General features: G+C 39.5%; 4 protein-coding genes across 6 annotated transcripts; all 4 read left to right on the forward strand.

Annotated features, from left to right (window-relative positions):
• The first annotated feature begins 18,775 nt into the window (after positions 1-18,775).
• LOC145660411 (uncharacterized) lies at positions 18,776-22,613 on the forward strand. The gene is made up of 5 exons (XM_081725372.1): positions 18,776-19,056; positions 19,148-19,492; positions 19,624-19,722; positions 19,845-19,879; positions 20,042-22,613. The coding sequence occupies exons 1-5, from the start codon at positions 18,807-18,809 to the stop codon at positions 20,147-20,149; spliced, it is 837 nt and encodes a 278-aa protein (XP_081581498.1). The 5' UTR covers positions 18,776-18,806; the 3' UTR covers positions 20,150-22,613.
• A 7,434-nt stretch (positions 22,614-30,047) lies between these two features.
• Positions 30,048-34,139, forward strand: LOC145660407 (uncharacterized). Of its 2 annotated transcripts, XR_014126763.1 has the most exons (7): positions 30,048-30,133; positions 30,235-30,582; positions 30,674-31,018; positions 31,150-31,248; positions 31,371-31,405; positions 31,568-31,743; positions 32,283-34,139. XR_014126763.1 is itself a non-coding variant. In XM_081725363.1 (6 exons), the coding sequence occupies exons 1-6, from the start codon at positions 30,094-30,096 to the stop codon at positions 31,673-31,675; spliced, it is 975 nt and encodes a 324-aa protein (XP_081581489.1). In that variant the 5' UTR covers positions 30,048-30,093; the 3' UTR covers positions 31,676-34,139. The 2 variants fall into 2 exon arrangements, 1 of the variants encoding a protein (XP_081581489.1); XM_081725363.1 differs by having other exon boundaries at positions 31,568-34,139.
• Positions 34,140-41,566: 7,427 nt separating this feature from the next.
• On the forward strand, positions 41,567-45,658 carry LOC145660406 (uncharacterized). Of its 2 annotated transcripts, XR_014126762.1 has the most exons (7): positions 41,567-41,652; positions 41,754-42,101; positions 42,193-42,537; positions 42,669-42,767; positions 42,890-42,924; positions 43,087-43,262; positions 43,802-45,658. XR_014126762.1 is itself a non-coding variant. In XM_081725362.1 (6 exons), the coding sequence occupies exons 1-6, from the start codon at positions 41,613-41,615 to the stop codon at positions 43,192-43,194; spliced, it is 975 nt and encodes a 324-aa protein (XP_081581488.1). In that variant the 5' UTR covers positions 41,567-41,612; the 3' UTR covers positions 43,195-45,658. The 2 variants fall into 2 exon arrangements, 1 of the variants encoding a protein (XP_081581488.1); XM_081725362.1 differs by having other exon boundaries at positions 43,087-45,658.
• Positions 45,659-64,260: 18,602 nt separating this feature from the next.
• On the forward strand, positions 64,261-66,706 carry LOC145643509 (uncharacterized). Its single transcript, XM_081694986.1, has 6 exons — positions 64,261-64,346; positions 64,448-64,795; positions 64,887-65,231; positions 65,443-65,544; positions 65,658-65,698; positions 65,835-66,706. Exons 1-6 carry the CDS (start codon positions 64,307-64,309, stop codon positions 65,952-65,954), a joined length of 996 nt encoding a protein of 331 aa, XP_081551112.1. The 5' UTR covers positions 64,261-64,306; the 3' UTR covers positions 65,955-66,706.
• The last annotated feature ends 5,383 nt before the right edge of the window (positions 66,707-72,089 follow it).

Below are 72,089 nucleotides of genomic sequence, written 5' to 3' on the forward strand. Positions count from 1 at the left end.
AAATATACACCATGGCAAATTAGGTTACAATTAAGGACATTAAGTAGTTAATACTACTCATACTACTTTGAATTATGTTTTCATATTTCATTTGTATTTGAGGCCATGTGTTTGATTCCACTTGGATTACATATAAATCAAGTAAATCATGTAAAGAAAAATCAGCATGTGTAAAATTGAGACAAATATTACAACCAATATATTAAATATTTTTGGCCTATCCTTCTGTTAAATATTGACTTATTAGGCTGTTACAAAATGTTTTAAAAATGTAATTATAACATGTGCCATGCAAAAGGAACAGTCCTTTACAAATGCTGTTGTATTGCTTTTGAGTTGAAATATACACTACCAGTCAAAGGTCTGGATACACCTACTCTTTGTTTATTTTTACTATTTCCACATTAAAAAAAACACAGACTATAACAGATCAATAAAATAACACATATGTGATTATGCTGCGATAAATGAATAATAACCTTCCTATATCTTAGATTCTTCAAAGTGACTATCATGTACTTTGATGATAGCTTTGCACACTCTTGGTATGCTCTTACAAGATTCATGAAGCAGACACCTATGATGCTTTCCCATCAGTCTTGAAAACATTCTCACATATACAGAGCACTTGTAGGGTGAAGAACTAAAGTTCTGAAAGAAAACTATTTGCTGAGGGTGTATCTAAAATTTTGTGTTAGTGTGTATGTTTTGAACATGAATTGATATATAGGCTAACACCTTTCCCAAATTATATTTATATTAGAAACAAATGTAAGTGTAATCCATTAGATTAAAATGCCTCTATTACTATTAAAACATTTATTGTGTCAGGTGTGTCCAAACATTTGACTGGTACTGTATGCTCATAGTCTGCATATGCTCTATTCTTTTTTTATCTTTAAAGACCATGGTGAATCCTCTTATTGGTGCACCATTGAGGACAGCTTTTTTATAGTTAACAGAGATGCACTTTTGTTAGGATCAACCAACTAAATATTGACTGATCTTGTTACCAAAATACTGATCAGCTGGGCAGAAACCAAAAACTCTGTATATGACATGCTGAAATAAGTCAACTTATAGTTCAAGGTAAAGTTTAAAGTTTGCTAAACAAGCTTTGTGAAATGCCCCATACTCATACTCACTTGTTCATAATCTGCACATACAATCATGATTATTTCCACTTCCAATGCCCTAAAATACATTTTGACATTTTCTTCATTCACATCTGTTATGAATCCTGTTTTCAGCCCATCATAGATCATAGATTTCTGAATGCTCAGAATAGTTTACTGATAAATGCACTTTCCTGTGAACTCTGTTCTATGTTTGCATGAAAACAATAACCACAATCTAGATGGTGTAGATATGGTGCAGTACATAGGCTACTGTGGATTCTGACCACATCACAGATAAACGTTAACAGCCAGAAAGACCCTTGACAGGAAGGGAAACTGTTTAAACCTGTTAATACCTATAGCGTTCAACTTTCATCTCAACTTTTAACCTATGTACAACCAAGACCTCTTCAATAACACCTTGCTATGCATTATACACAATCATCTTAATTTTATTACAAATACATTTTAACACAGTACAAAGCTTCATGTTAATAAAATGTCCTTGTGTCACAATACATATGAGTAAAAAAATAAATTTGCAGAAAGTGAACACTAATGATATAAAATATATTTTATAGCAAAGTTAACATTTAAATGCTTGGTTTTGTCCAGCAGGCCTTCACTGAATGCTTCAGGTGGTAAATTATCACTGATGTTCTCAGTTCCAACACAATGCAACTATCTGTGTGCTGCTTTCCCCGTTAGTATTCGCTTGTCTGATTCCGCTCTCTTTCCTCGTTAGGTGTTCTCCCATCGCTTCTGTTTAGGATTTTCTTCCCCTTTTTATATATGCTAGCGTTGTCTGGTTTTCCTTTTGAGTTCTGATTACCTGTGTCATTTGTCTTGGTTATTGTTTGTTTTTCTTACATTGCCCAGTTCTGTATACTTCCTGCTAGTCCTAGTTTCATTCCTCATCGTTTTTCTCCGTTAGTCTTTCCTATGTGTTTTTGTCCTTTCTGCCTAGTTCTTGCCCTCAATATGTTAGCTGTCTGTTCTTTGTTCTGTTCTGTGTTGTTAGTCTGTTTCTGTTATCAAACATATTATTTATTTATTCTATTCGATCAGTCCCATTCCTTAAGGCATCCTCAGTTAGTTCCGTGCCTTATCACATCCAAGGCGCCAGCAGTTCACAAGTGTGTTCGCTCATCACCTCCCACACGTTACAGAATGACCAGCCTATTAAGAACACAGTGAGTGCACACCTCTCCAGTCAGTGGTCACCTTGCTGTGAAGAAAAGTTCTCTCAGCAAGACCACACTGGGCAGATTAACTCCCCTGGCACTGGGGGGACAAGGGGTTCTCAACATAAGTCCAAGAAGTCCGCAAAGGATAAGCAAACATCAGACACGAAGGTAGTTGAGACTCCCGGTAAGTGCTTACACCCTATGGATCACAAAGCAAGCTTCAGGGATTCGCAGCTTGTAGGACAGGACCTAGAAGGACTAGGAAAGGCACTTACTGCAGAAGTCCAGTTCCTGTTCCCAGTGTGAGAGGCACTGCCCGTCCTGATCCGGTTCCTGTTCCTGGCATAGTGGATGCCTCTGCCCATCCTGCTCCTGTTCCTGGCATAGTGCAAGCCACTGCCTAGCATGGTCCCGGCATAGAGACAACACCCAGCCATGTCTCAGCCTGTTTTTGTTTCCTGTGCCAGGTCTGTAGCTGCACCTCTGGACCTCTTAGACCCACCTTTGAACGTCGTGGCCACGCCCCTAGTCCTTTCACTGAACCACACCTCCGGATCTCCCGAAACCACCTCCTGACCCCAGCAAGGAATTCCCCAGCAAGACTCTGGACCCCGGCCTTAAGGCTCAGGCCTCGTTAGGCATGCTTGTGAATGCTCATGTCCTGTACTCCTTTGGTGCCCACTTACCACGGCATTTCTGTGACTGCAAGTAACGGACATCCAGTGTCTCCTGTGTCTGTGTTCCTTGGCTCTTCTGGGACTGACCCAGCATTGACATCAAAGACTTACTTACCTGCTGCAAAGCCAGCCCCAATGTCTGCTGTTTCAGTTCCCCAGCTCCTATTTTGCCTGTTCCTTTTCCTGCTGTTGTCCTTGTTCCTGTCCAAGTGTCTATACCTGTTTGTGTGAATATGGTAAAACCCGTTACCCTGCCTTGTGGCATTAGTGTTCCCTTACCCGTTCCAGTACCTGTACCCATGCTTGTTGTGTATTTTGTTCCTGTGCCTGTATCAGTTGTACTTAGTATAATCTCCTCTGTCTTTGCTTCTGCCCCTGTAACCTCTACCCCTCATCATGTCCCGTGTTCAGCTCCTGCTTCTGACTGGTCTGTTCCTTTGTCTTGTCTGGGTTCTGTTCCTGCTCCTGGTTTCTTCTCTGTCTCCATGAGTGTAAATTATTCCTGCATGAGATTCTCCATGTCTGAACCAGTAGACACTGTGTTCTTCTGCACACCTCTTTGTGAGTACTGTGCAGTTCAAAGTTGCATGACAGAATTTAATATAGGATGCTGGTAAACAGCATAGGGCCGGACTGGTGCATCTACAGAGGGAAAGTCTGTTATTTTCTTTTATGTACCAAATCATTTTTATGCTCTCAGTAATTACATCAGGTTATTATTACCAGATTATTATTGCAATGTGAAGTTCATGACAAGTTATTATTATGATCGCAATATAAATATATATATGATAGATACATTTCTGAACCTACCTTTGAGCACTAAAACTTTGCAGTTCTCCAATCCAACATATGAATAATATGAAACAGCACAGTAGTATGTTGCAGAGTCAGATGGTTCTGCATTGGACATACTCAGAGTAAAGATGGATCCTTTTCTTATAGAATTATGCTATCCATTCTTGTTAAAATATATGTGATACAAAACTGGTTCAGAGTGGTATGCAGAGGCAATGAGAAGAGGCTTTTCTCCTGGAGTGTGTTTGAACCATGCAGTCCCTGAAATGAGATTAGATAAAAATGAACAAGTCATATGAATATCTTCACCAATCTTAACAAACTTCAGCCCATCTATCTGGATAATGTTCACCTCTGAGGTACTGCCTGAAAAAAAAAAGTGAAGCCCTAGTTGATTTTGAAAACTAATAGAAAACGTTTAAACATTTTTGCAATCCATGTATTTTAGACAGTATGCAGCATTTTATATAACTGGAAAGACAGGATTAACTTCCTTGTTGCTGATCTGTTACCTGGTGCTGTTGAGAACAAGAGGGCAAAATAAATTTGAATCATCTCCAAGCTCTGCAAACAATATATTTCGTTAAAAAAGTATTTAATTAGTTATAGAAACGCACTTCAGTAAAGGATCTACAGTTAAAATTCCCTCGAAACATAACCTTACTTTTTTGTAGTAGATTTTGTAGAGTTACTTACAGGCAGAAGTGAAGTTTAAAAACTTTTGCCCCTAAAAAGACCAACTTTCAGATCTTGACCCACTGGCTAGATACTGTGTTAATCTGAACATGCAAGTATAATAAAAATAATGTATAAATATGTTTCAAAGAAACAGATATTTTAAATAAAAGGTACAGTTATAGGTTATTATGCCCGGCCCGCCACCAGTAAGGAAGAGACATACCCTTCTAGACCACATACTCATTCCCAGTCACCCACTTATTGATTAATTCCCAGGCCCTGTCTCTCATCCCCTTTAATCATTGCCATCACCTGCCTCTTACAATGCCTCATACTATTTTATCCTCACAGTTGCCATCCTCTAGCACTTCACATTTAGCCTGCTACAGCCTAAGTAGCCAGTCCTGGAGCTATTGCCTTTTCAGTAGACTTTCTTGTAAAAGCAAAAACAAACAAACAAACAAAAAAAACAAGTGTTTTCCTTATTTGCTGAAATAATATAAGACTTCTTTTTCATTGCTTGTGTATTGCTCCTGTATAAAATGTCACAAAGGTACAACTATAGAAGACATTCAACTAATAAAGTGACCACTCTACCTATCTATCTATTTTTGCACAATGTTTTGCAATTAATCTAATTTTCTTTTAATCTCATAAAATACATTATCTCTAAAGGCAAAAGCAACACAAAAGCTATCAGTTTCTAGATTAAAAAACAACATCCTAGAAACAAACTGGATTGTGTAGATGCCCCTGTTTCATCATTTGTTTAATAAAGACAACAGCTGTACAGTGCAGTACAGGCTGGACATCTGACCAGATTATTCTGCTGTAGAGCTTCAAGTTTCAAACAAGTGAACATCTCAGTGTAAAAAAAAAGAAAAGAAATGGATGATTGTATCGGTAAGGTCTATATTTCTGTATTTTAGTACAATTTCTACATTACATTACAGGTTTCCTAACACCATGTCAAGATGGCCAGTTATTTTGTTTAAATGCAGAAGGTTAGTATGACTTTCTACCCAACCCTATTTCATTTAGTGTCTTTATAAAGGTGCCACATTGACACCCATTCTTTAGTTTAAGAGAGCAAACTCACAGAGCAGTGCAAAAACCACTGTTGTGACCACTAACGTCTTTTCTACATCAAAGAGGTTCAAAGTACTCTCATAACAGGGTTCATTGCATTGTACATGTTTTAAAAATGTGAGTTTAAGCATATGCTAGGTTACCCATACAGATCTACCAAACAGAGATTAATCATACAAATCTACCAAAATAAAAGAATGAATCCCTTATATTTGTTGATCACAAACATGCTGCTTATATTGCAGTATCTAAGTGCTCAACATCTCATTCTTTTATTGAGCTCTGCACACATGTGAATTAGTCTTGACATGTGCACGGGTGTGGAGGACAATTGTCAGGAGTTGGTCTATCAATGGTCAGTCCTCTCACAAAGCCTTCAAATATGCACCACACCAAATTAAATGCAAAGATAGGCTAAAAGGCCTGTAATCCATTGTCATTTTAAAAGAGAGAGAGAGAAAGAGAAAGAGAGAGGGAGAGAGAGAGAGAGAGAGAGAGAGAGAGAGAAAGAAAGCAGGACCACAAGCCATAACAGGGAGAGAGTAAGAAGCCAGAACTAGGGACGTTTACATGGTGCCCAGAGGTGGAGTCCAGATGTAGTGCTTAGAGGATGCAATAATCATTTATACAATATTGTAAAGCAATACAGTTTTTACTCAATTGATTAAACATTGTTAATTAACTTTTGGCATGCGATTGTCCATAACCAGAGCTCAGGAGACTTTTGCCTGTATCACTGGTGCAAAACTCAAAACAAATTTTACTGGAGTTGGCTCTTATCAATCTTTTATACACTTTTTCTTTTTACAAAACATGTCACACAATGCTACATTGATTATCAAAAATTTCATGATAAACTAACAGGTCTTTTTGAAAGATTATGTCACGGAACGCTCGCCTCCCACGAGGCACGTGGTTTGGCCAGCCATGTGCAGTTGGAGGGTCATGTTCGTAGCGACACCTGCACACACCTGTATTGTGTTAGTCTTTGTGTATTTAAACTCTTGTCGGTGTGTTCAGTGTTGTCGGTTATTGTTGGCATAATGTGTGAACATTAAATGTTTTTCTTGCCGTTTTTAAATGTAATTGTGTTTGTTCAGTGGTAAATGTGTTGCGTGCATTGTTGGTAACACATGTGAGTGCCTTCGTCTTTATGTTTCAATTAAATGTTCGTCTGTATCGAAGAGAGTCTCTGCATCCTGCAGATTAGAACAGAAAATACATATATGTTGGAATCACTGACAGAACTCTAACAGCAGCAAGACCAAACACAATAAGGAGCTTCATAATTAAATTTATGAATCCATAATGTAAGAGCCATGTTACACTAGCTGTAACTTAATTTAATATTCTACAAAGTATGTAGAACCATAATGTTGATGACAAGCCATTGTTCTTTTGTTATGAAATGTGTCTCATTAATTAGTCCTGAGAAAAAGCACATAGGATGGGGCTTATGCTCACACAGACACTTCATTTCTACGCACAGAATAAACTGAATATACTTGCCACACCAATTTTCATCCAGTGAACTTCCAAAAATGACTACTGGATATGAACATACACAAGGATAAAAAGTGACAATAACTAAGAGCTCTGTGTAGCTCTTAGTTGTACAGTAGATACACATGGAGGAAATAGAGGGAGTGGAAGGAGAAAGGGGAGCAGTGTAGAGGATGTAGAAGAGCAATGGTAAGGCCTCAGTGCAGGAGACAACTAGTCTCACCTCAAATTCAGGTCACACTTGTTACTACATGTTAACGTTGTGAGAGTCAGTTCAACGAAACCACTTGTTTTTTTCCTCTTGGCATTTTAAGGACTGCTTTCACCATTTCAAACTATACTTCAAGTAAATAATTACATCAATAAATGTAAATAAAATATAAAATAAAGAAATAATTTATATTTATTAGGTTTATGTTTGTGGCAAAGATGGTGTGACAACTGTGTTGTCAGTTTTCCTTGATTGCTTACTCACTGTTATTAAACGCTGATTCATATGATTCTCTGACTGATCCTCAGGTTTCTTTCCCTTATGTCAGTTGTGCAAATACATTTTACTAGACTTGACTGTCATCATAAAATATTCTCTAATGACAATCTTCATGATATGTTAAGATTAAAAGAAAAAAAACACTAAAGAGCTTTTCTCTACATTTCTGTATCAGAACTAGATAATTAGACAAATAAAGTAAAAAAAGCATATTATGCAAAGTGGCAGAGACAGACTGCTTCTAAGCAAGACAACAGGACAATAAACAGTAACTTACAGTAACAGGAAGCAACAGTACGAAAGTGTCATAAAGGATGGTCTCCCATACAGCTACAAAGTAGTTGTAGCTGTATGTTATTATACATGTATGTGTACATATAATGGCAGCAATTTATTGTTTCTAACTGCTGTACATGCTATCACATAAGACATTATGTATAAGTCATCCCTCTGAATGTGTTTAACCATTAACAGTGTACATTGTAATGGATTCAAACAGCATCTGAATTATGAAAAAAATTGCAACACATCCATAAATAATCCATTAAATAATTACATACTTTATGTTCAAATTCAAATGATAAGTGTTTCTGACTGTCACACCGGCTCCACCCACTTTCTCTATGGCCAATGGAGAGAATCCTCAAAGGAATTCTAGTCTCCCATGTGTTCGTGTCTTTCATCTGTCCCTTGTTTCCAGGTGTTCATATACACCTTTGCATCTTTGTGTCCTTTGTGAGATCTTGCCAATCTCTGCAAAATGCATTTCTGAGTGTTTTTTGGCATGAGATCTGAAGATTTATCTGTGTATTTCTAGGCTGTTATTACTCCAGCCTTTGCTTTTTTATTACATTTTGGATCTCATCTGTTTTGCTGCTTTATTTGGGTTGTAATTGGGTTTTTTGATATTGCATCTTCCCTATGGACTGAGTGTATTGTACTTTTGTTTACTCTGCCTGGTGAATACAAAATAATCTCTCAGTGCCAAGCTATCAGTCACAGATAAACCTCTGCAATTTTGTTATGGAAAACAATAGAAGGGGGCATTCAGTGGGAGTCTAAGAGCTGAGAACAACCTAGGTAACCACGGTGCTTTCCTGAGCAGTCACATTCAGCAGTTGCATGACATCATGGCCACATAACCCTAACTGTAACCCTAACCTAACCCTAACCACTGCCTTTAAGCAGGTTTCTCCATTCTCCAACCCAGTGGCTGACAAAACAGCTCATATGCAATCCTAAGAACATTCCCTAGCAGTACTTGCATCTAGCAGCTGTGTCACATGCATTTCACTGCATACCTCCAGGGCTACATTCAGGATGCAGATGAAATCACCATGACTTTATCACTGCTGCCCAGCTGAGCCAGTCCATGACATTTGTGATCACCCTGTGTCCAGCAAGAAACTAGGTGAGCAACCTTTAAGTTTTATACAAGTTCCAGGGGAGGAGTGCCCCTCACTCTCATGATCTATGCTTTTATGGTGAAGACACAAGCATCAGAAGCACATTCTTTTCTAAGCACCCATTTCCTGCATATCACTATTGTTCTTTGATGTCCCTGACTAGCTCAACAAAACCCTGGGACTGAGGGGAGCTCACTGAGTGTTTCACATAATTTAAGTCCCTACCCTAGCCCCAAAAGTACCAAAACAAAATTCCTGGTAGAAATTCTGCCTGAGTACTAGCCATGTCCTGAAATTTTAGCCATAGACAAATGTCAGGGTGGTGCTATCTCAGCGATCTCCCTCCCCTGCTGCTGCACCACTCTCCTTTATTGTGAAGGATGGGGGACTTCACCTCTGTGTGGATTACCTTGGACAGAGGTATTCAAATCACAGTCCTCAAGGTCCTACAGATTTTACATTCTCCCTTTATCTTGGAGACAGTTGTGATAAAGTGGCCAACCATTTATTCAACTACCAGGGCTTTTGTTCTCTTATTCCGCCAACCAGACATTCCAGGACCTCTAGGAATGCTTCATGTCCACTCCCATATCCAACAACTTGGCCCCACACTCCTTTTAGTAGGCAAGGTAGATGCCTCTGAAACAGACGCAGGGACTATGCTTTCCCAATGCTAGGGCACCTCAGACAAGTTGCATCTATGTGACTATTCAAGGATGCTTAGTATATCTGAAAGAACTATAGCATAGGAAAATTACCACTGTTGGGCCCCTCAAAATGGCCCTTATCGCTCAGTTGCTCAAGTTGTATTCAGTCATAATTGTAAGTCGCTTTGGATAAAAGCATCAACTAAATCCCTTAATTGTAAATGTAAATGTAAAATGGGTATTCTTGGCTATGAAAAATGCCCTTGAAGATTGTGGACACTGGCTCCATGGAGTTGAGCATCCCTTTCCTATCCATCACAGACCACAGTATATACTACTAAAAGACTAAACCTCCAATAGGCCCAGTGAGAATTACTATTTTCTTGTTTCAGTTTCATTATGACCTACTGCCCAGGCTCCAAGAATGTGAGGGCAAAATTCTGAAGTTCTATTGCAGCACCTAAGAGGGTGCTTTGGCTCCTGGCATGTGCCACTCCAGCCACTGAAACCTGGAGACCTGACGGGAATTCTAGTCCCCCTTGACTTAATATCTATCACCTGTTCCTCATTTTTTTGTGTGTTTAAATATCCCTTTGTAATGTTTGCTTTTACTTTTAAGTAAGTTACTTTTAGGGCAATCCCAAAATCATAGTCTATGGTCATTAAGAAAGAAATAGGCCAGGAGGAAATTGTGACATGACCTCCACTTAATGCGCAGCTCCAGAAGCATTGACATGCTTGACATGCTTTGGTCACATAAATGTAAAAGTATTTCAATTTTTACACCTCTTAATGTTTTATTGTTGCAAGATTGGTTTATAGTACATCCTACAATTTCAATTAGGATCCCTCCCCCACTCACACACCCACACACACCCACACACACACACACACACACACACACACACACACACACGCACACACACTTCATTCTCATTTACACTACAGTTTGAGTGGTGGTAGGAGCAGTCCTGATAAATTGTTCCTATGTATGAAATTGCATTTGGCTAAAAAAAAAACCTATTCTAAGAAGTGAAATATGGTAATTGTTTGGATATGGCTATTTTGGGATTAACCAATTAGTGATTAGTGGGGTGTTGTGGGGTGTTGTTTTTGTTTTTCTTTTTTGATCATGTCAATTGGTCATGTGATCTAACAATACATTCAGTGAATACATTCAATACAATACATTCACGTGTCACTGTGTCCTGTTCCAGTAGTTTTGATTCTAAATAGTAAAAGGATTCTTCTTGGATAAGTTCTTGTATATTATATTTAACTAAGTCAGTTGAGAAAATGAACATGCTTTGAGCCCATAGTGTTGATATTGTATGTTTAAACCTAAATTAAAGTTTCACTAAAAACTTTCCCAGTGGCAAATAATCTATGGATTCTTTCAGTTTGCTGTACCGGTGCAATTTGAAGCCCTGTTGCCTTATTTTTCATGTTTGCCTCTTCTTGGCTTGGCTGAGTGATAATGGTGGCCATTTGATGTAGTTTTATTATTCATTCTGGTGTTTAAAATATTGTGAAGGCTTAACATTAAGTGTGTCAAAGGGTTTTATATTCTTTTATAAGCACATACAAAGGTATCAAATTTGATATATAGAGATAACAGATAAGGTTTAAAAATGCTGCAATATTAAACATTTTTGTTTGTTTATCTAAAATGGCTTGTGAATTAGTTCTAAGTAAACATTGTATTTCCTCAAAACTACTGAATCAATCAAATCCATCCCCAACTTCAAACTGTCCAATCATATATGGCCTGTTTTTTCTACTGAACTGACAAGAGATCAATCTTTTAAACCTCACTATTGTCTTCAGCAGGAACAATGGATGTGTTATTTATCACCTTTTGTCTTTTTGTAACTGGTGAGTGTCATTCTGCTTTAATATTTTTATGTTTCATGCTACTAAGCTGAATAAGGTCATTACATATTTCTTAACCTTTAAACACTTCAAAGGCTTAACTTTTTTTTTTTTTTTTTTACAGTAAAAACGTCTGACATCCCCGAGCTTCAAATGAAAACAGTAAAGCATGGAGAAAATAGCATAAAGTGTGACCTCAACATGGCTGAAGAAAACAAAATAATTATTTAGCCTGGTACAAGGAGAATTTTGGAAAGCTGCCAGAGAATATTGCGAGATCATTTGCAGACACTAAAAAGTACAGATTTGAGCCCGCATTTAACAGTGGCTGCTTCAGTATTAATGTGGATGGTGTTTTTGGTCTCAGCATTATTGAAATGAAAGAAGATGATATAGGAACATATTTGTGTGGAAAAATAAGCACAAGTTTTATAGAGTTTGTATCTTGTGCCCTTTTGATATTTGAAGGTATAGAGTTGTGCTGTGTCAGCATACATAATTTACTCAAACATTACACCATGGCCAACATTATTTACATTTGTATTTTATGTTTTACACCACTTTTAGTTTTTTGATTGCTCTTTTCTGTTTTGCCTAATTCATTTTAAATCTGAGAAGAATGTCCACAGTTCTCTGACTAAAATGGTTATCAAGAGGGGAGAATCTACCATGCTGCAGTGTTCAGTACAAGCTGATACTTCAAGCTGTATAGGAAACTACAGTGTCTACTGGTTCAAATATGGCTCAGGAGAATCTGATCCAGGAATCATTTACACACCTGTAGACAGTAGTGATCAATGTAAGAAGAGATCTGAGGCTAGCTATTCTACACAGAGTTGTGTGTACAAGCTCCCCAAGAGGAACCTCAGCCTCACTGATACTGGAACTTACTACTCTGCTATTGCTGCATGTGGAAAGTTAATCTTTGGGAATGGAACTGCAGATGAAGGTGCATCTGAAGGTGTGACTTTTTATAATATTGGAGGCACATTGGGAATAATGGAATTTGATTGAATTGTATAATTTTAGTAAGGGGCAACATTTGCCTATAAATACATTGTGTGGTATTAATTCAAAATATTTTTCATAATTTCAGAAAATAACCACTGGATTGTTATTGCCTTGGCAGCATCAACTATAATACTTGTCATAATGGTGGTTTTGTTTGGAATTCTATTTAAAAATCAAATGAAAGGTAAGTTCACTTTAACTACTATGTACGAATCTGACAAATATAAAAACTTGCTATATGTAGACATTTCTAAAGTATTGATAAGAGTATACAGAGTATAAAAGTATACAGAACAAAATGTTCTTTTTTTTTTTCATAAAGGTGCTTGCAATTACAACCCAAATCACACAAATCAGGTAACTGGTCTCCCATCATGCACATTCATGTTCCTACTCGTAAAGATGGCTCTGTCCTAGAATCCACAATGCATGTGTTATATTTATAGCTAAAAAGTGCAGATGAAAAAAAAAACATCCTTTTTAAACTCTACTTGTATTTTGTTCTGTGTATGGTTTATAACAGCTCATATTCTTTTTCAGGCTGAGCACTCAACTATATTAAACTATACAGCTGTCAGATTTATTCAGAAACCTTCCTCCTCCACAACATGCAGAGTCAAAGACAGTCAAGATGTTTATGCACAGATTAAAGTTTCTTAGCTCATGGGAAATGGGTACAGATTTAAATCATCACCAACATGGACGTGGACTCCCACATGTTAAGAGATCTTAACGATGTGAGTCCAGTACTCTGAATGGCACAATCAGATGTCATCAGCAAATTATTTCATAGATGTAATGAGTGAATTATTTCAGTTTTAAAATGTTACTAAAACAGACATGGTAAAATTCATTAAGGTTTGAACATGACTACTTTCAACTTATAGCTAGATATAGTACAGGTTCATGTAGTGTCCTACCACAAAATAAATTTGTGCCTTTTTAAAATGTACTTTCTGTATATTTCTAATAAAACCATGATTAATGTGCTTGGTATGCTTCACCATATGGTATGTTCACCACATGGGATACTGTTTAGTATGGTGCCTGGTCCAAGTAGAAAATTACATTCTTTGTAATACATTCTTTGGTTTAGGCCCCTAATCAGCAAGCCAAAGCAACAGTGGCAAGGAAAACTTAAGAGCAAGAGCGAGAAACATTAAGAGGAAACAGGCTCAGAGTCTACACAGGAAACAACTAAACTAAATACAGACTAAATAGAAGAGCCATTGATAGTGGTGGAGGATCTGTTCACTGTTATTAATCTCTTCAGTAGGTGGTTCATTCAGAGGGGCCAATCAGTTAGAGCTGGAGGGATCATAGTGGTCAGGATGGTTTGCAGGGCACTCAGCAGGATCTCTCCTTCAGGGTCAAGCTTTCATCATCATTAGAAGAGACAAGAGGGGCAGCTCAGCAAAGAGAAGTAAACAGTTATATATAAATAATATGATTCACAAAGTGCAGGATAGAAATAGAAACTAATGTTTACGAATCATACCACTAAGAGGTTTAGTTTAAAATAGTTCCAAGCAGAGTGCCTTGAGTGAGTATTTTACTTTTGTGTGGGTGGATGCGTCACTGTTTACATTAACAGATTTTTGGAGGTCAGTTAGGTAGCATCTGAATCAGGAAAGGGCTTTTCCTGTAACCTCAATATTTTGAATGTTTTTTTGTTGTAATAGAAAGTATCATATACATAGTTGAGATATCACTGAATCCTATGTCATTTTCAATAACTTGCCTATGTGTTTAAAAGTCCAGTTGTTCTCATCTCACCCAAAGACCCTGCAGTCTGAGTTTAACATGGTATTATCTTTAGAGAGGATAATGGCAAATATGGTGGCTTTTATGGAGAAGCTAAGCATTTTCTCTATATACATAGAATAAAATATGCAGATGTAATGATTTGATACCATATCTTTAACAAAAACCTAACCTAAATTGCATATATTAAAATGCTGTAATGTCCAAGTTGCTTTATTTTGGCTTTATTAGGGTTTGCATTCAATAGAAGCAGAACAGTTTAAAACAGAGGCAGACACTTATCAGTGGTGAATCTGTCATAATTGGTAACAGAAAGGCATAAGCAAGTCACAAAAGGACACTAGAACTAGGAAACCACAAGGAATAGAAATATGGCTCAGCACCTACAAAAATTACATACTAGATTTTGCGAAGCACCCGGGGAAGTTCATGCTTTAAAACCCACCCACGTACTCATACCATGTTTCTATGAGTAGCTATGTACTCTTGAAAACCACCTACATACTGATACCATGTTTCTATTACATGATCAAAAAGTTTGGGCACATTTTAAACACTCTACGAAATGAATGTCATGCTAAATGCATAACTTTTGTGACATTAAATGACCTAAACTGACAAAAATACTGAATTAAATACTTTTTTTATATACTATTTTATATTGTGGTATGTGGTTTTAGAGGCTGTGTATACAGTATATATTACATACACTGCTCATTACCGCAAATGTCTTATCAGCCAATCACATGGCAGCAAATGAAAGCATTTAGGCAAGGTCAAGATGGCCTGCTGGATTTCAAACAGAACATCAGAATAGGAAAGACTTTGAATTGACTTTGAAGTGACTGGAATGTGCACTGGTCTGAGTATTTAAGAAATTGCTAATCTACTGGGATTTCCATGCCCAACCATATCTAGGATTTACAAAAAATGGTCTGAAAAAGATAAAATATCTGGTGACTGGCAGTTGTCTTGACAAAAATGCCTTGTTGATGCCAAAGGTCAGATGAGAATGGCTAGACTGCTTCCAGCTGATGGAAAGGCAGTAATACTAATGTAGCCCATTTGAAAATGTGTTTAGTAGTGGTTTGATGTATTGCAAACATGATCTGGTAATCCAGGGATGAATAGTGATGTTTGTGTAACTGCCCCTTTAAAAGTTTTTTGGAGAGGGTGGAATGTGATGTATGAGGTGGGTAGCAAGATGGTTTTCCAGTTCGGTAAATTAAATTTACTAAAGCACAGTGGTGATTTGAGAATCTTTGCATAACTGCCATTTGTGTCTAACAATGTCTTATGAGTATGTTGTGGGACTTTTTTTTTTTCACTTAGTGTAGAGAAGTAGCATATCAATGTATTAGCCTAGTAGGCCAAAGGTAGTTTCTGAGTAATGTCCTGGGTCACTGAGGGGCTCAGAGTGAGTGTGATGCACTTGCATGTCGAGTGATGGCGTGTTGCAGATCCTACTCAGAAGAGAGATTCACATTTGTACCTAGAGAAATGACCATAGAAAGGTACCTTTCTTTTGTTGAAGTCATCTTCTGAGACTTCATTAATAATGAGGTCAAACATTTCTTCACTTAGAGAAACAGTGAAGTGGCCATTGTCAAATGCTGGAGCAAATCTGTACTTTGTACCATCCTTGTACCAACAAAATATCGCTTGGACTTTGAGATGAAGCACACATTTCCTTCTGACTCAGCTCAGCATTGTGATCAGCAGATCTCTTCTTTTTTGCTTTTATCTCAATTATCTCCTCCATTAGTCCTTTCCTCTTCTGTGTTTTCCACTCATCTTGCTTTAGATGTATTTGGCTAATTTATTCTCATATTCAACCATGCAGCAAACCCCGAGGACTTTTTCACAGAATTTGTTGGCTGTTCCAAGGGAATGTTTGAACCTTAGATGTGACTATGTATTTGTTGTCTATGCCCAAGAAGATCTTACCATTTACTGTTTGCCAAGGCTTCTATTTCTGCTTTTAAGGCAAGTCTTAAAACCTACTTGTATAAATTTGGTTTCATGAGAGGATAGTAATATGTAATTTTGTGTTTGTGAAATTAAGTCTTGTTTAACAAAGCACTATATGCTATGTCATTATTCTCAGGAATGAGAATATCTCTTTATTACTTTAAATAGCAAAACTGCAGTATTTTTTCCTCTAATATGAATCTACAACATAGCATTTCCTCTATTAATTATTGGACCAAAAAAGTAGGTGAAGTGCGAAAGTGAACAGTTATTAGACTTCTATATTTGTTAACTTTAACCTGCATCCTTGCCCCCCTAAGATTATCATTTATCTTCCCTAGCAACCACCAGGTACACAGCACAGTAGTTGTCAGCGTTGTCATGTCTTCCATGTATGCTCTAACCTGAGGTAACAGGAAGCTGTTGTGTAGCCTCTCCGCCACCTACAACCCACTTCGAGGCTACAATTATTATGTCCATCTCCACTCTAAATGCTAACGGTGAAATGGAACAATCAGCCATAATGCCCATTTCCAATCTCAGCAAGGATGTAACCAGCCCTACTGGATGTAATCAACTCTTCAAGTATTGTGCCAGTCTCCACACTCTCACACTAAAATAAATCTTATCAACCACATTAAAAAGACATATAGGCTGAAAATATTCTATACCCATGGAATCCTTTTCTTTAGGAATAAGGATACCTCCTGCTAATCTCCACTCCAATAATTCCTTTCTACCAGTTTATGACCATCATCTTCCACAAAAAATATCCATTTGCTATTCTGTTTAACCCCCAGTTGGAATATGTAGTGACAACTCCATCTCCTTTGCCTTATTGTTATCTTTATAAACATCCTCAAAATACCCCTATAATTAACTTTTTCATACTTTTCAATCCTTAATTCTCCTTACTAAATAAGGTCACATAATTTAAAGAATTCCTAAAGAAGTCTGCACTAGCACACTCCACTCTTTCTGTAGTGTATTAATACCCTCTTTCCTCCTGCAGTACATGCTTTCATTGCTTTCTAAGAGACCTTAATTCCTGAATAAGACTGTTTCTTCATGCCATCTTGACTTCAATATACACTGTCCCTTTTCCTTTTAATGCAACCTACCAAATCTTGCCATTCCATATTCATAAATAACTTTTATAAATATGACCACAGCAACAGCTTTGAGAACCCTTTAAAATCATGTGGACTTACACAAGAATGTTTCATAAAATGTGTCCATTCTTAATCACATAATCTAATATTGTATACAATCAAGGTGTCTACTATGGTCTTCATGGCAGAACTAATCTTTTTTTTTTTAAATACTCTGAAACCCAAAATATTGATAGACCAATATACACTAACATAAGTCAACTATTGGTAGACATGGTTGGGGTTTATTTTGTTAAATCAAAATCAATTACTGATATAAAATGATCAATTTCAATTATATCGATTTCAAACTGGTCGAAATGATCATCTTGATCATTCTACTGTTAAACATGCAAGGCCATTAATTTGAAGAGTATGTTTAATCCAGAATTTACAATAGTTATCAGTTACTATAAGTAACCTCCACCAAACATGTCCTGCATCTGCTGATCAGTTCTGTTCCCAGTTAGGAGGTACTGTAACCTGCATTCATCTATGCAAAATTCTTTCAGAAATGTAATAGTTTGGGGATAATTGTCTAGGATTTCAGTGCTTCAGAAGACACCACATCGACAAAATGGCATTAATGTCAAGACTTTGACTTAGCCATTCCAAATAAGAGATGTTTCTGTTATTCTGTTTGACCTATGCTATTGTTGATTTACTCATGTGTTTTGGATCATGTAGTAGCCAACAGGTAAAGTTGACCTACAGGAATGAGTTCATCCACCACATCACATGCAGATCTTAATTTAAAAGACATTTAAACATGCTTTTAAAATGCTTTGCAATTAGAGCACTTTGTTATAGATTACCTGACATGATTGTTTTCAAGGCTCACTGCGCCTAAAACAAAAGTCTATTGGTTTAAAACTAAGCTGAAATAAATAAACCAAATAAACTAAGATGAAAGTTTCGTGTGACAACACTACAGGACAACATAACTCTTCAAAATTTTGTCTGTACCCCAATTTGGCTCACCTCTTTACTGCTCTAAACAGCACCACAACAATAATCTTTCTGTGGTGTGAAACTACAGCATAGCATTTCCTCAAAACTACTGGACCAATCAAATCTGCTTATAACTTTAAAACATCCATTCAGACAACACAAAGCCTCTTTTTCTGTTGAACAGTTGAACAAGGCACTGATTCATTAGATTTTACTATCTCACTGTCTAAACAGGAAAAATGTTTAGTGATTTTTTCACTCTTTGCCTCTTCATAACTGGTAAGTCATATTTAAAATAAACAATATGTTTATGCTACAATCTACCTGTTAAGTACATGGTACATATAAATACCTCATGTATTTTAACCATTAAACATTTCCTTTTTTTCTCTCCAGTTAAAACTTCTACAGTCAAAAACTTCAAGTACAAACAGTTAGGCAGGGAATTAGTGTGGAAATGAAATGTGGCCAAAACATAGTGAAAGACAGAAAAATGCATTTAGTTTGGTATAAGATGAGTTTAGGAAAGGTGCCTCAGTCCATTATGAGAACAGTTGAGGATGGTACAAAGCACATATTTGCTCCAGCATTTGACAATGACCACTTCAATGTTTCTCAAAGTGAAGAAATGTTTGACCTCATTATTAATGAAGTCTCAGAAGATGACATTGGAACATATTTCTGTGGAACAGTGAAGGCAAATGTTATAGAGTTTGCATGTGGGACCCTTCTGCTATTTGAAGGTATCTGTGTGCACAGGTTTACTGTTCTGCTTCTTTTTTTTCTTTGGCCTGATTCATGGTTCTCTCTCATTACTTGCTGTTTTTTTTCAAGCTGAAAAGATCAAGCGGCAGCTTCAGACTGACATGGTTTTCAGGAACAGAGAATATTCTACAGTCCAGTGTTCACTACATGTTGTTAATGAGAGTTGCACAGAAGAACACAGTGTCTACTGGTTCAGACATGGCTCAAACAAATCTCACCCAGGAATTATTTACAGTCATGGCAACAGGAGTGATCAGTGTAAGACAGACTCTGATGCTGGATCTCTTACACGGACTTGTGTCTACAACCTTCCTAGGAGTTACACAAGACATTCTGATGGTGGAACTTATTACTGTGCTGTGGCTGCATGTGGGGAAATACTCTTTGGAAATGGAACTAAAGTTGATGTTGAAGGTATGAATTTTGATAAAACAGGAGATATCCCAGAATAATGAAATAACAACTACATTGCATAGTTTTAGTTAGAGGGCACCTATGCTCCTACATTGTGTGATATTGATCCACAATATTTTTCATGATTTCAGAATATAATCTCTGGATTGTTATTGCACTGGCAACATCCAGTATATTTAATGTTATTATGGTAGTTTTGGTTGGAATTCTATTTAAAAATCAACAGAAAGGTACGTTTTCTCTTTCATTACTGCTACTGTGTAACAATCTGATAAATGTAAACACTTACTAAAGGTAAGTATTAGTAGGTTATTACCAGGAATATTACTAATAGTCCTATTTTTTCATAAAGGTGCTTCCAATTACAATCAAACTCACATAAATCAGGTAACTGGGTAATCTGTTATGCAAATTCATGCGTTCAATTTCTTAATAATATACATGGATCTGTCCACAATAATGGATTTGTACAAAATACAGAATTATATTTTTATCTCTGTGTGTATTTTGTCCCATGAATAGTTTGTAACGGCTCTTGTTCTCCCTCAGGCTGAGGACTTTGATGTGTCAAATTACACGGCTGTGAGATTTACACAGAAACCTTTGCGATATCCAGAGTCAAAGACAGTCCAGATGTTGATATACAGATTAAAGTGAAGTGAATATCCATCAAAATCATCACCAACATGGACATGTATCTCCAAATTTTAAGAAAGCTTAATGATGTGAGTCAAGTTCTTTGAATGGTTCATGTAAACAACTACATTACAGCTTCAAACCTAGCTATAAGGTAAATAAACTTGTAGCCCATTGTGAGAAACTGTTATCAGGGAGTAACTATCATTTTAAGGAGCCTCAACTGTGGTATGCAGAAGTGGTATGCCAAAGTGTGCCTAGACTGCACAGAGAACTGAGGCTCAGCCAAAGAAGAAATGTTGCTCTGTGAAATCTTTACCAGATATTCATGAAACCACACCCTGAATGAACTCTGATCTTACTTTTTGGTGCTTTGATATATTGGAACAACTTTACTAAAACTATAAATTTTTACTGCATTGCACAAGTAAGTTTAATATGAGATTAATTTAATGTGTGAGTACTTACCCAGTAAACCTAAATAGCAAGCTAAAAATCCATGATGTCAACTGAAACATACAAGCATATCTGACAATTTTTGCAACATTCAGAAAACACTTGCAGTACTGTGTATTTTTTGCTAAACACACTTTGCAAATTATTCTGCCTGTTATTGTTGTTTTCACAGGTAATGTGTTTTCTGATAAAATTTACACAAAGCAACAGAGGTATGATATGATGCGTAAAATTCCCACATTAGGGTCAAACATTTGATAAGGTTCAGTGTACTTCTAACTAACATGCAAGATGACCAACTATAGCGTGTGAGCAGGTCATCTGAGGCTGAGACTACTACTTCTTATCATAAGATAAATGAACATTATCACCCACATTAGAGAAATACAGCTAAAAAAACACATCTGATTTTACCTTACTTTGTGGAGTGACAGAAAGGGTAGTCTGGCAAAACAATCATATAGGATCTTTTAAAAATGGAGAATAATATGAATCAGCTACAAATGTGGCCTGTGTACCTTTTGGCCAGTAAATTTATGTGAAGCGATTTTAATAACTACCATTATATTTAGTTTTGGTTTAATTTTCTTTTCTTGCCTTTCTCTATTCACTACTAACCTACATCCACAGTTTCACACACCATTTTAATATTAATTATTATATCAACTAATGCCATCTAGCAGGCTTGAAGAGATGGGTAATTCAATTTTATTCCAGTTTAGGTGGGTCAGGGCTCTGACTCTAGTGTTAGCCAAAACCAATCGTTATTAGCATAATGTAGAATAAAGCTTCATTTTTACACTAGATTGATTCTACTATTTACTTTCAAGAACATCATCATAAATACAACACTTCTAACCTCACTACATCATAACCTTAACCAGAAAAGTGAATAAATAATAGGTTCACTGGAACACTAACATTATACGTGTAATGGCAATGGTGTAGGGGCAAGACTCGCTAAACTGTCTAACAGCCTGTTGATGGGAAGTATCATCTATTTATGGTAAGACAAATTAATGTTCTACAGTAGTGTCTACAACTTAAACATTAACATGAACATTACCCTTGTCATTGTTTTGTGTGTCACCGTTGCATCAATCACAAGAAGTCTGCGATTCAAAGACAAAAAAGAAAAAAGGAGGTGGAGTTTATTAGTTTGAAATTGAGTTTGGCAGGGCAGTTGATGCTACATTTTGCCATTTTTAGTCCTAGTGAGTGAATTTGTGGTTATATTTTACAATGGTTTTATTCAAAGTTCACCAGGACTAATGAAAAAAGCCCAAGGGCTACAGCCCCATAGCCAGAGCCTAGGTAGACCACTGGCTGTATGGTTAGCAATATATTTCAAAATGAGTTATATGAGCATGTTCAAACTGAGGTGGTGTGTCGGGATGAAGTGTCGTCCCTTGAGGAGTTGATTTGCATGATGATTTGTTTCAACGATATTCTTAAAGTATGACAATAGAAGCCCAATGTCCCACTTGCAAGAGCTCTGGAGTTAGTATTTCCTCTGATAGTGATCTATTTAATTCCTCATTATTCTGCCTTTATTTTCATCTTTTACCTCAACACAGGTTACATTTCATTTTATGCACTTTGTCATTTATGAAGTATATTTATATTAACTAAATTTTTATCTCGTTATTTAATATTTTGCTTTATTCCTTTACATTTAGTTTTCTATTTAAATCAACAAAATGTATTATTTTATATTTGGTGAAAACATTCCCAAGTTGATAAATATCTCTGTCACAGTTGGCCAGCCATCCAGCAGGAGGGACACACCCACTCCTGCTAGGGCTCACACCACTCACCTGCACCACTCTCAATCACCTGCTTATTAATTGTTTTCACCTGTTCCCCATTTGCTTCTCCACCTATTTAAACCCACAGGTCCCAGAAGCTAGCGCTGCACATTAGCGGACTACGGATCAGAGAGTCTTCGTGAAAAAGGATTCTTTTGGGGTTTTTTTTGTTTCATCAGTGCTTCTCTTAGTTATTCTCTTATGAATAATAAAGAGCATTTCCTTGCTACGCTGCCTCTTGCTTCCTCTGTGCTGTCTGCATCACACTCCTTGAGATACCTAATCATATCCAGAAGTCTATGTGAAGCACTAGAATTGTCACGATGTTTGAAAAGTGCTATACAAATAAACTTACCTCACCTTGCCTTGATGTTGTTTCAGATCAGATGTTTTCTTTCCCAATTAATGTTTTGAATTAGACTCTTTGAATTCACTCTTCTAGCTCTCCTAAATTCTGGTGAAGCCAGCACTTTCATAGATGAGAACTTAATGCGAGAACTACACATTTCCTGTATACTCCTCTTTCATCCTATGAATATTAGAAACATTGACAGCAGACCTGTTGGTAAGGGCTATATTCCTCATAACATAATCACCCTTCACAATTTGAAACCTGATCATTTTTATCACATTTACCCAAATGCATTGAACATCAACCACAAAATCCAGTGGTCTCATGGTCTGCTAGAGTAAGCATGACCTGAAAGGTAAAAATCACTGACCAATCTTTCTCTCAAGTTCAAGTTTGGTTTATTTGTCACGTGCATAGTCATACACGGTATAACTCGCAGTGAAATGGTTTGAGAGTGCTCTGTCCAAACTGAGGGAAAAAAAAAAACGGGTGCATAAGGAAATATATAAAATATATATAACAATGTATGTACAATATAAGTATAATATGTATATATACACAATGTACAATGTATATGTGGATATATGTATGTACACAATGTACAATTTCAGCTTACAAATTTACAGATTTACAGTCACATGGTGGTGGTGGTCCCCACAGTTTATCAGTTTCCCTAATTCAGGGCCCGAATGGCCTGTGGGAAGAAGCTCCTCTTCAGTCTCTCTCTATTGGTCTTCAGGGAGCAAAATCCCTTCCCTGACCTCAACAGAGAGAAGAGGCTATGGTTGGGATGGGTGGGGTCCTTCACAATCCTCCTGGCCTTGGTCTGGCACCGCTTGTAATAGATGGTCTGCAGGTCAGGAAGTTCCGTATGAGTGATGCGCTCTGCTGAATGCACCACCCTTTGGAGTGCTTGTCTGTCCTGCTTGGTGCTGTTCCAAAACCAGACTGTGATGTTCCCCATGAGGATGCTCTCGATAGTGCAGGTGTTGAAGTTCTGCAGTACCTTGGAGGGCAGTCTGAAGTCCCTTAGGCATCTGAGGTGGTAAAGACGCTGACAAGCCTTCTTTGCCAGAGAGTTGGTGTGGCGGCACCAGGACAGGTCCTGCGAGATGTGAACCTGAAATAATCTACTCTCTCCACCATGGTTGCATTGATCCTCACAGGTTGGTAGTGCCGCTCCTGCTTCTTGCTGCAGTCCACAATCAGCTCCTTTGTCTTGCTGACATTTAAGAGGAGATTATTTTCCTGGAACCAGTTTTCCAGGTGTTTAATCTCCTCCAGGTAGGCCCTCTCATCGTTGTCCCAGATCGGGCCCATGACGACGGTATCGTCAGCAAACTTGACAATGATGGTAGAGCTGGAAGTGGCTGTGCAGTTGTAGGTGCACAGTGAGTATAGCAGGGGGCTTAGGACACAACCCTAAGGAGCTCCAATGCTGAGGGTGAGGGTGGATGAGACACAGTTGCCCACCTGTACTGATTGTGGTCTGTCTGTTAGGAAATTGGAGATCCAGTCACACAGGGATGTATGCAGTCCTAGATCCTCCAACTTAGTAGTGAGTAGAGAGGGGATGATAGTGTAAAATGCTGAACTGTAGTTGACAAACAGCATTTTAACATAATTACCCCTCCCTTTGTCCAGGTGGGTCAGTGTGGTGTGGAGCAGATGTGCAATTGCAGCATCAGTGGAGCGGTTGCGACAGTATGCAAACTGCAGAGTCCATGGCGGCTGGCAGTGAACAGGTGATGAAGTCTCTGACTAGCTTTACAAAGCACTTCATCACGACTGATGTGAGGGCAACAGGGCGGTAGTAATTGAGGACGGAGGGTCGAGGTTTCTTCGGGACGGGGACGATGGTGGATCGCTTGAAGCTGGATGGGATGGTACCGAGCATCAGGGAGAGATGTCGGTGAATACTGGGGCTAGCTGGTCGGCGCAGGCTTTGAGGACTCTCCCGCCGATACCGTCTGGTCCCGCCGCCTTCCTGGTATTCACTCTTTTGAACAGTCTCCTCACATCACTCTTCGTGATGATCAGAGGGCGCTGTTCTATGGTGGGCTCTGCGCATGCGCCATTGGCTGTGTCGATAGCACCATTTCCATTGTTAGCATTTGCGCTGTTAGCACTAGTGCTGTTAGCATTAGCGCTGCTAGATGTAGCCTCGAAGCGACCAAATAATGGGTTTAGCTCGTTTGCCAGAGACTCATCCGCACTCATCATTCTGGAGGGTGCGCTCCTGTAGTCCGTGATCGTCCGTAATCCCTGCCACAGGGATCTAGAGCCACTCTGCTGGAACTGTGTCTCTAGTTTCTTCCCGTAGCGCCGCTTCGCCTTTCTCACCGCCCTGCGCACTCCGTATGCTGCAGACTTGTACTCGTCCGTGTTCCCGCTGAAGATGCCCGCATTGTAGGCAGCAGTACGAGAGTTCAGAGCCTCATGGATGGTTTTGTCCACCCAGGGCTTCTGGTTGGGAAACTTCTTGATGGTGGCTCTTGGAATCATGTCGTCCACCAGTTTCCCAATAAAGCCCACTACTGCCTCCATAAACTGGCTGACATCATCAGTGCTGCGCCAGAACATGTCCCAGTCTGCGTCATCCAGAGCATCCTGCAGAGCAGTCACCGACTGGTCTGTCCAACACACGACCTCCCTCTGAACCGGTGCTTCCTGTATCAGCCTTTGTTTATGTTTTGGTAGGAGGAAGATGGCGGCGTGGTCCGACTTGCCAAACGGTGGATGAGCTAGTGCCTTGTAGCTGTCCTTGTATGGGGTGTAGCAGTGGTCAAGTGTCCTATTTCCCCTGGTGGGGAAGGTTACATGCTGGTAAAGGTTGGGCACTACACGCTTGAGGTTAGCGCTGTTGACATCCCCCATCATGATAAGTGCAGCATCCTGGTGTTGTGCCTGAAACTATGTGAGAGCCTCATGAAGTTCACACAGTGCAGTGTCCATGTTGGCCTGAGGTGGGATGTACACGGTATTGATGATGATCGAAGTGAACTCCCAAGGAAGGTAGAAAGGACGAAACTTGAGGGCGAGCAGCTCCAGGTTGGGTGAGCAGGAGCGGGCGAGAGTAACAACATTGGCATTGTTGCACCAGCTGTTGTTTACCATCACACACACTCCACTGCCTCTTGACTATGCTGAATCTGCCATTCTGTCCATGCGGTGAATCGAGAAGAACTCGGCCGGCTGGATGGCGTGGTTCAGTACCGCAGGGTTCAGCCACGACTCGGTGAAGCAGAGGAGGTTGAAGTCCCAAATGTCCCTCTAGAACTTTATCCTAGCCCGGAGGTCATCGAGCTTGTTGTCCAGAGATTGGACATTGGCTAGCAGGATGCTAGGTAAGGGAGCTCGGTGTGCCCGAGCCCTCAGCCTGTTCCTGACGCTGGCTCGCTTCCCTCGAGGCCTTTTCCTCGCGTCACGTCCTTTGTTCTTCCTCAGGATCTACGTCGGCCATCTTAGGTCCGGGGTTAGAGACGGCTTGAGGTGAGTGCTATGTAGATTAAGAGAAATAAGAGCATCTCTGCTGTATGTGATACGCATTGTGGTGTAGAGGGAAGGGCTGCGGAAAAAACAGGGGTAGCGAAAAAAGTGCCCGGTGTGGCCGGAGCAGTCATGACGGCAGCCGATCTCACCGGCGCCATCTTCTCTCAACCTATGTGGATTTCAGGGATGGCTTTACAAAACCAAAGCCACCCAGCACCCACATCAACCCTGGAATTTTCAGTTGATCTCAGTGCAAATACAATTCTTATTAGGGCTAGTTCAGTACAATCTGAAGCCACTTTGAGTACCTGCCTATACTGCATGGAATCTCCACTGAAAAGTGGAGAAGGGCCAATTCCAAGAAGATTACATCTCCTTCCTGGATTACATCTGAGGGAATAGAGATGGATGACCACATGTTAGAGGCAGTGCACTCATGACCCAAAATGGTCTCTGTGAAAGCACTGTAACACTTCCCTTTTTACCACAGGTCCATCAGTTTTTACCACAGGTCCATCCACAGTTTCATTTGTATTGCTGTTCCTCTCACTTCCATGTTGCACAGAAAGAAGTTGGACTGGAGCCCTGAGTCAGAGAAAGCGTTCTCCATGTTGACAGAGGTTCAGAATGGCCCCTCTTCTCAAGACCCTGGATTCCTCTACACCATTTATGGTGAAGGTGGACATCACTGTGTGTTGTCCTAAAGACAAGCTGAGGTAGGTGAGTTCAAGCTTCATCTACAGAATCCTCAAATGGAATTGATAATATCAACTCAATAATATCAACTATCTATTTACTTTCACAGTACAACATCCTGTCTGGCCTCAGCACAGTTAATGCAATAATACTGTGGGACCAGTAGCTTTTACCAATTTCCAGTCTTACACTTTACCGTATCTACTCATCTTTATAGCTTGCGCTCGCTCTCCAACATGTTGCCTCTCTCGCACAAACGTACTTGCTTTATTACTGCTACCACTCTGTGACGTGTTAACTTATAGCTGCTTATTATCAAATAAACACTCTAATACTTTAAACACTTTATTTATTTCTCCACATTTTCCCAGCAAATCCATTGGCCTTGCTTTCCATGCAATACTCTGCTGTGCACCATGCATCTTCTTCCTGCTAAAATGATACATCATTCACCTTCTTTCAGGCAATGTGGCCTTATTAAATGCTTTTCAGGAATCACTTGACCCAAGGCCTGTTTTCCCATTGCACTCATCCAATGGCATCCTTTTACTCTAAGGAACTCATAGCTAACCGCTCCACCATTTGTGGAGTTCACTTCCTCCCTGATTTCATCAGTAGTGCAACTGTTTTTATCACTACGTCATTCAATCCATAAAAAATCAACTCAAGAGTCACCTTTGCACATTTAAATTACTCAACTAAGATTGTCAGTGGTATCCCCAGCACTCCCATCCAATACCATGCTATACTACATAAACAATGCAGCCTATTCCTAATAGATTTATTCAGAATCCTCTACAGCCTCTCTACTACTGTAATTAGGACCTCATACACACATTAGTTAGTGGCCATCTAATATGAGACAGTATGCCAAACTGGAGACACTACCACCACAATTTCAATTTGCTTGTAAGATATGATTACTCAGTACTATTAATAGCCTTCAACAATTCTGCCTTTAGCCCTACAATCTGCTCTTTAGCATTTAGTGCTGCACTGTACCATCTACCTAAACTCATGTCACTTCTCCTTCCATAATTTCCTGCACAATTATTAGACTTCTATATTTGTTAGATTTAACCTTCATCCTTGCCCATCTAAGATTATCATTTATCTTCCCTAGCAACCACCAGGTACACAGCACAGTAGTTGTCAGCATTGTCATGTCTTCCATGTATGCCCTAACCTGAGGTAACCAGAAGCCATCGTGTAGCCTCTCCCACCTACAACCCACTTCAGGGCTCTTATTATTACCTCCATCTCCACTCTAAACAGTAACGTGAAATGATACAACCAGCCATCATGCCCATTTCCAATCTCAGCCAGGATGTAACTAACTCTGCTGTATTAGAACAGAACTGAATATCCTAAAAATATGCTTTACCAGTAGTAATTTTATCTGGAACCTGTAAGAATCCACACATTTTCCATAAGAGCTGAACCATAAGAACCATAAGAGCATAACCATAAGAGCAGTTCCATAAGAACTGAACCAAATGTGTTAGCTATATATAGGAAAACCACATGTAGGTGCCTATCCTATTGCTTTGCTGCCTGAATCAGATGCCAGATCATACTACTATTCTCCAAACAACCTGCAGATCCAGAAATGCCTGATACTGACATATCACTTTATTTGTCTTCAAGTATACTGCCAGTGTCCACACTGTCACACTAATTTCAACGTTACCATCCATATTAAGAAGACTTATAGGCTGAAAATATTCTATACCCATGGAATCCTTTTCTTTTGGAATAAGGATACATCCTTCTCTTCTCCACGCTTGTGGAATAATCCCTTTCTTCCAGATTATGACCATCAACATCCACAAAAACTTCAAGACCTCAGGTCCCTTTTTAAATACCCGATACGGAGCTCCATTAGGTCCTTGTGCAGAAACTGCCTTTTCATGACGCACCACATCTTGAACCTCCCTCCACTTTGGTGGGCTAACATCCATTTACTACTCTATTTAACCCCTGATTGGAATATGTAGTGGCAACTCCATCTCCTTTTCCTTATTGTTATCTGTATAAACACCCTCAAAATACTCCTCTGATGAACTTTTTCCAGCTTTTCAGATCGCTTATTCTCCTCACTAAATAAGATCTTCACATAATTGAAAGAGTTCCTAAAGAAGGCTGCACTAGCACATTCCTCTCTTTCTGTAGTGTATTAATACCTTCTTTCCTCTTCAGTACATGCCTTCATTGCTTTCTAAGAGACCTTAATTCCTGAATTCCCGACTGTTTCTACATGTCATCTTGACTACAGTATACATTGTCCCTTTTCTTTTTCCTGTAACATACCAAATCTTGCCATTCCATATTCATAAATAACCTTTATGAATACATTTTACTTACCTACTCACGATCACAGCATATATGAGAACCCTTTACAATCATCTGCACTTAAACATGAAGGTTTCATAAAATGTGTCCATTCATCACATAATCTAATATTGTATACAGTCAGTATGTCTGCTATGGCCTTCATGGTAGAACTACTCATTTTTTAAATACTCTGAAATCTGAAATACTGTATAGATCCATATACACTAATATAAATCAACTATTGGTAGACATGGTTGGGGTTTATTTTGTTATATAATTATAAATTTCAATTACATCAATTTAAATTGGTCAAAATGATCATCTTGGTAATTCAGGTTAGAGTGTAATATATCAATGAACTAGAATACTGTTGAAATACAGGGATCAATGATGATGCCCAGAAGTGCAAAAATAAATAAGCTCTCTCAAACAACGAAAAGTGCAACAAACAATAGAGTTTGTTAGTCAAAATCAGTGTAAAACAAATGACTATTGATTTGCATGTTAAACATGTTAATACATTAATACCCTGTGTTAAATTTAACCAAATTATTTGAGCTGAAGGTTCCATGTGACAGCACTATAGAACAACTTTTTAAAATATTTTCTTTGCCTCATTTTGACTCACCTCTTTACTATAGCAGCACTGCAATACACCATCTGTAATATGAAACCACAACATAGTATTTCCTCAAAACTATTGGACCAATCAAATGAGCTCACAACTTCTATAAGCTTAAAACATCCATTCACATAACACAAAGCCTCTTTTGCTGTTGAACAGACAAGGTATTGAGTCACTAGATTTTACTATCTAAACAATAGAAATGCTTAGTATTTTTTTCACTCTTTGCCTCTTCATAACTGGTAAGTCATATTTTGAATAACCAATATGTTTATGCTACAGTATCGGCTGCATATAAGTAACATGCATTCTAGGCAATAAACACTTTTTTTTTACTCTCCAGTTAAAACCTCTACAATCACGGAGCTTCAGGTACAAACAGTTAGGCAGGGACATAGCATGGCAATTAAATGTGACCAAAACAAGGTCAAAGATAGCAAAGGTATTTTCATTTGGTATAAGATGAGTTTAGGAAAGTTGCCTCAGCAGGTTGTGAGAATAACTGAAGATGGCACAAAACACAGATTTGCTTCAGCATTTGACAATGGCCACTTCACTGTTGCTCTGGGTGAAGAAACGTTTGACCTCAACATTAATGAAGTCTCAGAAGATGACATTGGAACATATTTCTGTGGAACAGTGAAGGCAAATGTTATAGAGTTTGCATGTGGGACCCTTCTGCTATTTGAAGGTATCTGTGTGCACAGGTTTACTGTTCTGCTTCTTTTTTTTCTTTGGCCTGATTCATGGTTCTCTCTCATTACTTGCTGTTTTTTTTCAAGCTGAAAAGATCAAGCGGCAGCTTCAGACTGACATGGTTTTCAGGAACAGAGAATATTCTACAGTCCAGTGTTCACTACATGTTGTTAATGAGAGTTGCACAGAAGAACACAGTGTCTACTGGTTCAGACATGGCTCAAACAAATCTCACCCAGGAATTATTTACAGTCATGGCAACAGGAGTGATCAGTGTAAGACAGACTCTGATGCTGGATCTCTTACACGGACTTGTGTCTACAACCTTCCTAGGAGTTACACAAGACATTCTGATGGTGGAACTTATTACTGTGCTGTGGCTGCATGTGGGGAAATACTCTTTGGAAATGGAACTAAAGTTGATGTTGAAGGTATGAATTTTGATAAAACAGGAGATATCCCAGAATAATGAAATAACAACTACATTGCATAGTTTTAGTTAGAGGGCACCTATGCTCCTACATTGTGTGATATTGATCCACAATATTTTTCATGATTTCAGAATATAATCTCTGGATTGTTATTGCACTGGCAACATCCAGTATATTTAATGTTATTATGGTAGTTTTGGTTGGAATTCTATTTAAAAATCAACAGAAAGGTACGTTTTCTCTTTCATTACTGCTACTGTGTAACAATCTGATAAATGTAAACACTTACTAAAGGTAAGTATTAGTAGGTTATTACCAGGAATATTACTAATAGTCCTATTTTTTCATAAAGGTGCTTCCAATTACAATCAAACTCACATAAATCAGGTAACTGGGTAATCTGTTATGCAAATTCATGCGTTCAATTTCTTAATAATATACATGGATCTGTCCACAATAATGGATTTGTACAAAATACAGAATTATATTTTTATCTCTGTGTGTATTTTGTCCCATGAATAGTTTGTAACGGCTCTTGTTCTCCCTCAGGCTGAGGACTTTGATGTGTCAAATTACACGGCTGTGAGATTTACACAGAAACCTTTGCGATATCCAGAGTCAAAGACAGTCCAGATGTTGATATACAGATTAAAGTGAAGTGAATATCCATCAAAATCATCACCAACATGGACATGTATCTCCAAATTTTAAGAAAGCTTAATGATGTGAGTCAAGTTCTTTGAATGGTTCATGTAAACAACTACATTACAGCTTCAAACCTAGCTATAAGGTAAATAAACTTGTAGCCCATTGTGAGAAACTGTTATCAGGGAGTAACTATCATTTTAAGGAGCCTCAACTGTGGTATGCAGAAGTGGTATGCCAAAGTGTGCCTAGACTGCACAGAGAACTGAGGCTCAGCCAAAGAAGAAATGTTGCTCTGTGAAATCTTTACCAGATATTCATGAAACCACACCCTGAATGAACTCTGATCTTACTTTTTGGTGCTTTGATATATTGGAACAACTTTACTAAAACTATAAATTTTTACTGCATTGCACAAGTAAGTTTAATATGAGATTAATTTAATGTGTGAGTACTTACCCAGTAAACCTAAATAGCAAGCTAAAAATCCATGATGTCAACTGAAACATACAAGCATATCTGACAATTTTTGCAACATTCAGAAAACACTTGCAGTACTGTGTATTTTTTGCTAAACACACTTTGCAAATTATTCTGCCTGTTATTGTTGTTTTCACAGGTAATGTGTTTTCTGATAAAATTTACACAAAGCAACAGAGGTATGATATGATGCGTAAAATTCCCACATTAGGGTCAAACATTTGATAAGGTTCAGTGTACTTCTAACTAACATGCAAGATGACCAACTATAGCGTGTGAGCAGGTCATCTGAGGCTGAGACTACTACTTCTTATCATAAGATAAATGAACATTATCACCCACATTAGAGAAATACAGCTAAAAAAACACATCTGATTTTACCTTACTTTGTGGAGTGACAGAAAGGGTAGTCTGGCAAAACAATCATATAGGATCTTTTAAAAATGGAGAATAATATGAATCAGCTACAAATGTGGCCTGTGTACCTTTTGGCCAGTAAATTTATGTGAAGCGATTTTAATAACTACCATTATATTTAGTTTTGGTTTAATTTTCTTTTCTTGCCTTTCTCTATTCACTACTAACCTACATCCACAGTTTCACACACCATTTTAATATTAATTATTATATCAACTAATGCCATCTAGCAGGCTTGAAGAGATGGGTAATTCAATTTTATTCCAGTTTAGGTGGGTCAGGGCTCTGACTCTAGTGTTAGCCAAAACCAATCGTTATTAGCATAATGTAGAATAAAGCTTCATTTTTACACTAGATTGATTCTACTATTTACTTTCAAGAACATCATCATAAATACAACACTTCTAACCTCACTACATCATAACCTTAACCAGAAAAGTGAATAAATAATAGGTTCACTGGAACACTAACATTATACGTGTAATGGCAATGGTGTAGGGGCAAGACTCGCTAAACTGTCTAACAGCCTGTTGATGGGAAGTATCATCTATTTATGGTAAGACAAATTAATGTTCTACAGTAGTGTCTACAACTTAAACATTAACATGAACATTACCCTTGTCATTGTTTTGTGTGTCACCGTTGCATCAATCACAAGAAGTCTGCGATTCAAAGACAAAAAAGAAAAAAGGAGGTGGAGTTTATTAGTTTGAAATTGAGTTTGGCAGGGCAGTTGATGCTACATTTTGCCATTTTTAGTCCTAGTGAGTGAATTTGTGGTTATATTTTACAATGGTTTTATTCAAAGTTCACCAGGACTAATGAAAAAAGCCCAAGGGCTACAGCCCCATAGCCAGAGCCTAGGTAGACCACTGGCTGTATGGTTAGCAATATATTTCAAAATGAGTTATATGAGCATGTTCAAACTGAGGTGGTGTGTCGGGATGAAGTGTCGTCCCTTGAGGAGTTGATTTGCATGATGATTTGTTTCAACGATATTCTTAAAGTATGACAATAGAAGCCCAATGTCCCACTTGCAAGAGCTCTGGAGTTAGTATTTCCTCTGATAGTGATCTATTTAATTCCTCATTATTCTGCCTTTATTTTCATCTTTTACCTCAACACAGGTTACATTTCATTTTATGCACTTTGTCATTTATGAAGTATATTTATATTAACTAAATTTTTATCTCGTTATTTAATATTTTGCTTTATTCCTTTACATTTAGTTTTCTATTTAAATCAACAAAATGTATTATTTTATATTTGGTGAAAACATTCCCAAGTTGATAAATATCTCTGTCACAGTTGGCCAGCCATCCAGCAGGAGGGACACACCCACTCCTGCTAGGGCTCACACCACTCACCTGCACCACTCTCAATCACCTGCTTATTAATTGTTTTCACCTGTTCCCCATTTGCTTCTCCACCTATTTAAACCCACAGGTCCCAGAAGCTAGCGCTGCACATTAGCGGACTACGGATCAGAGAGTCTTCGTGAAAAAGGATTCTTTTGGGGTTTTTTTTGTTTCATCAGTGCTTCTCTTAGTTATTCTCTTATGAATAATAAAGAGCATTTCCTTGCTACGCTGCCTCTTGCTTCCTCTGTGCTGTCTGCATCACACTCCTTGAGATACCTAATCATATCCAGAAGTCTATGTGAAGCACTAGAATTGTCACGATGTTTGAAAAGTGCTATACAAATAAACTTACCTCACCTTGCCTTGATGTTGTTTCAGATCAGATGTTTTCTTTCCCAATTAATGTTTTGAATTAGACTCTTTGAATTCACTCTTCTAGCTCTCCTAAATTCTGGTGAAGCCAGCACTTTCATAGATGAGAACTTAATGCGAGAACTACACATTTCCTGTATACTCCTCTTTCATCCTATGAATATTAGAAACATTGACAGCAGACCTGTTGGTAAGGGCTATATTCCTCATAACATAATCACCCTTCACAATTTGAAACCTGATCATTTTTATCACATTTACCCAAATGCATTGAACATCAACCACAAAATCCAGTGGTCTCATGGTCTGCTAGAGTAAGCATGACCTGAAAGGTAAAAATCACTGACCAATCTTTCTCTCAAGTTCAAGTTTGGTTTATTTGTCACGTGCATAGTCATACACGGTATAACTCGCAGTGAAATGGTTTGAGAGTGCTCTGTCCAAAATGAGGGAAAAAAAAAACAGGGGTGCATAAGGAAATATATAAAATATATATAACAATGTATGTACAATATAAGTATAATATGTATATATACACAATGTACAATGTATATGTGGATATATGTATGTACACAATGTACAATTTCAGCTTACAGATTTACAGTCACATGGTGGTGGTGGTCCCCACAGTTTATCAGTTTCCCTAATTCAGGGCCCAAATGGCCTGTGGGAAGAAGCTCCTCTTCAGTCTCTCTCTATTGGTCTTCAGGGAGCAAAATCCCTTCCCTGACCTCAACAGAGAGAAGAGGCTATGGTTGGGATGGGTGGGGTCCTTCACAATCCTCCTGGCCTTGGTCTGGCACTGCTTGTAATAGATGGTCTGCAGGTCAGGAAGTTCCGTATGAGTGATGCGCTCTGCTGAATGCACCACCCTTTGGAGTGCTTGTCTGTCCTGCTTGGTGCTGTTCCAAAACCAGACTGTGATGTTCCCCATGAGGATGCTCTCGATAGTGCAGGTGTTGAAGTTCTGCAGTACCTTGGAGGGCAGTCTGAAGTCCCTTAGGCATCTGAGGTGGTAAAGACGCTGACAAGCCTTCTTTGCCAGAGAGTTGGTGTGGCGGCACCAGGACAGGTCCTGCGAGATGTGAACCTGAAATAATCTACTCTCTCCACCATGGTTGCATTGATCCTCACAGGTTGGTAGTGCCGCTCCTGCTTCTTGCTACAGTCCACAATCAGCTCCTTTGTCTTGCTGACATTTAAGAGGAGATTATTTTCCTGGAACCAGTTTTCCAGGTGTTTAATCTCCTCCAGGTAGGCCCTCTCATCGTTGTCCCAGATCGGGCCCATGACGACGGTATCGTCAGCAAACTTGACAATGATGGTAGAGCTGGAAGTGGCTGTGCAGTTGTAGGTGCACAGTGAGTATAGCAGGGGGCTTAGGACACAACCCTAAGGAGCTCCAATGCTGAGGGTGAGGGTGGATGAGACACAGTTGCCCACCTGTACTGACTGTGGTCTGTCTGTTAGGAAATTGGAGATCCAGTCACACAGGGATGTATGCAGTCCTAGATCCTCCAACTTAGTAGTGAGTAGAGAGGGGATGATAGTGTAAAATGCTGAACTGTAGTTGACAAACAGCATTTTAACATAATTACCCCTCCCTTTGTCCAGGTGGGTCAGTGTGGTGTGGAGCAGATGTGCAATTGCAGCATCAGTGGAGCGGTTGCGACAGTATGCAAACTGCAGAGTCCATGGAGGCTGGCAGTGAACAGGTGATGAAGTCTCTGACTAGCTTTACAAAGCACTTCATCACGACTGATGTGAGGGCAACAGGGCGGTAGTAATTGAGGACGGAGGGTCGAGGTTTCTTCGGGACGGGGACGATGGTGGATCGCTTGAAGCTGGATGGGATGGTACCGAGCATCAGGGAGAGATGTCGGTGAATACTGGGGCTAGCTGGTCGGCGCAGGCTTTGAGGACTCTCCCGCCGATACCGTCTGGTCCCGCCGCCTTCCTGGTATTCACTCTTTTGAACAGTCTCCTCACGTCACTCTTCGTGATGATCAGAGGGCGCTGTTCTATGGTGGGCTCTGCGCATGCGCCATTGGCTGTGTCGATAGCACCATTTCCATTGTTAGCATTTGCGCTGTTAGCACTAGTGCTGTTAGCATTAGCGCTGCTAGATGTAGCCTCGAAGCGACCAAATAATGGGTTTAGCTCGTTTGCCAGAGACTCATCTGCACTCATCATTCTGGAGGGTGCGCTCCTGTAGTCCGTGATCGTCCGTAATCCCTGCCACAGGGATCTAGAGCCACTCTGCTGGAACTGTGTCTCTAGTTTCTTCCCGTAGCGCCGCTTCGCCTTTCTCACCGCCCTGCGCACTCCGTATGCTGCAGACTTGTACTCGTCCATGTTCCCGCTGAAGATGCCCGCATTGTAGGCAGCAGTACGAGAGTTCAGAGCCTCATGGATGGTTTTGTCCACCCAGGGCTTCTGGTTGGGAAACTTCTTGATGGTGGCTCTTGGAATCATGTCGTCCACCAGTTTCCCAATAAAGCCCACTACTGCCTCCATAAACTGGCTGACATCATCAGTGCTGCGCCAGAACATGTCCCAGTCTGCGTCATCCAGAGCATCCTGCAGAGCAGTCACCGACTGGTCTGTCCAACACACGACCTCCCTCTGAACCGGTGCTTCCTGTATCAGCCTTTGTTTATGTTTTGGTAGGAGGAAGATGGCGGCGTGGTCCGACTTGCCAAACGGTGGATGAGCTAGTGCCTTGTAGCTGTCCTTGTATGGGGTGTAGCAGTGGTCAAGTGTCCTATTTCCCCTGGTGGGGAAGGTTACATGCTGGTAAAGGTTGGGCACTACACGCTTGAGGTTAGCGCTGTTGACATCCCCCATCATGATAAGTGCAGCATCCTGGTGTTGTGCCTGAAACTATGTGAGAGCCTGATGAAGTTCACACAGTGCAGTGTCCATGTTGGCCTGAGGTGGGATGTACACGGTATTGATGATGATCGAAGTGAACTCCCAAGGAAGGTAGAAAGGACGAAACTTGAGGGCGAGCAGCTCCAGGTTGGGTGAGCAGGAGCGGGCGAGAGTAACAACATTGGCATTGTTGCACCAGCTGTTGTTTACCATCACACACACTCCACTGCCTCTTGACTATGCTGAATCTGCCATTCTGTCCATGCGGTGAATCGAGAAGAACTCGGCCGGCTGGATGGCGTGGTTCAGTACCGCAGGGTTCAGCCACGACTCGGTGAAGCAGAGGAGGTTGAAGTCCCAAATGTCCCTCTAGAACTTTATCCTAGCCCGGAGGTCATCGAGCTTGTTGTCCAGAGATTGGACATTGGCTAGCAGGATGCTAGGTAAGGGAGCTCGGTGTGCCCGAGCCCTCAGCCTGTTCCTGACGCTGGCTCGCTTCCCTCGAGGCCTTTTCCTCGCGTCACGTCCTTTGTTCTTCCTCAGGATCTACGTCGGCCATCTTAGGTCCGGGGTTAGAGACGGCTTGAGGTGAGTGCTATGTAGATTAAGAGAAATAAGAGCATCTCTGCTGTATGTGATACGCATTGTGGTGTAGAGGGAAGGGCTGCGGAAAAAACAGGGGTAGCGAAAAAAGTGCCCGGTGTGGCCGGAGCAGTCATGACGGCAGCCGATCTCACCGGCGCCATCTTCTCTCAACCTATGTGGATTTCAGGGATGGCTTTACAAAACCAAAGCCACCCAGCACCCACATCAACCCTGGAATTTTCAGTTGATCTCAGTGCAAATACAATTCTTATTAGGGCTAGTTCAGTACAATCTGAAGCCACTTTGAGTACCTGCCTATACTGCATGGAATCTCCACTGAAAAGTGGAGAAGGGCCAATTCCAAGAAGATTACATCTCCTTCCTGGATTACATCTGAGGGGATAGAGATGGATGACCACATGTTAGAGGCAGTGCACTCATGACCCAAAATGGTCTCTGTGAAAGCACTGTAACACTTCCCTTTTTACCACAGGTCCATCAGTTTTTACCACAGGTCCATCCACAGTTTCATTTGTATTGCTGTTCCTCTCACTTCCATGTTGCACAGAAAGAAGTTGGACTGGAGCCCTGAGTCAGAGAAAGCGTTCTCCATGTTGACAGAGGTTCAGAATGGCCCCTCTTCTCAAGACCCTGGATTCCTCTACACCATTTATGGTGAAGGTGGACATCACTGTGTGTTGTCCTAAAGACAAGCTGAGGTAGGTGAGTTCAAGCTTCATCTACAGAATCCTCAAATGGAATTGATAATATCAACTCAATAATATCAACTATCTATTTACTTTCACAGTACAACATCCTGTCTGGCCTCAGCACAGTTAATGCAATAATACTGTGGGACCAGTAGCTTTTACCAATTTCCAGTCTTACACTTTACCGTATCTACTCATCTTTATAGCTTGCGCTCGCTCTCCAACATGTTGCCTCTCTCGCACAAACGTACTTGCTTTATTACTGCTACCACTCTGTGACGTGTTAACTTATAGCTGCTTATTATCAAATAAACACTCTAATACTTTAAACACTTTATTTATTTCTCCACATTTTCCCAGCAAATCCATTGGCCTTGCTTTCCATGCAATACTCTGCTGTGCACCATGCATCTTCTTCCTGCTAAAATGATACATCATTCACCTTCTTTCAGGCAATGTGGCCTTATTAAATGCTTTTCAGGAATCACTTGACCCAAGGCCTGTTTTCCCATTGCACTCATCCAATGGCATCCTTTTACTCTAAGGAACTCATAGCTAACCGCTCCACCATTTGTGGAGTTCACTTCCTCCCTGATTTCATCAGTAGTGCAACTGTTTTTATCACTACGTCATTCAATCCATAAAAAATCAACTCAAGAGTCACCTTTGCACATTTAAATTACTCAACTAAGATTGTCAGTGGTATCCCCAGCACTCCCATCCAATACCATGCTATACTACATAAACAATGCAGCCTATTCCTAATAGATTTATTCAGAATCCTCTACAGCCTCTCTACTACTGTAATTAGGACCTCATACACACATTAGTTAGTGGCCATCTAATATGAGACAGTATGCCAAACTGGAGACACTACCACCACAATTTCAATTTGCTTGTAAGATATGATTACTCAGTACTATTAATAGCCTTCAACAATTCTGCCTTTAGCCCTACAATCTGCTCTTTAGCATTTAGTGCTGCACTGTACCATCTACCTAAACTCATGTCACTTCTCCTTCCATAATTTCCTGCACAATTATTAGACTTCTATATTTGTTAGATTTAACCTTCATCCTTGCCCATCTAAGATTATCATTTATCTTCCCTAGCAACCACCAGGTACACAGCACAGTAGTTGTCAGCATTGTCATGTCTTCCATGTATGCCCTAACCTGAGGTAACCAGAAGCCATCGTGTAGCCTCTCCCACCTACAACCCACTTCAGGGCTCTTATTATTACCTCCATCTCCACTCTAAACAGTAACGTGAAATGATACAACCAGCCATCATGCCCATTTCCAATCTCAGCCAGGATGTAACTAACTCTGCTGTATTAGAACAGAACTGAATATCCTAAAAATATGCTTTACCAGTAGTAATTTTATCTGGAACCTGTAAGAATCCACACATTTTCCATAAGAGCTGAACCATAAGAACCATAAGAGCATAACCATAAGAGCAGTTCCATAAGAACTGAACCAAATGTGTTAGCTATATATAGGAAAACCACATGTAGGTGCCTATCCTATTGCTTTGCTGCCTGAATCAGATGCCAGATCATACTACTATTCTCCAAACAACCTGCAGATCCAGAAATGCCTGATACTGACATATCACTTTATTTGTCTTCAAGTATGCTGCCAGTGTCCACACTGTCACACTAATTTCAACGTTACCATCCATATTAAGAAGACTTATAGGCTGAAAATATTCTATACCCATGGAATCCTTTTCTTTTGGAATAAGGATACATCCTTCTCTTCTCCACGCTTGTGGAATAATCCCTTTCTTCCAGATTATGACCATCAACATCCACAAAAACTTCAAGACCTCAGGTCCCTTTTTAAATACCCGATACGGAGCTCCATTAGGTCCTTGTGCAGAAACTGCCTTTTCATGACGCACCACATCTTGAACCTCCCTCCACTTTGGTGGGCTAACATCCATTTACTACTCTATTTAACCCCTGATTGGAATATGTAGTGGCAACTCCATCTCCTTTTCCTTATTGTTATCTGTATAAACACCCTCAAAATACTCCTCTGATGAACTTTTTCCAGCTTTTCAGATCGCTTATTCTCCTCACTAAATAAGATCTTCACATAATTGAAAGAGTTCCTAAAGAAGGCTGCACTAGCACATTCCTCTCTTTCTGTAGTGTATTAATACCTTCTTTCCTCTTCAGTACATGCCTTCATTGCTTTCTAAGAGACCTTAATTCCTGAATTCCCGACTGTTTCTACATGTCATCTTGACTACAGTATACATTGTCCCTTTTCTTTTTCCTGTAACATACCAAATCTTGCCATTCCATATTCATAAATAACCTTTATGAATACATTTTACTTACCTACTCACGATCACAGCATATATGAGAACCCTTTACAATCATCTGCACTTAAACATGAAGGTTTCATAAAATGTGTCCATTCATCACATAATCTAATATTGTATACAGTCAGTATGTCTGCTATGGCCTTCATGGTAGAACTACTCATTTTTTAAATACTCTGAAATCTGAAATACTGTATAGATCCATATACACTAATATAAATCAACTATTGGTAGACATGGTTGGGGTTTATTTTGTTATATAATTATAAATTTCAATTACATCAATTTAAATTGGTCAAAATGATCATCTTGGTAATTCAGGTTAGAGTGTAATATATCAATGAACTAGAATACTGTTGAAATACAGGGATCAATGATGATGCCCAGAAGTGCAAAAATAAATAAGCTCTCTCAAACAACGAAAAGTGCAACAAACAATAGAGTTTGTTAGTCAAAATCAGTGTAAAACAAATGACTATTGATTTGCATGTTAAACATGTTAATACATTAATACCCTGTGTTAAATTTAACCAAATTATTTGAGCTGAAGGTTCCATGTGACAGCACTATAGAACAACTTTTTAAAATATTTTCTTTGCCTCATTTTGACTCACCTCTTTACTATAGCAGCACTGCAATACACCATCTGTAATATGAAACCACAACATAGTATTTCCTCAAAACTATTGGACCAATCAAATGAGCTCACAACTTCTATAAGCTTAAAACATCCATTCACATAACACAAAGCCTCTTTTGCTGTTGAACAGACAAGGTATTGAGTCACTAGATTTTACTATCTAAACAATAGAAATGCTTAGTATTTTTTTCACTCTTTGCCTCTTCATAACTGGTAAGTCATATTTTGAATAACCAATATGTTTATGCTACAGTATCGGCTGCATATAAGTAACATGCATTCTAGGCAATAAACACTTTTTTTTTACTCTCCAGTTAAAACCTCTACAATCACGGAGCTTCAGGTACAAACAGTTAGGCAGGGACATAGCATGGCAATTAAATGTGACCAAAACAAGGTCAAAGATAGCAAAGGTATTTTCATTTGGTATAAGATGAGTTTAGGAAAGTTGCCTCAGCAGGTTGTGAGAATAACTGAAGATGGCACAAAACACAGATTTGCTTCAGCATTTGACAATGGCCACTTCACTGTTGCTCTGGGTGAAGAAACGTTTGACCTCAACATTAATGAAGTCTCAGAAGATGACATTGGAACATATTTCTGTGGAACAGTGAAGGCAAATGTTATAGAGTTTGCATGTGGGACCCTTCTGCTATTTGAAGGTATCTGTGTGCACAGGTTTACTGTTCTGCTTCTTTTTTTTCTTTGGCCTGATTCATGGTTCTCTCTCATTACTTGCTGTTTTTTTTCAAGCTGAAAAGATCAAGCGGCAGCTTCAGACTGACATGGTTTTCAGGAACAGAGAATATTCTACAGTCCAGTGTTCACTACATGTTGTTAATGAGAGTTGCACAGAAGAACACAGTGTCTACTGGTTCAGACATGGCTCAAACAAATCTCACCCAGGAATTATTTACAGTCATGGCAACAGGAGTGATCAGTGTAAGACAGACTCTGATGCTGGATCTCTTACACGGACTTGTGTCTACAACCTTCCTAGGAGTTACACAAGACATTCTGATGGTGGAACTTATTACTGTGCTGTGGCTGCATGTGGGGAAATACTCTTTGGAAATGGAACTAAAGTTGATGTTGAAGGTATGAATTTTGATAAAACAGGAGATATCCCAGAATAATGAAATAACAACTACATTGCATAGTTTTAGTTAGAGGGCACCTATGCTCCTACATTGTGTGATATTGATCCACAATATTTTTCATGATTTCAGAATATAATCTCTGGATTGTTATTGCACTGGCAACATCCAGTATATTTAATGTTATTATGGTAGTTTTGGTTGGAATTCTATTTAAAAATCAACAGAAAGGTACGTTTTCTCTTTCATTACTGCTACTGTGTAACAATCTGATAAATGTAAACACTTACTAAAGGTAAGTATTAGTAGGTTATTACCAGGAATATTACTAATAGTCCTATTTTTTCATAAAGGTGCTTCCAATTACAATCAAACTCACATAAATCAGGTAACTGGGTAATCTGTTATGCAAATTCATGCGTTCAATTTCTTAATAATATACATGGATCTGTCCACAATAATGGATTTGTACAAAATACAGAATTATATTTTTATCTCTGTGTGTATTTTGTCCCATGAATAGTTTGTAACGGCTCTTGTTCTCCCTCAGGCTGAGGACTTTGATGTGTCAAATTACACGGCTGTGAGATTTACACAGAAACCTTTGCGATATCCAGAGTCAAAGACAGTCCAGATGTTGATATACAGATTAAAGTGAAGTGAATATCCATCAAAATCATCACCAACATGGACATGTATCTCCAAATTTTAAGAAAGCTTAATGATGTGAGTCAAGTTCTTTGAATGGTTCATGTAAACAACTACATTACAGCTTCAAACCTAGCTATAAGGTAAATAAACTTGTAGCCCATTGTGAGAAACTGTTATCAGGGAGTAACTATCATTTTAAGGAGCCTCAACTGTGGTATGCAGAAGTGGTATGCCAAAGTGTGCCTAGACTGCACAGAGAACTGAGGCTCAGCCAAAGAAGAAATGTTGCTCTGTGAAATCTTTACCAGATATTCATGAAACCACACCCTGAATGAACTCTGATCTTACTTTTTGGTGCTTTGATATATTGGAACAACTTTACTAAAACTATAAATTTTTACTGCATTGCACAAGTAAGTTTAATATGAGATTAATTTAATGTGTGAGTACTTACCCAGTAAACCTAAATAGCAAGCTAAAAATCCATGATGTCAACTGAAACATACAAGCATATCTGACAATTTTTGCAACATTCAGAAAACACTTGCAGTACTGTGTATTTTTTGCTAAACACACTTTGCAAATTATTCTGCCTGTTATTGTTGTTTTCACAGGTAATGTGTTTTCTGATAAAATTTACACAAAGCAACAGAGGTATGATATGATGCGTAAAATTCCCACATTAGGGTCAAACATTTGATAAGGTTCAGTGTACTTCTAACTAACATGCAAGATGACCAACTATAGCGTGTGAGCAGGTCATCTGAGGCTGAGACTACTACTTCTTATCATAAGATAAATGAACATTATCACCCACATTAGAGAAATACAGCTAAAAAAACACATCTGATTTTACCTTACTTTGTGGAGTGACAGAAAGGGTAGTCTGGCAAAACAATCATATAGGATCTTTTAAAAATGGAGAATAATATGAATCAGCTACAAATGTGGCCTGTGTACCTTTTGGCCAGTAAATTTATGTGAAGCGATTTTAATAACTACCATTATATTTAGTTTTGGTTTAATTTTCTTTTCTTGCCTTTCTCTATTCACTACTAACCTACATCCACAGTTTCACACACCATTTTAATATTAATTATTATATCAACTAATGCCATCTAGCAGGCTTGAAGAGATGGGTAATTCAATTTTATTCCAGTTTAGGTGGGTCAGGGCTCTGACTCTAGTGTTAGCCAAAACCAATCGTTATTAGCATAATGTAGAATAAAGCTTCATTTTTACACTAGATTGATTCTACTATTTACTTTCAAGAACATCATCATAAATACAACACTTCTAACCTCACTACATCATAACCTTAACCAGAAAAGTGAATAAATAATAGGTTCACTGGAACACTAACATTATACGTGTAATGGCAATGGTGTAGGGGCAAGACTCGCTAAACTGTCTAACAGCCTGTTGATGGGAAGTATCATCTATTTATGGTAAGACAAATTAATGTTCTACAGTAGTGTCTACAACTTAAACATTAACATGAACATTACCCTTGTCATTGTTTTGTGTGTCACCGTTGCATCAATCACAAGAAGTCTGCGATTCAAAGACAAAAAAGAAAAAAGGAGGTGGAGTTTATTAGTTTGAAATTGAGTTTGGCAGGGCAGTTGATGCTACATTTTGCCATTTTTAGTCCTAGTGAGTGAATTTGTGGTTATATTTTACAATGGTTTTATTCAAAGTTCACCAGGACTAATGAAAAAAGCCCAAGGGCTACAGCCCCATAGCCAGAGCCTAGGTAGACCACTGGCTGTATGGTTAGCAATATATTTCAAAATGAGTTATATGAGCATGTTCAAACTGAGGTGGTGTGTCGGGATGAAGTGTCGTCCCTTGAGGAGTTGATTTGCATGATGATTTGTTTCAACGATATTCTTAAAGTATGACAATAGAAGCCCAATGTCCCACTTGCAAGAGCTCTGGAGTTAGTATTTCCTCTGATAGTGATCTATTTAATTCCTCATTATTCTGCCTTTATTTTCATCTTTTACCTCAACACAGGTTACATTTCATTTTATGCACTTTGTCATTTATGAAGTATATTTATATTAACTAAATTTTTATCTCGTTATTTAATATTTTGCTTTATTCCTTTACATTTAGTTTTCTATTTAAATCAACAAAATGTATTATTTTATATTTGGTGAAAACATTCCCAAGTTGATAAATATCTCTGTCACAGTTGGCCAGCCATCCAGCAGGAGGGACACACCCACTCCTGCTAGGGCTCACACCACTCACCTGCACCACTCTCAATCACCTGCTTATTAATTGTTTTCACCTGTTCCCCATTTGCTTCTCCACCTATTTAAACCCACAGGTCCCAGAAGCTAGCGCTGCACATTAGCGGACTACGGATCAGAGAGTCTTCGTGAAAAAGGATTCTTTTGGGGTTTTTTTTGTTTCATCAGTGCTTCTCTTAGTTATTCTCTTATGAATAATAAAGAGCATTTCCTTGCTACGCTGCCTCTTGCTTCCTCTGTGCTGTCTGCATCACACTCCTTGAGATACCTAATCATATCCAGAAGTCTATGTGAAGCACTAGAATTGTCACGATGTTTGAAAAGTGCTATACAAATAAACTTACCTCACCTTGCCTTGATGTTGTTTCAGATCAGATGTTTTCTTTCCCAATTAATGTTTTGAATTAGACTCTTTGAATTCACTCTTCTAGCTCTCCTAAATTCTGGTGAAGCCAGCACTTTCATAGATGAGAACTTAATGCGAGAACTACACATTTCCTGTATACTCCTCTTTCATCCTATGAATATTAGAAACATTGACAGCAGACCTGTTGGTAAGGGCTATATTCCTCATAACATAATCACCCTTCACAATTTGAAACCTGATCATTTTTATCACATTTACCCAAATGCATTGAACATCAACCACAAAATCCAGTGGTCTCATGGTCTGCTAGAGTAAGCATGACCTGAAAGGTAAAAATCACTGACCAATCTTTCTCTCAAGTTCAAGTTTGGTTTATTTGTCACGTGCATAGTCATACACGGTATAACTCGCAGTGAAATGGTTTGAGAGTGCTCTGTCCAAAATGAGGGAAAAAAAAAACAGGGGTGCATAAGGAAATATATAAAATATATATAACAATGTATGTACAATATAAGTATAATATGTATATATACACAATGTACAATGTATATGTGGATATATGTATGTACACAATGTACAATTTCAGCTTACAGATTTACAGTCACATGGTGGTGGTGGTCCCCACAGTTTATCAGTTTCCCTAATTCAGGGCCCAAATGGCCTGTGGGAAGAAGCTCCTCTTCAGTCTCTCTCTATTGGTCTTCAGGGAGCAAAATCCCTTCCCTGACCTCAACAGAGAGAAGAGGCTATGGTTGGGATGGGTGGGGTCCTTCACAATCCTCCTGGCCTTGGTCTGGCACTGCTTGTAATAGATGGTCTGCAGGTCAGGAAGTTCCGTATGAGTGATGCGCTCTGCTGAATGCACCACCCTTTGGAGTGCTTGTCTGTCCTGCTTGGTGCTGTTCCAAAACCAGACTGTGATGTTCCCCATGAGGATGCTCTCGATAGTGCAGGTGTTGAAGTTCTGCAGTACCTTGGAGGGCAGTCTGAAGTCCCTTAGGCATCTGAGGTGGTAAAGACGCTGACAAGCCTTCTTTGCCAGAGAGTTGGTGTGGCGGCACCAGGACAGGTCCTGCGAGATGTGAACCTGAAATAATCTACTCTCTCCACCATGGTTGCATTGATCCTCACAGGTTGGTAGTGCCGCTCCTGCTTCTTGCTGCAGTCCACAATCAGCTCCTTTGTCTTGCTGACATTTAAGAGGAGATTATTTTCCTGGAACCAGTTTTCCAGGTGTTTAATCTCCTCCAGGTAGGCCCTCTCATCGTTGTCCCAGATCGGGCCCATGACGACGGTATCGTCAGCAAACTTGACAATGATGGTAGAGCTGGAAGTGGCTGTGCAGTTGTAGGTGCACAGTGAGTATAGCAGGGGGCTTAGGACACAACCCTAAGGAGCTCCAATGCTGAGGGTGAGGGTGGATGAGACACAGTTGCCCACCTGTACTGACTGTGGTCTGTCTGTTAGGAAATTGGAGATCCAGTCACACAGGGATGTATGCAGTCCTAGATCCTCCAACTTAGTAGTGAGTAGAGAGGGGATGATAGTGTAAAATGCTGAACTGTAGTTGACAAACAGCATTTTAACATAATTACCCCTCCCTTTGTCCAGGTGGGTCAGTGTGGTGTGGAGCAGATGTGCAATTGCAGCATCAGTGGAGCGGTTGCGACAGTATGCAAACTGCAGAGTCCATGGAGGCTGGCAGTGAACAGGTGATGAAGTCTCTGACTAGCTTTACAAAGCACTTCATCACGACTGATGTGAGGGCAACAGGGCGGTAGTAATTGAGGACGGAGGGTCGAGGTTTCTTCGGGACGGGGACGATGGTGGATCGCTTGAAGCTGGATGGGATGGTACCGAGCATCAGGGAGAGATGTCGGTGAATACTGGGGCTAGCTGGTCGGCGCAGGCTTTGAGGACTCTCCCGCCGATACCGTCTGGTCCCGCCGCCTTCCTGGTATTCACTCTTTTGAACAGTCTCCTCACGTCACTCTTCGTGATGATCAGAGGGCGCTGTTCTATGGTGGGCTCTGCGCATGCGCCATTGGCTGTGTCGATAGCACCATTTCCATTGTTAGCATTTGCGCTGTTAGCACTAGTGCTGTTAGCATTAGCGCTGCTAGATGTAGCCTCGAAGCGACCAAATAATGGGTTTAGCTCGTTTGCCAGAGACTCATCTGCACTCATCATTCTGGAGGGTGCGCTCCTGTAGTCCGTGATCGTCCGTAATCCCTGCCACAGGGATCTAGAGCCACTCTGCTGGAACTGTGTCTCTAGTTTCTTCCCGTAGCGCCGCTTCGCCTTTCTCACCGCCCTGCGCACTCCGTATGCTGCAGACTTGTACTCGTCCGTGTTCCCGCTGAAGATGCCCGCATTGTAGGCAGCAGTACGAGAGTTCAGAGCCTCATGGATGGTTTTGTCCACCCAGGGCTTCTGGTTGGGAAACTTCTTGATGGTGGCTCTTGGAATCATGTCGTCCACCAGTTTCCCAATAAAGCCCACTACTGCCTCCATAAACTGGCTGACATCATCAGTGCTGCGCCAGAACATGTCCCAGTCTGCGTCATCCAGAGCATCCTGCAGAGCAGTCACCGACTGGTCTGTCCAACACACGACCTCCCTCTGAACCGGTGCTTCCTGTATCAGCCTTTGTTTATGTTTTGGTAGGAGGAAGATGGCGGCGTGGTCCGACTTGCCAAACGGTGGATGAGCTAGTGCCTTGTAGCTGTCCTTGTATGGGGTGTAGCAGTGGTCAAGTGTCCTATTTCCCCTGGTGGGGAAGGTTACATGCTGGTAAAGGTTGGGCACTACACGCTTGAGGTTAGCGCTGTTGACATCCCCCATCATGATAAGTGCAGCATCCTGGTGTTGTGCCTGAAACTATGTGAGAGCCTGATGAAGTTCACACAGTGCAGTGTCCATGTTGGCCTGAGGTGGGATGTACACGGTATTGATGATGATCGAAGTGAACTCCCAAGGAAGGTAGAAAGGACGAAACTTGAGGGCGAGCAGCTCCAGGTTGGGTGAGCAGGAGCGGGCGAGAGTAACAACATTGGCATTGTTGCACCAGCTGTTGTTTACCATCACACACACTCCACTGCCTCTTGACTATGCTGAATCTGCCATTCTGTCCATGCGGTGAATCGAGAAGAACTCGGCCGGCTGGATGGCGTGGTTCAGTACCGCAGGGTTCAGCCACGACTCGGTGAAGCAGAGGAGGTTGAAGTCCCAAATGTCCCTCTAGAACTTTATCCTAGCCCGGAGGTCATCGAGCTTGTTGTCCAGAGATTGGACATTGGCTAGCAGGATGCTAGGTAAGGGAGCTCGGTGTGCCCGAGCCCTCAGCCTGTTCCTGACGCTGGCTCGCTTCCCTCGAGGCCTTTTCCTCGCGTCACGTCCTTTGTTCTTCCTCAGGATCTACGTCGGCCATCTTAGGTCCGGGGTTAGAGACGGCTTGAGGTGAGTGCTATGTAGATTAAGAGAAATAAGAGCATCTCTGCTGTATGTGATACGCATTGTGGTGTAGAGGGAAGGGCTGCGGAAAAAACAGGGGTAGCGAAAAAAGTGCCCGGTGTGGCCGGAGCAGTCATGACGGCAGCCGATCTCACCGGCGCCATCTTCTCTCAACCTATGTGGATTTCAGGGATGGCTTTACAAAACCAAAGCCACCCAGCACCCACATCAACCCTGGAATTTTCAGTTGATCTCAGTGCAAATACAATTCTTATTAGGGCTAGTTCAGTACAATCTGAAGCCACTTTGAGTACCTGCCTATACTGCATGGAATCTCCACTGAAAAGTGGAGAAGGGCCAATTCCAAGAAGATTACATCTCCTTCCTGGATTACATCTGAGGGGATAGAGATGGATGACCACATGTTAGAGGCAGTGCACTCATGACCCAAAATGGTCTCTGTGAAAGCACTGTAACACTTCCCTTTTTACCACAGGTCCATCAGTTTTTACCACAGGTCCATCCACAGTTTCATTTGTATTGCTGTTCCTCTCACTTCCATGTTGCACAGAAAGAAGTTGGACTGGAGCCCTGAGTCAGAGAAAGCGTTCTCCATGTTGACAGAGGTTCAGAATGGCCCCTCTTCTCAAGACCCTGGATTCCTCTACACCATTTATGGTGAAGGTGGACATCACTGTGTGTTGTCCTAAAGACAAGCTGAGGTAGGTGAGTTCAAGCTTCATCTACAGAATCCTCAAATGGAATTGATAATATCAACTCAATAATATCAACTATCTATTTACTTTCACAGTACAACATCCTGTCTGGCCTCAGCACAGTTAATGCAATAATACTGTGGGACCAGTAGCTTTTACCAATTTCCAGTCTTACACTTTACCGTATCTACTCATCTTTATAGCTTGCGCTCGCTCTCCAACATGTTGCCTCTCTCGCACAAACGTACTTGCTTTATTACTGCTACCACTCTGTGACGTGTTAACTTATAGCTGCTTATTATCAAATAAACACTCTAATACTTTAAACACTTTATTTATTTCTCCACATTTTCCCAGCAAATCCATTGGCCTTGCTTTCCATGCAATACTCTGCTGTGCACCATGCATCTTCTTCCTGCTAAAATGATACATCATTCACCTTCTTTCAGGCAATGTGGCCTTATTAAATGCTTTTCAGGAATCACTTGACCCAAGGCCTGTTTTCCCATTGCACTCATCCAATGGCATCCTTTTACTCTAAGGAACTCATAGCTAACCGCTCCACCATTTGTGGAGTTCACTTCCTCCCTGATTTCATCAGTAGTGCAACTGTTTTTATCACTACGTCATTCAATCCATAAAAAATCAACTCAAGAGTCACCTTTGCACATTTAAATTACTCAACTAAGATTGTCAGTGGTATCCCCAGCACTCCCATCCAATACCATGCTATACTACATAAACAATGCAGCCTATTCCTAATAGATTTATTCAGAATCCTCTACAGCCTCTCTACTACTGTAATTAGGACCTCATACACACATTAGTTAGTGGCCATCTAATATGAGACAGTATGCCAAACTGGAGACACTACCACCACAATTTCAATTTGCTTGTAAGATATGATTACTCAGTACTATTAATAGCCTTCAACAATTCTGCCTTTAGCCCTACAATCTGCTCTTTAGCATTTAGTGCTGCACTGTACCATCTACCTAAACTCATGTCACTTCTCCTTCCATAATTTCCTGCACAATTATTAGACTTCTATATTTGTTAGATTTAACCTTCATCCTTGCCCATCTAAGATTATCATTTATCTTCCCTAGCAACCACCAGGTACACAGCACAGTAGTTGTCAGCATTGTCATGTCTTCCATGTATGCCCTAACCTGAGGTAACCAGAAGCCATCGTGTAGCCTCTCCCACCTACAACCCACTTCAGGGCTCTTATTATTACCTCCATCTCCACTCTAAACAGTAACGTGAAATGATACAACCAGCCATCATGCCCATTTCCAATCTCAGCCAGGATGTAACTAACTCTGCTGTATTAGAACAGAACTGAATATCCTAAAAATATGCTTTACCAGTAGTAATTTTATCTGGAACCTGTAAGAATCCACACATTTTCCATAAGAGCTGAACCATAAGAACCATAAGAGCATAACCATAAGAGCAGTTCCATAAGAACTGAACCAAATGTGTTAGCTATATATAGGAAAACCACATGTAGGTGCCTATCCTATTGCTTTGCTGCCTGAATCAGATGCCAGATCATACTACTATTCTCCAAACAACCTGCAGATCCAGAAATGCCTGATACTGACATATCACTTTATTTGTCTTCAAGTATGCTGCCAGTGTCCACACTGTCACACTAATTTCAACGTTACCATCCATATTAAGAAGACTTATAGGCTGAAAATATTCTATACCCATGGAATCCTTTTCTTTTGGAATAAGGATACATCCTTCTCTTCTCCACGCTTGTGGAATAATCCCTTTCTTCCAGATTATGACCATCAACATCCACAAAAACTTCAAGACCTCAGGTCCCTTTTTAAATACCCGATACGGAGCTCCATTAGGTCCTTGTGCAGAAACTGCCTTTTCATGACGCACCACATCTTGAACCTCCCTCCACTTTGGTGGGCTAACATCCATTTACTACTCTATTTAACCCCTGATTGGAATATGTAGTGGCAACTCCATCTCCTTTTCCTTATTGTTATCTGTATAAACACCCTCAAAATACTCCTCTGATGAACTTTTTCCAGCTTTTCAGATCGCTTATTCTCCTCACTAAATAAGATCTTCACATAATTGAAAGAGTTCCTAAAGAAGGCTGCACTAGCACATTCCTCTCTTTCTGTAGTGTATTAATACCTTCTTTCCTCTTCAGTACATGCCTTCATTGCTTTCTAAGAGACCTTAATTCCTGAATTCCCGACTGTTTCTACATGTCATCTTGACTACAGTATACATTGTCCCTTTTCTTTTTCCTGTAACATACCAAATCTTGCCATTCCATATTCATAAATAACCTTTATGAATACATTTTACTTACCTACTCACGATCACAGCATATATGAGAACCCTTTACAATCATCTGCACTTAAACATGAAGGTTTCATAAAATGTGTCCATTCATCACATAATCTAATATTGTATACAGTCAGTATGTCTGCTATGGCCTTCATGGTAGAACTACTCATTTTTTAAATACTCTGAAATCTGAAATACTGTATAGATCCATATACACTAATATAAGTCAACTATTGGTAGACATGGTTGGGGTTTATTTTGTTATATAATTATAAATTTCAATTACATCAATTTAAATTGGTCAAAATGATCATCTTGGTAATTCAGGTTAGAGTGTAATATATCAATGAACTAGAATACTGTTGAAATACAGGGATCAATGATGATGCCCAGAAGTGCAAAAATAAATAAGCTCTCTCAAACAACGAAAAGTGCAACAAACAATAGAGTTTGTTAGTCAAAATCAGTGTAAAACAAATGACTATTGATTTGCATGTTAAACATGTTAATACATTAATACCCTGTGTTAAATTTAACCAAATTATTTGAGCTGAAGGTTCCATGTGACAGCACTATAGAACAACTTTTTAAAATATTTTCTTTGCCTCATTTTGACTCACCTCTTTACTATAGCAGCACTGCAATACACCATCTGTAATATGAAACCACAACATAGTATTTCCTCAAAACTATTGGACCAATCAAATGAGCTCACAACTTCTATAAGCTTAAAACATCCATTCACATAACACAAAGCCTCTTTTGCTGTTGAACAGACAAGGTATTGAGTCACTAGATTTTACTATCTAAACAATAGAAATGCTTAGTATTTTTTTCACTCTTTGCCTCTTCATAACTGGTAAGTCATATTTTGAATAACCAATATGTTTATGCTACAGTATCGGCTGCATATAAGTAACATGCATTCTAGGCAATAAACACTTTTTTTTTACTCTCCAGTTAAAACCTCTACAATCACGGAGCTTCAGGTACAAACAGTTAGGCAGGGACATAGCATGGCAATTAAATGTGACCAAAACAAGGTCAAAGATAGCAAAGGTATTTTCATTTGGTATAAGATGAGTTTAGGAAAGTTGCCTCAGCAGGTTGTGAGAACAACTGAAGATGGCACAAAACACAGATTTGCTTCAGCATTTGACAATGGCCACTTCACTGTTGCTCTGGGTGAAGAAACGTTTGACCTCAACATTAATGAAGTCTCAGAAGATGACATTGGAACATATTTCTGTGGAACAGTGAAGGCAAATGTTATAGAGTTTGCATCTGGGACCCTTCTGCTATTTCAAGGTATCTGTGTGCACAGGTTTACTGTTCTGCTTCTTTTTTTTCTTTGGCCTGATTCATGGTTCTCTCTCATTACTTGCTGTTTTTTTTCAAGCTGAAAAGATCAAGCGACAGCTTCAGACTGACATGGTTTTCAGGAACAGAGAATATTCTACAGTCCAGTGTTCACTACATGTTGTTAATGAGAGTTGCACAGAAGAACACAGTGTCTACTGGTTCAGACATGGCTCAAACAAATCTCACCCAGGAATTATTTACAGTCATGGCAACAGGAGTGATCAGTGTAAGACAGACTCTGATGCTGGATCTCTTACACGGACTTGTGTCTACAACCTTCCTAGGAGTTACACAAGACATTCTGATGGTGGAACTTATTACTGTGCTGTGGCTGCATGTGGGGAAATACTCTTTGGAAATGGAACTAAAGTTGATGTTGAAGGTATGAATTTTGATAAAACAGGAGATATCCCAGAATAATGAAATAACAACTACATTGCATAGTTTTAGTTAGAGGGCACCTATGCTCCTACATTGTGTGATATTGATCCACAATATTTTTCATGATTTCAGAATATAATCTCTGGATTGTTATTGCACTGGCAACATCCAGTATATTTAATGTTATTATGGTAGTTTTGGTTGGAATTCTATTTAAAAATCAACAGAAAGGTACGTTTTCTCTTTCATTACTGCTACTGTGTAACAATCTGATAAATGTAAACACTTACTAAAGGTAAGTATTAGTAGGTTATTACCAGGAATATTACTAATAGTCCTATTTTTTCATAAAGGTGCTTCCAATTACAATCAAACTCACATAAATCAGGTAACTGGGTAATCTGTTATGCAAATTCATGCGTTCAATTTCTTAATAATATACATGGATCTGTCCACAATAATGGATTTGTACAAAATACAGAATTATATTTTTATCTCTGTGTGTATTTTGTCCCATGAATAGTTTGTAACGGCTCTTGTTCTCCCTCAGGCTGAGGACTTTGATGTGTCAAATTACACGGCTGTGAGATTTACACAGAAACCTTTGCGATATCCAGAGTCAAAGACAGTCCAGATGTTGATATACAGATTAAAATGAAGTGAATATCCATCAAAATCATCACCAACATGGACATGTATCTCCAAATTTTAAGAAAGCTTAATGATGTGAGTCAAGTTCTTTGAATGGTTCATGTAAACAACTACATTACAGCTTCAAACCTAGCTATAAGGTAAATAAACTTGTAGCCCATTGTGAGAAACTGTTATCAGGGAGTAACTATCATTTTAAGGAGCCTCAACTGTGGTATGCAGAAGTGGTATGCCAAAGTGTGCCTAGACTGCACAGAGAACTGAGGCTCAGCCAAAGAAGAAATGTTGCTCTGTGAAATCTTTACCAGATATTCATGAAACCACACCCTGAATGAACTCTGATCTTACTTTTTGGTGCTTTGATATATTGGAACAACTTTACTAAAACTATAAATTTTTACTACATTGCACAAGTAAGTTTAATATGAGATTAATTTAATGTGTGAGTACTTACCCAGTAAACCTAAATAGCAAGCTAAAAATCCATGATGTCAACTGAAACATACAAGCATATCTGACAATTTTTGCAACATTCAGAAAACACTTGCAGTACTGTGTATTTTTTGCTAAACACACTTTGCAAATTATTCTGCCTGTTATTGTTGTTTTCACAGGTAATGTGTTTTCTGATAAAATTTACACAAAGCAACAGAGGTATGATATGATGGTTTAATTTTCTTTTCTTGCCTTTCTCTATTCACTACTAACCTACATCCACAGTTTCACACACCATTTTAATATTAATTATTATATCAACTAATGCCATCTAGCAGGCTTGAAGAGATGGGTAATTCAATTTTATTCCAGTTTAGGTGGGTCAGGGCTCTGACTCTAGTGTTAGCCAAAACCAATCGTTATTAGCATAATGTAGAATAAAGCTTCATTTTTACACTAGATTGATTCTACTATTTACTTTCAAGAACATCATCATAAATACAACACTTCTAACCTCACTACATCATAACCTTAACCAGAAAAGTGAATAAATAATAGGTTCACTGGAACACTAACATTATACGTGTAATGGCAATGGTGTAGGGGCAAGACTCGCTAAACTGTCTAACAGCCTGTTGATGGGAAGTATCATCTATTTATGGTAAGACAAATTAATGTTCTACAGTAGTGTCTACAACTTAAACATTAACATGAACATTACCCTTGTCATTGTTTTGTGTGTCACCGTTGCATCAATCACAAGAAGTCTGCGATTCAAAGACAAAAAAGAAAAAAGGAGGTGGAGTTTATTAGTTTGAAATTGAGTTTGGCAGGGCAGTTGATGCTACATTTTGCCATTTTTAGTCCTAGTGAGTGAATTTGTGGTTATATTTTACAATGGTTTTATTCAAAGTTCACCAGGACTAATGAAAAAAGCCCAAGGGCTACAGCCCCATAGCCAGAGCCTAGGTAGACCACTGGCTGTATGGTTAGCAATATATTTCAAAATGAGTTATATGAGCATGTTCAAACTGAGGTGGTGTGTCGGGATGAAGTGTCGTCCCTTGAGGAGTTGATTTGCATGATGATTTGTTTCAACGATATTCTTAAAGTATGACAATAGAAGCCCAATGTCCCACTTGCAAGAGCTCTGGAGTTAGTATTTCCTCTGATAGTGATCTATTTAATTCCTCATTATTCTGCCTTTATTTTCATCTTTTACCTCAACACAGGTTACATTTCATTTTATGCACTTTGTCATTTATGAAGTATATTTATATTAACTAAATTTTTATCTCGTTATTTAATATTTTGCTTTATTCCTTTACATTTAGTTTTCTATTTAAATCAACAAAATGTATTATTTTATATTTGGTGAAAACATTCCCAAGTTGATAAATATCTCTGTCACAGTTGGCCAGCCATCCAGCAGGAGGGACACACCCACTCCTGCTAGGGCTCACACCACTCACCTGCACCACTCTCAATCACCTGCTTATTAATTGTTTTCACCTGTTCCCCATTTGCTTCTCCACCTATTTAAACCCACAGGTCCCAGAAGCTAGCGCTGCACATTAGCGGACTACGGATCAGAGAGTCTTCGTGAAAAAGGATTCTTTTGGGGTTTTTTTTGTTTCATCAGTGCTTCTCTTAGTTATTCTCTTATGAATAATAAAGAGCATTTCCTTGCTACGCTGCCTCTTGCTTCCTCTGTGCTGTATGCGTCACACTCCTTGAGATACCTAATCATATCCAGAAGTCTATGTGAAGCACTAGAATTGTCACGATGTTTGAAAAGTGCTATACAAATAAACTTACCTCACCTTGCCTTGATGTTGTTTCAGATCAGATGTTTTCTTTCCCAATTAATGTTTTGAATTAGACTCTTTGAATTCACTCTTCTAGCTCTCCTAAATTCTGGTGAAGCCAGCACTTTCATAGATGAGAACTTAATGCGAGAACTACACATTTCCTGTATACTCCTCTTTCATCCTATGAATATTAGAAACATTGACAGCAGACCTGTTGGTAAGGGCTATATTCCTCATAACATAATCACCCTTCACAATTTGAAACCTGATCATTTTTATCACATTTACCCAAATGCATTGAACATCAACCACAAAATCCAGTGGTCTCATGGTCTGCTAGAGTAAGCATGACCTGAAAGGTAAAAATCACTGACCAATCTTTCTCTCAAGTTCAAGTTTGGTTTATTTGTCACGTGCATAGTCATACACGGTATAACTCGCAGTGAAATGGTTTGAGAGTGCTCTGTCCAAACTGAGGGAAAAAAAAAAAACGGGTGCATAAGGAAATATATAAAATATATATAACAATGTATGTACAATATAAGTATGATATGTATATATACACAATGTACAATGTATATGTGGATATATGTATGTACACAATGTACAATTTCAGCTTACAAATTTACAGATTTACAGTCACATGGTGGTGGTGGTCCCCACAGTTTATCAGTTTCCCTAATTCAGGGCCCGAATGGCCTGTGGGAAGAAGCTCCTCTTCAGTCTCTCTCTATTGGTCTTCAGGGAGCAAAATCCCTTCCCTGACCTCAACAGAGAGAAGAGGCTATGGTTGGGATGGGTGGGGTCCTTCACAATCCTCCTGGCCTTGGTCTGGCACCGCTTGTAATAGATGGTCTGCAGGTCAGGAAGTTCCGTATGAGTGATGCGCTCTGCTGAATGCACCACCCTTTGGAGTGCTTGTCTGTCCTGCTTGGTGCTGTTCCAAAACCAGACTGTGATGTTCCCCATGAGGATGCTCTCGATAGTGCAGGTGTTGAAGTTCTGCAGTACCTTGGAGGGCAGTCTGAAGTCCCTTAGGCATCTGAGGTGGTAAAGACGCTGACAAGCCTTCTTTGCCAGAGAGTTGGTGTGGCGGCACCAGGACAGGTCCTGCGAGATGTGAACCTGAAATAATCTACTCTCTCCACCATGGTTGCATTGATCCTCACAGGTTGGTAGTGCCGCTCCTGCTTCTTGCTGCAGTCCACAATCAGCTCCTTTGTCTTGCTGACATTTAAGAGGAGATTATTTTCCTGGAACCAGTTTTCCAGGTGTTTAATCTCCTCCAGGTAGGCCCTCTCATCGTTGTCCCAGATCGGGCCCATGACGACGGTATCGTCAGCAAACTTGACAATGATGGTAGAGCTGGAAGTGGCTGTGCAGTTGTAGGTGCACAGTGAGTATAGCAGGGGGCTTAGGACACAACCCTAAGGAGCTCCAATGCTGAGGGTGAGGGTGGATGAGACACAGTTGCCCACCTGTACTGATTGTGGTCTGTCTGTTAGGAAATTGGAGATCCAGTCACACAGGGATGTATGCAGTCCTAGATCCTCCAACTTAGTAGTGAGTAGAGAGGGGATGATAGTGTAAAATGCTGAACTGTAGTTGACAAACAGCATTTTAACATAATTACCCCTCCCTTTGTCCAGGTGGGTCAGTGTGGTGTGGAGCAGATGTGCAATTGCAGCATCAGTGGAGCGGTTGCGACAGTATGCAAACTGCAGAGTCCATGGCGGCTGGCAGTGAACAGGTGATGAAGTCTCTGACTAGCTTTACAAAGCACTTCATCACGACTGATGTGAGGGCAACAGGGCGGTAGTAATTGAGGACGGAGGGTCGAGGTTTCTTCGGGACGGGGACGATGGTGGATCGCTTGAAGCTGGATGGGATGGTACCGAGCATCAGGGAGAGATGTCGGTGAATACTGGGGCTAGCTGGTCGGCGCAGGCTTTGAGGACTCTCCCGCCGATACCGTCTGGTCCCGCCGCCTTCCTGGTATTCACTCTTTTGAACAGTCTCCTCACGTCACTCTTCGTGATGATCAGAGGGCGCTGTTCTATGGTGGGCTCTGCGCATGCGCCATTGGCTGTGTCGATAGCACCATTTCCATTGTTAGCATTTGCGCTGTTAGCACTAGTGCTGTTAGCATTAGCGCTGCTAGATGTAGCCTCGAAGCGACCAAATAATGGGTTTAGCTCGTTTGCCAGAGACTCATCCGCACTCATCATTCTGGAGGGTGCGCTCCTGTAGTCCGTGATCGTCCGTAATCCCTGCCACAGGGATCTAGAGCCACTCTGCTGGAACTGTGTCTCTAGTTTCTTCCCGTAGCGCCGCTTCGCCTTTCTCACCGCCCTGCGCACTCCGTATGCTGCAGACTTGTACTCGTCCATGTTCCCGCTGAAGATGCCCGCATTGTAGGCAGCAGTACGAGAGTTCAGAGCCTCATGGATGGTTTTGTCCACCCAGGGCTTCTGGTTGGGAAACTTCTTGATGGTGGCTCTTGGAATCATGTCGTCCACCAGTTTCCCAATAAAGCCCACTACTGCCTCCATAAACTGGCTGACATCATCAGTGCTGCGCCAGAACATGTCCCAGTCTGCGTCATCCAGAGCATCCTGCAGAGCAGTCACCGACTGGTCTGTCCAACACACGACCTCCCTCTGAACCGGTGCTTCCTGTATCAGCCTTTGTTTATGTTTTGGTAGGAGGAAGATGGCGGCGTGGTCCGACTTGCCAAACGGTGGATGAGCTAGTGCCTTGTAGCTGTCCTTGTATGGGGTGTAGCAGTGGTCAAGTGTCCTATTTCCCCTGGTGGGGAAGGTTACATGCTGGTAAAGGTTGGGCACTACACGCTTGAGGTTAGCGCTGTTGACATCCCCCATCATGATAAGTGCAGCATCCTGGTGTTGTGCCTGAAACTATGTGAGAGCCTGATGAAGTTCACACAGTGCAGTGTCCATGTTGGCCTGAGGTGGGATGTACACGGTATTGATGATGATCGAAGTGAACTCCCAAGGAAGGTAGAAAGGACGAAACTTGAGGGCGAGCAGCTCCAGGTTGGGTGAGCAGGAGCGGGCGAGAGTAACAACATTGGCATTGTTGCACCAGCTGTTGTTTACCATCACACACACTCCACTGCCTCTTGACTATGCTGAATCTGCCATTCTGTCCATGCGGTGAATCGAGAAGAACTCGGCCGGCTGGATGGCGTGGTTCAGTACCGCAGGGTTCAGCCACGACTCGGTGAAGCAGAGGAGGTTGAAGTCCCAAATGTCCCTCTAGAACTTTATCCTAGCCCGGAGGTCATCGAGCTTGTTGTCCAGAGATTGGACATTGGCTAGCAGGATGCTAGGTAAGGGAGCTCGGTGTGCCCGAGCCCTCAGCCTGTTCCTGACGCTGGCTCGCTTCCCTCGAGGCCTTTTCCTCGCGTCACGTCCTTTGTTCTTCCTCAGGATCTACGTCGGCCATCTTAGGTCCGGGGTTAGAGACGGCTTGAGGTGAGTGCTATGTAGATTAAGAGAAATAAGAGCATCTCTGCTGTATGTGATACGCATTGTGGTGTAGAGGGAAGGGCTGCGGAAAAAACAGGGGTAGCGAAAAAAGTGCCCGGTGTGGCCGGAGCAGTCATGACGGCAGCCGATCTCACCGGCGCCATCTTCTCTCAACCTATGTGGATTTCAGGGATGGCTTTACAAAACCAAAGCCACCCAGCACCCACATCAACCCTGGAATTTTCAGTTGATCTCAGTGCAAATACAATTCTTATTAGGGCTAGTTCAGTACAATCTGAAGCCACTTTGAGTACCTGCCTATACTGCATGGAATCTCCACTGAAAAGTGGAGAAGGGCCAATTCCAAGAAGATTACATCTCCTTCCTGGATTACATCTGAGGGGATAGAGATGGATGACCACATGTTAGAGGCAGTGCACTCATGACCCAAAATGGTCTCTGTGAAAGCACTGTAACACTTCCCTTTTTACCACAGGTCCATCAGTTTTTACCACAGGTCCATCCACAGTTTCATTTGTATTGCTGTTCCTCTCACTTCCATGTTGCACAGAAAGAAGTTGGACTGGAGCCCTGAGTCAGAGAAAGCGTTCTCCATGTTGACAGAGGTTCAGAATGGCCCCTCTTCTCAAGACCCTGGATTCCTCTACACCATTTATGGTGAAGGTGGACATCACTGTGTGTTGTCCTAAAGACAAGCTGAGGTAGGTGAGTTCAAGCTTCATCTACAGAATCCTCAAATGGAATTGATAATATCAACTCAATAATATCAACTATCTATTTACTTTCACAGTACAACATCCTGTCTGGCCTCAGCACAGTTAATGCAATAATACTGTGGGACCAGTAGCTTTTACCAATTTCCAGTCTTACACTTTACCGTATCTACTCATCTTTATAGCTTGCGCTCGCTCTCCAACATGTTGCCTCTCTCGCACAAACGTACTTGCTTTATTACTGCTACCACTCTGTGACGTGTTAACTTATAGCTGCTTATTATCAAATAAACACTCTAATACTTTAAACACTTTATTTATTTCTCCACATTTTCCCAGCAAATCCATTGGCCTTGCTTTCCATGCAATACTCTGCTGTGCACCATGCATCTTCTTCCTGCTAAAATGATACATCATTCACCTTCTTTCAGGCAATGTGGCCTTATTAAATGCTTTTCAGGAATCACTTGACCCAAGGCCTGTTTTCCCATTGCACTCATCCAATGGCATCCTTTTACTCTAAGGAACTCATAGCTAACCGCTCCACCATTTGTGGAGTTCACTTCCTCCCTGATTTCATCAGTAGTGCAACTGTTTTTATCACTACGTCATTCAATCCATAAAAAATCAACTCAAGAGTCACCTTTGCACATTTAAATTACTCAACTAAGATTGTCAGTGGTATCCCCAGCACTCCCATCCAATACCATGCTATACTACATAAACAATGCAGCCTATTCCTAATAGATTTATTCAGAATCCTCTACAGCCTCTCTACTACTGTAATTAGGACCTCATACACACATTAGTTAGTGGCCATCTAATATGAGACAGTATGCCAAACTGGAGACACTACCACCACAATTTCAATTTGCTTGTAAGATATGATTACTCAGTACTATTAATAGCCTTCAACAATTCTGCCTTTAGCCCTACAATCTGCTCTTTAGCATTTAGTGCTGCACTGTACCATCTACCTAAACTCATGTCACTTCTCCTTCCATAATTTCCTGCACAATTATTAGACTTCTATATTTGTTAGATTTAACCTTCATCCTTGCCCATCTAAGATTATCATTTATCTTCCCTAGCAACCACCAGGTACACAGCACAGTAGTTGTCAGCATTGTCATGTCTTCCATGTATGCCCTAACCTGAGGTAACCAGAAGCCATCGTGTAGCCTCTCCCACCTACAACCCACTTCAGGGCTCTTATTATTACCTCCATCTCCACTCTAAACAGTAACGTGAAATGATACAACCAGCCATCATGCCCATTTCCAATCTCAGCCAGGATGTAACTAACTCTGCTGTATTAGAACAGAACTGAATATCCTAAAAATATGCTTTACCAGTAGTAATTTTATCTGGAACCTGTAAGAATCCACACATTTTCCATAAGAGCTGAACCATAAGAACCATAAGAGCATAACCATAAGAGCAGTTCCATAAGAACTGAACCAAATGTGTTAGCTATATATAGGAAAACCACATGTAGGTGCCTATCCTATTGCTTTGCTGCCTGAATCAGATGCCAGATCATACTACTATTCTCCAAACAACCTGCAGATCCAGAAATGCCTGATACTGACATATCACTTTATTTGTCTTCAAGTATGCTGCCAGTGTCCACACTGTCACACTAATTTCAACGTTACCATCCATATTAAGAAGACTTATAGGCTGAAAATATTCTATAACCATGGAATCCTTTTCTTTTGGAATAAGGATACATCCTTCTCTTCTCCACGCTTGTGGAATAATCCCTTTCTTCCAGATTATGACCATCAACATCCACAAAAACTTCAAGACCTCAGGTCCCTTTTTAAATACCCGATACGGAGCTCCATTAGGTCCTTGTGCAGAAACTGCCTTTTCATGACGCAGCACATCTTGAACCTCCCTCCACTTTGGTGGGCTAACATCCATTTACTACTCTATTTAACCCCTGATTGGAATATGTAGTGGCAACTCCATCTCCTTTTCCTTATTGTTATCTGTATAAACACCCTCAAAATACTCCTCTGATGAACTTTTTCCAGCTTTTCAGATCGCTTATTCTCCTCACTAAATAAGATCTTCACATAATTGAAAGAGTTCCTAAAGAAGGCTGCACTAGCGCATTCCTCTCTTTCTGTAGTGTATTAATACCTTCTTTCCTCTTCAGTACATGCCTTCATTGCTTTCTAAGAGACCTTAATTCCTGAATTCCCGACTGTTTCTACATGTCATCTTGACTACAGTATACATTGTCCCTTTTCTTTTTCCTGTAACATACCAAATCTTGCCATTCCATATTCATAAATAACCTTTATGAATACATTTTACTTACCTACTCACGATCACAGCATATATGAGAACCCTTTACAATCATCTGCACTTAAACATGAAGGTTTCATAAAATGTGTCCATTCATCACATAATCTAATATTGTATACAGTCAGTATGTCTGCTATGGCCTTCATGGTAGAACTACTCATTTTTTAAATACTCTGAAATCTGAAATACTGTATAGATCCATATACACTAATATAAGTCAACTATTGGTAGACATGGTTGGGGTTTATTTTGTTATATAATTATCAATTTCAATTACATCAATTTAAATTGGTCAAAATGATCATCTTGGTAATTCAGGTTAGAGTGTAATATATCAATGAACTAGAATACTGTTGAAATACAGGGATCAATGATGATGCCCAGAAGTGCAAAAATAAATAAGCTCTCTCAAACAATGAAAAGTGCAACAAACAATAGAGTTTGTTAGTCAAAATCAGTGTAAAACAAATGACTATTGATTTGCATGTTAAACATGTTAATACATTAATACCCTGTGTTAAATTTAACCAAATTATTTGAGCTGAAGGTTCCATGTGACAGCACTATAGAACAACTTTTTAAAATATTTTCTTTGCCTCATTTTGACTCACCTCTTTACTATAGCAGCACTGCAATACACCATCTGTAATATGAAACCACAACATAGTATTTCCTCAAAACTATTGGACCAATCAAATGAGCTCACAACTTCTATAAGCTTAAAACATCCATTCACATAACACAAAGCCTCTTTTGCTGTTGAACAGACAAGGTATTGAGTCACTAGATTTTACTATCTAAACAATAGAAATGCTTAGTATTTTTTTCACTCTTTGCCTCTTCATAACTGGTAAGTCATATTTTGAATAACCAATATGTTTATGCTACAGTATCGGCTGCATATAAGTAACATGCATTCTAGGCAATAAACACTTTTTTTTTACTCTCCAGTTAAAACCTCTACAATCACGGAGCTTCAGGTACAAACAGTTAGGCAGGGACATAGCATGGCAATTAAATGTGACCAAAACAAGGTCAAAGATAGCAAAGGTATTTTCATTTGGTATAAGATGAGTTTAGGAAAGTTGCCTCAGCAGGTTGTGAGAACAACTGAAGATGGCACAAAACACAGATTTGCTTCAGCATTTGACAATGGCCACTTCACTGTTGCTCTGGGTGAAGAAACGTTTGACCTCAACATTAATGAAGTCTCAGAAGATGACATTGGAACATATTTCTGTGGAACAGTGAAGGCAAATGTTATAGAGTTTGCATGTGGGACCCTTCTGCTATTTGAAGGTATCTGTGTGCACAGGTTTACTGTTCTGCTTCTTTTTTTTCTTTGGCCTGATTCATGGTTCTCTCTCATTACTTGCTGTTTTTTTTCAAGCTGAAAAGATCAAGCGGCAGCTTCAGACTGACATGGTTTTCAAGAACAGAGAATATTCTACAGTCCAGTGTTCACTACATGTTGTTAATGAGAGTTGCACAGAAGAACACAGTGTCTACTGGTTCAGACATGGCTCAAACAAATCTCACCCAGGAATTATTTACAGTCATGGCAACAGGAGTGATCAGTGTAAGACAGACTCTGATGCTGGATCTCTTACACGGACTTGTGTCTACAACCTTCCTAGGAGTTACACCAGACATTCTGATGGTGGAACTTATTACTGTGCTGTGGCTGCATGTGGAGAAATACTCTTTGGAAATGGAACTAAAGTTGATGTTGAAGGTATGAATTTTGATTCTTTTTTTTGTAATACATTTTAACTGTATATTTGTGTATATTATATATATATATATATATATATATATATATATATATATATATATATATATATATATATATATATATATATATATATATATATATATATATGGGAACAATAGACCATTGTCTATGAATGAATTTGTTTTTAACCTATTGCTTTTGATAATTTCAGAAAATACCACATGGATTGTTACTGTTTTGACAATATGTATTGTGATGTCTGTTATTATCATCATGGTTCTGGGTGGACTGCTATGCAAGAACCAACAGCAACGTTAGTTAAATTACATTGTATTTAAAGATTAGTCTATAATACTGGAGTCATTATAAATTTTAACATAATATTTTCACAAATATTTGAACATCATTACTTTTATCCTTTGAAAGGTTCAAGACAAGGTCAAGGTCACTCAAGACACACAAATAAGGTAAAAAACAAAAAACAAAAAAAGAATTAAAAATTTTCCTGCACATAAAAGTAGACTTAATTAAAAAAAACTCCAAAGCTAACTACTATACTTCTGTTCTCTGCATAGTTTATAACACATTTTTGTTCTCCGTCAGGTTGAAGACACAGATGGCTTGAACTATGCAGCTTTGAGATTTGCTCAGAAACCATCTACCTCTGGAATATCCACAGTTATGAACAATTCAGATGTTTATGCTCAGGTCAAAATACAATAGCTAATTGAAATGAGAACATTTTTATTTTCTGTTTAATGCTATATTAGTCTCTCTATTTGCAACATGACAGCCATGAATTGGCAAGAAAACTGAATTCCCATTTTGGTGATTCTAGACTTGTTTCAAATACAACTCAGCTGAGCCAGACAAAGTCCTGTGTTGACACTGTGATAAACATTTGAGGTAACAAAGCATGATTATTTAAGATCATTAAAACATTAAAGACCATTTTACTTAAAACTTTTGAAAAACAGCTCAGCAACTGCAACCAAAAATTCCACAATTTTTCTAGCTTTTTTATCAAGATCTGTCCTCTCCACAATCACTGGAGCCTATAATAGAAAATAACAGAATAAAAAAAACCTATCTGGAATATCAAGACTTATCCTATTTCTCCTAAATCTTTTCAAAACTCAATTAATAGGTTTTCATAACACTACTTAATTTTTAAACAAACTGTTTACCTGAACCTAATTTTTCACTCAGCCTAGAGTCAATCTGCCAACTTCATGAACAAAGATATTTTTCTTTTTTTTTGGTGATGTGTTTTTACAAAAACAGTTTTTGCTCTTTTTGTGACTATTGGTTTCTAGTGTTTGATAGTAATGTTAGCCTTGCAGTTTCAGTTCTAAACTAAACTAGCAAAACCTGGACTTCAAACTTGTTGACTGATCAACTACATCTAGAATAAATTCTGAAAATTTGATTTTTGGCTTAAATGGTCCTTTACAAGTCACGAGAAATGGTGTTTTGATATATTATATTGATTTATGTTATATATCCAAGGTCTCTAGGGCTATATGAAACATTTCATACTAATAATATTTTCAAGTGTTTTATGATTACATTATTTATATCCTCATGTCATGCATGTCTATCAGATCATGTTATAGTACATTAATTAAACAGTATCATACTAAGATGTTTTATTTATGATTAAGATATGTCTTGATAAAAGAAATAGGGTGACAGAAAAATAGAGAAAGGAGAAAATAGCCCATGAATGTAAGGTAAGTACTCTGAGGGTATAAACAAGCATCAACAGGTACCCCAGATGAAATGTCTCTCACATTCTGTAAGCTTCCTCATCAGGGAACAGACATGTGGATCGATAGCCAAAGACCTTTTCTGGACAGGCTGTATGGTCTTCTTGCTCATTACTTTGTCTCTGCTTGCATTTGATCCCCTCTCTGGGTTGAGCTTAAAGAAATGTATGAGGGGAAAAATGAAACACACTATTATGGACAAAAAATGAAAAGAGAACATTGGCAAATTAACATATGCTTACTGATGTTAAATTTACACTTTGGTGGGGCACAGACAATGGCAAACCAGATTGCACCCATAGATTGTGTAACTTTTTTAGTTTTCAAACTATAGCCATCAATCTAGCTGACCCATAGCACAAAACAGAATGTCATAATGACTGCATTCAGTATGAGTGTATCCCTTCATTCATCCCTTTATCCTCCCATAGGAACCCATTCATTTTATAACTCCTTACGCAGAAAACATAGAACAACTACATTTGCTGTACTGACTGAACTATGCCAAATCACCAAATTGCTCTTCATACTGATGCACTCATCTATCCACACATCTATCCTTTCATTCATCCCTCCTTCCATCCTCCCAATACACATAAACCATGTGTGTATTGTGGAAAGATGTTATTAATGCTTGTAGGGTCTGCAGTGTGATGCTGGTGATCAGGTCTGGAAACTTGAGCATGAGAAGGTGGTAACAGTAATCAAGATCTTGAATGTTTAGTCTTAGCATAACGGTCGGAATATCTGATTGTGACAGGCAGTGCTCAACCGTTTCTTTGTTTCTTTGTCAAACAACTTGAATGAAGAAATGCAGCTTTTACCAACACTCATAGTTAAAAGAACAGTAGCAAAACAACCAGATCTACAGATCCTATCATTTTTACAATGCCTGCTTATTTATTTAAGTCCTAATTTCATGTTACGTTCACGAGCTATTTTAAACGAAAGGCTCCTAGACATATTTCTCTGTGAGCCAGTAAACATGCACAACCCACAAAACCTTTTTGATCAGTAGTGGTGGATATGAAAATGTCAAGAAAAAGAGCTATGCATTTGCTTACCTGATTCTTTCTAATGGTTTTCAATGAATACTGTATGAAAATAAACCACCAATCAATCAATAATCTGAGCTGGTCTTGGTCTAACTCCATACACCGTAATATATAGGGAATTATGTCATGAGACCTGAAAACATCACAGATGAAGAGGGGGGAAGTTTATAAAGATTTTAAAATTAGGGTGATCAACCTGGTGGGCATTCCCTTAACAACCTGTGGTTTGCATATATATTTTGTCTAAAGTATTTATCTTAGATATGATCTCTAAACCTAATGTTAACTACAGCTAGATTTCAAGGACAATGTCACATTTGTTAATCAGAGATTATGGAAGATTATGGAATTACACAAAATTTGTGTTTAGTGGCATGGAGCATTAAAAATGTACTTTATAACAACGCAAAGTCATAACGCAACTTGGGAGATTTTCTATACATGATGTGATGGTTCCTCCTCTCTAGTAGTCTCTGCCTAGCAGTCATGGCCACTGCATGTATTTTGTTTTTAATCTTTTATAGTTCCACATGCTTTGTGTTTTGGTTTCTTTGCCATGCCCCTGCAAAGGTATCCCATCGTTCCCCTTTTATTTGCTGTGCCACCTGAAAAGCTTTTGCAAAACTATTGCAAAGTGGTACACAATTTACTCTGGTATGACCAAATCATACAATGGGGCAGTGGCAGCTCAGTGGTTAAGGTAGTTGACTTGTAATCAGATGGTTGCGGGTTAAAGCCTCACCGCTGCCTCTGTTGGGCCCCTGACCAAGGCCCTTAACCCTCAGTTGTTCAAGTTGTACCCAGTCATAATTGTAAGTGGCTTTGGATAAAAGCATCATAAATGTAAATTGTTTTGAAGGGGACCTTGATTAAAGGTGATTGGTACAATGCCACTTTTTTTGATGGCCAATGGATTATCCAACTGACATTTGCAGCATGATACATGCCTCTGATGTATATCACCACAAATGCCTATCCAATAGAAATGGAACATTAACCACTTGTCTTGTCCCAAATACCTGACCATTAGATTAGGTTTGAAAAACAGAAAAAGCCTATTGAGTAATAGCTTCCTGGGTTGAAATGCCTTGTTGATGAGAGGGGTCACACAAGAATGGCTAGACTGGTTCAAACTGACAGAAAGATATCTCAAATAACTACTCTTTGTATCCATGGTAAGCAGAAAAGTATCTCACAACACCAGCGAACACTGAGGCAGATGGGATACAACAGCAAAAGCTCACTATGCTACATCTATTCATGTCAGCATAGAACAGGAATCTGAGACTACAATGGACATAGGCTCAATAGAAGTGGACAATAAAAATTTTGCATTCTCTGATAAATCTTTATTTATTCTGTGATAAGAACCTTATCCCTAGTGTTTGATGTTTTGGCCTTTGGCTAGAACCATTTGTGGTGTACTTCCCTTCAAATTTACCCTAGCTGGTATTTTGGGAGATTTCTTCTGGTGGCGATGTATAATTCTGCTAGTTCAGCTGCTTGAATAGATGATATTGGGTTGCTCTCTTGTATCCATGTTTGAGGTGAGGGTTGATGAGTTCTAAGAACTGCTCTAGGTTGATGGTATCATTCATTTCATCCTTTGAGCATTGTTTTGGTGTCATCCATTTCTTGTATAGGTCTTTCTCTCTGGCATGCAATTTTTTTTCACTGTCTCTCCACTTGGAACCAACTTTGAATGGACCTTGAGTCTGTAGCTTTCTTTGTTGCTCTTGTATTTTTGTAAAACAGCATCTTTCACTCTCTTGTAGTCATTAAAGTGCTCACAGTCGATGTATGGTGATGTACACTGCTCAGGTTTTCTCACTCAACAGTGGGATGAAGTGTAGGGTCCAGTCCTTATAAGGTCATTTACAGGTTTGTGAATTATCCTTTCAAATGTTGTCAGGTAATGTTCTATGTCATCATTTTTTGGGAGTGGGAACATCTTGGGGCCTATCCAGCCCATATACATTGGATGTAGGTTAAAGTTGTAGTGTTTGCTTTTTCTTTTACAGTTTGTCTCAACAAACTGTGTCATCAGCTGTCACTCTTCCCTTTCTAGCTGTATCATATTTTGAAATTGCTCGAACTGATGGTGCAGTGTCCGCCATCTATGATGCTGTTACAGAATTTATATATATATATATATATATATATATATATATATATATATATATATATATATATATATATAAAATGTACGGCTCCAAAAAGAATGAGACCACTCTATTTTTTTCTTAAATCAGTATCTCCACATGTATAGCCGCCATTCCATTCAAGAGTATGTTGAATTCCTTTACAGACTCACCTCATTCTACTTAATGAGATGCTAACAAAATCCTATTCTAAACCACTGCTGCTGTCATCACTCTTCTCTTGTTATAGATCCAGCTGGATGAGAAAAAAAGTGCTAGGACTACCCAAAAAGTAAGTGTAGTCAAAATACAGCTACAGATCACGCCAAAATAGTTGAAAAGAAAGGTTCTTAATGAGGAAAAGAAGGGTTCAATCGTAACTTTATTGTTAGAGGGATACAGTGAGTGTCAGGTTGTTTCTATCTTGAAAATTTCATAAATTATGGTTTATAAGAACTGGATGAAGCAACAACTTTATGGGACAACAGCTACAGACTCGCAGAAGTAAAAAAAATGACTCTCTAGTGACCATGATGATCGCCACCTCATTCAAATGTCACTTAACAACCGTAAGATGACGTCAAGTGACCTACAAACAGAATAGCATGCAGCGGCTGGGCTGAATTGCACAGAAGGTTTGAAACAGGCTTCTGGAGGCAGGGCTGAAGTCTTGCAAAGCTAGAAAAAAGCACCTTCATCAAGAGCCAGACTGACGTTTTGCAAAAGACCATAAGGATTGGACCATAGAGGACTGGAGTAAGGTCATCTTCTCTGATAACACCTGGTCATGTAATGGTTACACAGAGACCTGGAGAGGCCTACAAAACAGTGTTTTGAATGCACTGTGAAATTTGGTGCACTGTGAAATTCGGTGATGATCTAGGGGTGTTTCAGCGACGTGAAAGACTGGTGGAAAGCATGCCAAGACGCACCAAATATTGATTTCTTGACTCATCCTATGTTGAAATATTAGTGTTGTTTATAAATGAATATGAGCTTGTTTTCTTTGCATTATTTCTGTAACTATTGTTATTTTGACCATTAGTCATTTTCATAAAAAAAACATGCTCTAAAATACAATATTTTTATCTGGAATTTGAAAGAAATGTTGCCAGTATTTTATAGAATAAAACAAAAATGCTCAGCCTGGTCAAACACATAGCCATCAATTGTAAAACTAAAGAAACTGATAATTTTGTAGTGGTCTGTTACTTTTTTCCAGAGTTGTGTATATACACATCACTTACCTTCTCCATGCCTCAACATAAAAGGGAAACAGCACTACACATAGAAATAGCATGCTTGCTGATATGGTAAGTCACCTTTCTCAATTCCATAATTATAACAGCCTCTAACGGCTTCCTCTGACTGGATGGTCTGTTGGCTTTTATACACTAATTATCCCATCACTTTCCTGTGGGAAGAATCAATGATAACACCTGTGCAATGATTAAAATTCACTATATATTAAAATTAACTATACAGTTAAATGATATTTTAACATTGACAATACATTTTTAGGCAAGACAGTTTACAAATGAATTGTATATCAATCTCTAATTTTGCTTTTGTTTTCACATTAAGATTTTTCTTGTCGGTGTTGAGGGTTCTCCCACTCCCTCAAGGACGAGGTTGGCCTCGCCTTCAGCTGCTGCAAGAATACTACAGCTTCTGCTATCTCAGTAGATTTCATCAAAATCTATGCCATGACTCTTCCACCTAATAGAGAAGATTGCACTATAGATTTCCTCCCTGATTCTACAATCTCCCCACAGTCAAGCTTGCCCATTGTGTTATGATTAAGAAGCAAGGCCATGGGGGAGTACATAAGAGAAGTACTGGCTCAGACTGTCCCCAGCAGTCACCACAATCAGTGGAGTCAGTGACATTCTG

Source organism: Electrophorus electricus, chromosome 13 (genome assembly GCF_041902795.1).
Source record: "Electrophorus electricus isolate QZ-2024a chromosome 13, ASM4190279v1, whole genome shotgun sequence".
Taxonomy (NCBI): Eukaryota; Metazoa; Chordata; class Actinopteri; order Gymnotiformes; family Gymnotidae; genus Electrophorus; species Electrophorus electricus.

Bases quoted from the DNA above. Each gene is read 5' to 3' on its own strand.
- LOC145643509 (XM_081694986.1), top strand. From the start codon at position 64,307: ATGCTTAGTATTTTTTTCACTCTTTGCCTCTTCATAACTG. The intron at 64,796-64,886 runs GTATCTGTGTGC...TTTTTTTTCAAG, and splicing joins GACCCTTCTGCTATTTGAAG to CTGAAAAGATCAAGCGGCAG. The intron at 65,545-65,657 runs GTTAGTTAAATT...ATCCTTTGAAAG, and splicing joins ATGCAAGAACCAACAGCAAC to GTTCAAGACAAGGTCAAGGT.
- LOC145660407 (XM_081725363.1), top strand. From the start codon at position 30,094: ATGCTTAGTATTTTTTTCACTCTTTGCCTCTTCATAACTG. The intron at 30,583-30,673 runs GTATCTGTGTGC...TTTTTTTTCAAG, and splicing joins GACCCTTCTGCTATTTGAAG to CTGAAAAGATCAAGCGGCAG. The intron at 31,406-31,567 runs GTAACTGGGTAA...GTTCTCCCTCAG, and splicing joins ATCAAACTCACATAAATCAG to GCTGAGGACTTTGATGTGTC.
- LOC145660411 (XM_081725372.1), top strand. From the start codon at position 18,807: ATGCATTTAGTTTGGTATAAGATGAGTTTAGGAAAGGTGCCTCAGTCC. The intron at 19,057-19,147 runs GTATCTGTGTGC...TTTTTTTTCAAG, and splicing joins GACCCTTCTGCTATTTGAAG to CTGAAAAGATCAAGCGGCAG. The intron at 19,880-20,041 runs GTAACTGGGTAA...GTTCTCCCTCAG, and splicing joins ATCAAACTCACATAAATCAG to GCTGAGGACTTTGATGTGTC.
- LOC145660406 (XM_081725362.1), top strand. From the start codon at position 41,613: ATGCTTAGTATTTTTTTCACTCTTTGCCTCTTCATAACTG. The intron at 42,768-42,889 runs GTACGTTTTCTC...TTTTTCATAAAG, and splicing joins ATTTAAAAATCAACAGAAAG to GTGCTTCCAATTACAATCAA. The intron at 42,925-43,086 runs GTAACTGGGTAA...GTTCTCCCTCAG, and splicing joins ATCAAACTCACATAAATCAG to GCTGAGGACTTTGATGTGTC.